The 72,089-nt window shown below is 37.7% G+C and overlaps 1 protein-coding gene and 1 pseudogene across 3 annotated transcripts; both read left to right on the forward strand.

Moving 5' to 3' along the window:
* Positions 1 to 18,353: 18,353 nt before the first annotated feature.
* VGLL3 (vestigial like family member 3) lies at positions 18,354 to 60,451 on the forward strand. Of its 3 annotated transcripts, none has more exons than XM_059922217.1 (4): positions 18,354 to 19,009; positions 30,633 to 30,918; positions 39,954 to 40,487; positions 60,002 to 60,451. In XM_059922217.1, exons 1-4 carry the CDS (start codon positions 18,884 to 18,886, stop codon positions 60,043 to 60,045), a joined length of 990 nt encoding a protein of 329 aa, XP_059778200.1. In that variant the 5' UTR covers positions 18,354 to 18,883; the 3' UTR covers positions 60,046 to 60,451. The 3 variants fall into 3 exon arrangements, with proteins under 3 accessions (XP_059778200.1, XP_059778201.1, XP_059778199.1); XM_059922218.1 differs by having other exon boundaries at positions 30,801 to 30,918; XM_059922216.1 differs by lacking the exon at positions 60,002 to 60,451 and having other exon boundaries at positions 39,954 to 40,540.
* Positions 60,452 to 67,438: 6,987 nt separating this feature from the next.
* LOC132364420 (uncharacterized) lies at positions 67,439 to 68,363 on the forward strand (annotated as a pseudogene).
* The last annotated feature ends 3,726 nt before the right edge of the window (positions 68,364 to 72,089 follow it).

Raw genomic sequence — 72,089 nt, forward strand, 5'->3', positions numbered from 1 at the left:
CAAACAGTTCAGTCCTTGAGAATTTATGAGATTTAATCCTACAAAGTTGGCAGCAGATATGCCAATATTTCAGTTATTCACTTTTAAGAAAGAATAAAATTTATGTTTGGATACTGTAAGTAAGAAAACTGGACAAGTATTAAGGCAGCAGAGGTACTGTTTTATTTTCGTTGGTTTGTGTGCGTTCCTATCTCCTCAAGATTCCAGGTTGGTATATACAGGGACAGGTTATCACTCGTGCTTTTGTCCCTCTGGTGAAGACCACTGCTATCTAGAGCACAGAATATCATTGTAGACATTAGAGATGAATGTTGTCTGTTCAGCTATAAGAAAAAGTTGTAGACAAGAGACTGTGGCTTCCTATGATAGAATGGATAAAATTATTCAGAACTGCCAAAATTACATGTCAACTTTCTTCAATACCCCTTTGAGACAGATTGCCTGGGTGATCACTTAACCACTTGATGCTTTGATTTCCTAATCTATTATGAGGATTAACGAATTATTATATGTAAAGTGCATAAGACATGCCAGACACATAGCAGGCACTACATAAAGGTTAACTATGATTATTACCGGTGTTATTATTAGTATTATTGCTAATATTACTGTTACTTAATTTCCTTATCTTGGTTTCTGCTATAATTAGATAATTTCAGGAAGTCTGTCCCTAACTATACTGCCAGGATGGAGTTGATTTTGCAGTCTCTCTGGACACTAACATATGAAGGATAAGCTACTATAATTTATAGTTACTGGAGTTGATATATATCTCCTGAAATCTCAGTGGATTTTGTATTTTTCAGTTGTACTACAGTTTTGCTATATTAAAGAGACTGCTTATGTTAAAATCCTTAGAAAATGAAAAAAAGAAGTATTTTCAAAAGTATTACTCATCATACCCAACATTTTGACATTATTCTAAAGAAAATATGAAAATTAAGCTAAAAATAATGAAAGATATATTTTCTAATAGTCACATAAAAAGTCCTTAGCATTTGTGTTCTTCCTATATGGTGTTTAAAGAGACCAAAGCAAGACCATTTATATATCGACAATCCACAACATTCTCTGATCACAGCAACAGTCATTCAATTCAAATTAACCTAAGCAGAGTTACACTGTACCCACTTTTCGTGCTGTGCGAACCACCAAAGAAATATCTAACTCTGCCTCTTCCCTCATGGAATTTGTCTTTTGAATCTTTTCATGAGGGAGGCAGTTATGATAATTGAAATGATCAGAGCAAACTAAAGAACAACAATAATAATTGCATATAATCAAGTCACCGAATATAAGGTGCAAGCAACACAAATTATAATAGTATAAAGGAATTTTCAAATGTTAAGATATGCTTCCTACAATAAGTGCTGCTTATAGTGTGCCTTGGAGGTAGGTGGGATTTTGAATATATTCCAGGCATCCATAGCCACAGGGACAATAATGTGAAGACAACCTCTCCAGTGACCTATCTATACAGTAAGAACGAAGTGGGCAGCTGGGATGCAACTAAATTACTTTTAGGACTTGAAGATGTGTGTATATCTTTGGACGCACGGAACAAGCACAATGCATGACAATCCGGCAAAAAAACAAGCAACAAAACAGAGGAGTGATTTTTTTGTTTCATAAAAGCTATTGGCCTTCAAGGTGGTCCAAAAAGTTTTCCTTAAATACAAAGCCTCTTTTGTCCTTATTAAGCAAAAATTACGTATAAAAATCATGATTTGCCCTCAGTGTCCCAGGTTTACACCTCTTGTCCAAGGGAGAGTGCAGCCTACAGTGTCCCTTTGTGCCCAGTGTTTGTGGGAAGTGGTGGGACACAGCGTTTCCTCTCTGCCTTCTCTCTTCTGAATGATAGCAACATGGGACTTTGGCTTCATTTACCCTAAAATACTTAAATAAAATTAGAAAACAAATGTATTAAAAATGAGAAACAAATTCAAACCAGATTATGCTGGCTGCTGTGATTTATTAGTCCATTTGGTCTTTGTCTGTGGGTTATTAGCCCAGTGGGTTAGAACACAGTGCTAATGATGCCAAGATCAAGGCTTTAGTCCCTCCTGGCCTATTTAGCTTTGTTCCATTCCAAGGACAGAACTGCACCCATACCAGGCCAGACTTCATGTGAATATATTCCACTTGTCAGAGGCTGACAGAGAGAATGTAGTTAGATTAGCCCAGATCAGCCATTACTACCAGGAAAGCTAGCAAAGCAACAAACAACCAACTCAAAGTACACATTGAACTAATGGTTTGTCATTATCTTCCATGAGAACAAATGATCCTATTTCTTGGTGAAATACATACTCTGTGCTGATTTGTTGATGCAGGCTAAAAGTGTCTTGGTATCTCTTCATCTCATCTCACTGTTTCCCAGCTTGGATTCCTTTATTATTAAATCTCTATAAAATATATAAATAAGGAGTACTATAAAATCTTACAATTCCAGCCAAAATTACTAGAGGAGAAAAAATTCAACAAACTCTACAGAGAGAGCATGCTGACTGTTTCAGGAACATATTCTAATAGTAAACAGAGGTACTAAGAGAGAGTTGTGATGAACCTCCAATGGGTGAGAAATTGGTGAAGCAGGTGATGCTATTTGCTGTATGTCTCTGCTGGGTCCACTGGAGATACTTAAAGTCTCACTTTTTATTAAACAAACCAAACTAGGAGGATTAAGAATAGCCTCCTTATTAAATTGTAAATAGATGAAACTTCATCCTCGGAGTCTTTACATGAGATCTTCAACTTGTAATGAGCACCATGTGCTCTGACCTAAACACATCATAAGAGAAGTAAATAAGACAGAGAAGTGGCACGTTACTAGATGTTGAAAATCATCAGGAAAAAAAATAGCGTCTTGAATCAGAGTACAAATAATATCTCTGTAAAAAACCCTGCCTAAGAAATTCTTGCATGAATGTTTTTAAAACATTCTGCAGGGAGAACATGCTGACTCTTATAAGCTTAGCCATTAAGCCTCACCAGGCTGAAGAGAATAGAATAATGCAAAACACAACAGGCATGTGCCATGCACAGCTCTCACGTGTTGTATGCCCTAGATTGTCCTTGAATTCACAGGACTGGATGTTTGGCTTGTGCGTTTTTAGAACAGAACTCTTAAAAAGACCCCCAAATTATGTTTTTTTTAAAGTATTTAGTTATTCTATGATAGGTCTTGTTCCATATACAGTATGAAGTTTGTCTGTTTCACATCTTGCTGAGGGAGGTTTGTGATAGGGAAATAAACTAACATTTTGAAGTTCAGCACGGGTCAGGTTCTCCCCTATGAGCTTTACGTATATTATTTATTAATCCTCACAGAAGCCTTCTAAATATAACTATCTCCACTTAGACATGAGAACACTGAAGTTCAGAGTTTTGTCTGGAGCTAAGGTTTGTGCTCTTTTCATTCTTCATGCGAGTATCTGAAGGACCCTTTTGACTCTGATTTTACTAGTCAGCCCACAGCACAGCCAGCCCCTGCCCTCTTGGTAAAGAGCTCGACCACCTGGTAACTTCCCTCATCACTGCCCTCTACATGGCTTGCTGTCCTGTCCACCTGCCTACTCTGGCCACTCTTCCCTATTCCATTCAAAGTCTCTGTTTCCTGAAACTAAGGCCACATTTCTGGTAATATCAAAAGCTATTCAAATTTTTTTCTCCAGTTTTATTGAAATATAATTGACATAAAACTGTATAAGTTTTGAGAAAAAGGAACCCTCCTACACTGTTGGTGGGAATGTAAATTAGTGCAGCCACTGTGGAGAACATGATGGATGTTCCTTAAAAAAATAAAAATAGATTCTGCAATCCCACTCCTGGGCATATATCCAGAGAAAACGCTAATCTGAAAGGATACACGCACACCAATGTTCATAGCAGCACTATTTGCAGTAGCCAAGATGTGGTAGCAACCTAAGTGTCTATTGACAGATGAATAGATAAAAAATGATGTGGTATATATACACAATGGAATATTATGAAGCCATAAAAAAGAAGGAAATAATGCCATTTGCAGCCACATGGATAGACCTAGAGATAGTCATATTAAGTGAAGTCAGACAGAAAAAGACAAATATCATATGATATCACTCATATGTGAAAAATAGACTCAAAGACATAGAAACAAAGTTATGTTTACCAAAGGGGAGGGTGGGAGGAATAAATTAGGAGTTTGGGATTAAAATATACACACTACTATATATAAAATTAGATAACCAACAAAAAGGACCTACTGTATAGCACAGGGAACCATACTCAGTGTTTTGTAATGAATGTAAAAAAAGAATATATATATATATATATATATATATATATATATATAACTGAATCACTTTACTCTATACCTGAAATGAACACAACATTGTAAATGAACTATACTTCAATTTAAAAAATGATTAAAAAACTGTATAAGTTTAAAGTGTACACCATAATGATATGACTTACGTAGAGCATGAAATGATGACCACGGTAGGTTTAGTGAACATACATGATCTCATATAGGTACAGCATTAAAGAAATTGAAAAAAAATGCTTTCCTTGTGATGAGACCTCTTAGGATTTCCTATCTTAACAACTTTCATAGATAATGTACAGCAGTGTCAATCATCTTTATCATGTTGTACATTACATTGCTAGTACTTAATTATCTTATAACTGGAAGTTTGTACCTTTTGACCACCTTCATCTAATCCCACCTACCACAACCCCTGCCTCTGGTAACCACAAATCTGATGCTATTCAATTTTTAATAGATTATGAAAGGAACCGAATAGAAGAGAAAAAATTAAACATAAAAGTACTTTTGAGAAAAAACTTCTCAATTCTACCCAAAGAGAAAATTTTGAAGCTACTTCTGTAATCCCTAGCAATCAGTTTTTCCACTGAACTTGAGAACTTTCAGGAGCTCCCTATCCACTTCTTTCCAAACTAGTTCTTAAAGCCAGAAACTCAGGCTCAGCAGGAAATTTTAATTAAATTGACCCACTAGACAAATAATTGATCTAAGAAATTTTTATGAGGCTTATCAATTCCTTGGTGAAACTATCTTTTTAACTCTTTCACACAAACACATGAAGTTAAATATATACATAGGCCATTTCGTTAGACTTAGTGCTCATTAATTATTATATAATATATGGTATAATAATAATTTTTTCAAAAATACAAGTGTTTTGGAATCAGACCTGGGGTCAAATCCTGGCTCAGCCACTCACCAGCTAGGTGATCTTTAAAATATTTAATTTCTCTGACCTTTAGCTTTTTCATATCTAAAATGGTAATACCAACTACTTCATGGGATTATTGTGAAAATTAAATGAGTGAGAGAAAAGGAATCAGTGTAAATGCCTGGTCCATTGCAGATGCTCATAAAATGTGAGTTCCCTTTATCGTGGTCTTGCCCATGAAAACAGAAAAATCAGAAACACCTGATCCGTATAAACCTCCTTCATCATTCTTCATCCTCTCATAAGACACATGTTTTAAATCACCTAACAAGTCTATAACCTACATTTTGGGTGGTGAAACATCTACCTTTAAACAAAGCCTATCCCTACAACTGTGACCATGTTGAACCCAAAAGGAAATTATCCTTTAATGAAGCATAAATCATTACTTCATTGAATGAGTATGAATAAAACATATATACTTTATCCCTTCATGGATCATAATGAGGAGACAGGAAAAAAAGGTTAAGAAAAAGCCTATATTTCAAAATAGGATAAATACTAGGAAGGGGGTGTGAGCAGGATGTTATTGAGAGAGTAGTGGGGGCAGAATGGGGGTGTACTTTAAATTTGAAAGTGTCTTTGGGGAAGCATGTTTAAGCTAAGTCCTAAGATAGTAAGTAGGCCAAGTAGTGGGAAGAGTTTTCCAAGTAAATAGTGCATGCAAAGACTGAGGAAGAGGGTTCATTGGACTGAAGCAAGTGGGTGGATGACATGTGCTGGAACAAATTTGCAGAGTGGCCAGGAGAAAATGGATAGGAGGCTGTGGAGGTAAGCTGGCAGAGGCAGAGAGAGAAGAGAAACAGAGAGAAAGAGAGAAAGAGAAAGAGAGGGGAAGAGAGGATTTATGATAAAGCAGCATTATCCTCACCAGTGAGTTAAAACTTAGTAGAACTAGCCCAGAGTTAAGAGTAAGGTGGGAGACATGAATCTATTATTCCTTGAGTCTAAATCCCCACATGGCTCTCTTACATTATGCATATATCTTGCCAATTTGAGTATGATTTTAGCATTTGAAGATTAGTGTATTTTAAAAAAAAGATATGGCTCCTAAACATAGACCAATTTTTCACCTGGTTGTCAACCCAAGAAAAGGCAGTCTTTTCGATGCTGGAGGTTAAATTGTCTGTGTCGCACTTACTGAGACACAGTATATGTGATCCAGTTCATTGTGGGGCTTTGACGAAATTGTCAATAATAATTTGGACCATGCATGGTTTCATTTGCTTTATTTATTAACTTTAGAACCTCATATAAGATATATCTCCAATCTGTGAGTCTTGGGCTCTGGGCTGGATGCTAATTTTTGTAAGTTACTTGCATATAGAAGTGATGTGAAGATGGATGAGATCTCTGTGGATGAGAGGATAGAGTAAGATGAGAAAAAGGCCCAGGAAGAGACTAAGAAGCTCTATATTCAGAGTTTAAGTAGAGGGGGATTTGATAAAGGAAACTGAGAAAGAGTAGCCAAAATGTAAGGAGACAGATTAGCAAAGAGGGACGTCATGATAGGATGTCAAGAGAAGAGGCAATTTGAAGGAGGGATTGACCCGCAGTGTCCGAATTTACAAAGCATCAGTTAGGATGAAGTTGAAGACAAACTTTGAACTTGTTAACATGACCATTACTGCTGACCTTAATAAATTTTGGTGGGGTGATGAGGCAGCAATCTGATTGCATATGGGTGGAAGAGTGAATAGAAAAGTAGAAAGTGGAGAAAGTGGTTTTGTGGGATTTGAGAATGGTGGAGAAGACAGGAGACAGTAGTCACAAGAGGATGTGGGTAAGCATGCCAGAGGAACACAGTAAAGTTGCTGGGCATTGAGGAGGGCCCATTGAAGGCAGGTGATCCTAAGTGACAACTGCAAAAAGTGGTTTTATTGCTTTGCATGTGAGTTTTGACCTTCTGTTTCTCCGTGTATTCCATTAGTATTATTAGAACCACTCTTAGATCCAGGCAGCCAGAGTCCCTCCCTGGCCCCTGAGCTTTAGAGAACCTCTCACTGGTTCTCCTCCTATTGTGCCTCTCCTCCGAGGAATCTGTAGGGCAAAGGGGGACATGCTCACCCAAGTCCTCCCTTCTAGCACCCGCTCCCCCACTAAATTGTTGATTAGTTTCCTATTGCTGCTATAACAAATCACCACAAACTCAATGACTTAAAGCAATGCAAATTTTTTATCTTACACTTTTGGAGGTCTGAAGTCCAAAATGGTGTTGTTGGCTGGGCTGCATTCCTTCTGGAGGCTCTAGGCGAGCCCACTGCATGCGCTTTCTAGCTTGTAGAGGCTGCCTGTACTTCTTGGCTTGTGGTTCCTTTCCATCTTCCAAGTCAGTGATGGCTGGAGAATCGTTTTCACTTCACATCAATATGACACTGACTCGGGGGATTAACCAAGATGGCGGAGTAGAAGGACGTGCTCTCACTCCCTCTTGCAAGAGCACCAGAATCACAACTGGCTGCTGTACAATCATCGACAGGAAGACACTGGACTTCACCAAGGAGGATACCCCACGTCCAAGGACAGAGGAGAAGCCACAGTGAGACGGTAGGAGGGGCACAATCAGAGTAAAATCAAATACCATAACTGCTGGCTGGGTGACTCACAGACTGGCAAACACTTATACCACAGAAGTCCACCCACTGGAGTGAAGGTTCTGAGCCCCACGTCAGGCTTCCCAACCTGGGGGTCCGGCAACGAGAGGAGGAATTCCTAGAGAATCAGACTTTGAAGGCTAGTGGGAATTGATTGCAGGACTTTGACAGGACTGGGGGAAACAGAGACACCACTCTTGGAGGGCACACACAAAGTAGTGTGCGCATCGGGACCCAGGGGAAGGAGCAGTGACCCTGGGGGACACTGAACCAGACCTATCTGCTGGTGTTGGGGGGTCTCCTGCAGAGGTGGAGGGTGGCTCTGTTTCACCGTGGGGACAAGGACACTGGCAGCGGAGGTTCTGGGAAGTGCTCCTTGGCGTGAGCCCTCCCACAGTCTGCCATTAACCCCACCAAAGAGCCCAGGTAGGCTCCAGTGTTGGGTTGCCTCAGGCAAAACAACCAACAGGGAGGGCACCCAGCCCCACCCATCAACAGTCAAGTGGATTAAAGTTTTACAGAGCTCTGACCACCACAGCAACAGTCAGCTCTACCCACCACCAGAGCCTCCCATCAAGCCTCTTAGATAGCCTCAAGCACCAGAGGGCAGAGAGCAGAAGCAAGAAAAACTACAATCCTGCAGCCTGTGGACCAAAAACCACAGTTACAGAAAGATAGACAAGATGAAAAGGCAGAGGGCTATATACCAGATGAAGGAACAAGAAAAAAACCCAGAAAAACAACTAAATGAAGTGGAGATAGGCAACCTTCCAGAAAAAGAATTCAGAATAATGATAGTGAAGATGATCCAGGACCTTGGAATAAGAATAGAGGCAAAGATTGAGAAGATGCAAGAAATGCTTAACAAAGACCTAGAAGAATTAAAGAACAAACAAACAGAGATGACCAATACAATAACTGAAATGAAAACTACACTAGAAGGAATCAATAGCAGAATAACTGAGGCAGAAGAATGGATAAGTGACCTGGAAGACAGAATGGTGGAATTCACTGCTGCGGAACAGACTAAAGAAAAAAGAATGAAAAGAAATGAAGACAGCCTAAGAGACCTCTGGGGCAACATTAAACGCAATAACATTCGCATTATAGGGGTACCAGAAGGAGAAGAGAGAGAGAAAGGACCAGAGAAAATATTTGAAGAGATTATAGTAGAAAACTTCCCTAACATGGGAAAGGAATTAGCCACCCAAGTCCAGGAAACGCAGAGAGTCCCATACAGGATAAACCCAAGGAGAAACACGCCGAGACACATAGTAATCAAAGTGGCAAAAATTAAAGACAAAGAAAAATTATTGAAAGCAGCAAGGGAAAAACGACAAATAACATACAAGGGAACTCCCATAAGGTTAACAGCTGATTTCTAAGCAGAAACTCTACAAGCCAGAAGGAAGTTGCATGATATACTTAAAATGATGAAAGGGAAGAACCTACAACCAAGATTACTCTACCCGGCAAGGATCTCATTTAGATTAGATGGAGAAATCAAAAGCTTTACAGACAAGCAAAAGCTAAGAGAATTCCGCACCACCAAACCAGCTCTACAACAAATACTAAAGGAACTTCTCTAAGTGGGAAACACAAGAGAAGAAAAGGACCTACAAAAACAAACCCAAAACAATTAAGAAAATGGTCATAGGAACATACATATTGATAATTACCTTAAACGTGTATGGATTAAATGCTTCAACCAAAAGACACAGGCTTGCTGAATGGATACAAAAACAAGGCCTATATATATGCTGTCTACAAGAGACCCACTTTAGACCTAGGGACACATACAGACTGAAAGTGAGGGAATGGAAAAAGATATTCCATGCAAATGCAAAGCAAAAGAAAGCTGGAGTAGCTATACTCATATCAGATAAAATAGACTTTAAAATAAAGAATGTTACAAGAGACAAGGAAGGACACTACATAATGATCAAGGGATCAATCCAAGAAGAAGATATAACAATTATAAATATATATGCACCCAACATAGGAGCACCTCAATACATAAGGCAACTGCTAACAACTATAAAAGAGGAAATTGACAGTAACACAATAATAGTGGGGGACTTTAACACCTCACTTGAACCAATGGACAGATCATCCAAAATGAAAATAAATAAGGAAACAGAAGCTTTAAATGACACAATAGACCAGATAGATTTAATTGATATTTATAGGACATTCCATCCAAAAACAGCAGATTACACGTTCTTCTCAAGTGCACACGGAACATTCTCCAGGATAGATCACATCTTGGGTCACAAATCAAGCCTCAGTAAATTTAAGAAAATTGAAATCATATCAAGCATCTTTTCTGACCACAACGCTTTGAGATTAGAAATGAATTACAGGGAAAAAAACGTAAAAAAGACAAACACATGGAGGCTAAACAATACGTTACTAAATAACCAAGAGATCACTGAAGAAATCAAAGAGGAAATCAAAAAATACCTAGAGACAAATGACAATGAAAACATGACGACCCAAAACCTATGGGATGCAGCAAAAGCAGTTCTAAGAGGGAAGTTTATAGCTATACAAGCCTACCTCAAGAAACAAGAAAAATCTCAAGTAAACAATCTAACCTTACACCTAAAGAAACTAGAGAAAGAAGAACAAACAAAACCCAAAGTTAGCAGAAGGAAAGAAATCATAAAGATCAGAGCGGAAATAAATGAAATAGAAACAAAGAAAACAATAGCAAAGATCAATAAAACTAAAAGCTGGTTCTTTGAGAAGATAAACAAAATTGATAAGCCATTAGCCAGACTCATCAAGAAAAAGAGGGAGAGGACTCAAATCAATAAAATCAGAAATGAAAAAGAAGAAGTTACAACAGACACTGCAGAAATACAAAGCATCCTAAGAGACTACTACAAGCAACTTTATGCCAATAAAATGGACAACCTGGAAGAAATGGACAAATTCTTAGAAAGGTATAACCTTCCAAGACTGAACCAGGAAGAAACAGAAAATATGAACAGACCAATCACAAGTAATGAAATTGAAACTATGATTAAAAATATTCCAACAAACAAAAGTCCAGGACCAGATGGCTTCACAGGTGAATTCTATCAAACATTTAGAGAAGAGCTAACACCTATCCTTCTCAACCTCTTCCAAAAAATTGCGGAGGAAGGAACACTCCCAAACTCATTCTATGAGGCCACCATCACCCTGATACCAAAACCAGACAAAGACACTACAAAAAAAGAAAATTACAGACCAATATCACTGATGAATATAGATGCAAAAATCCTCAACAAAATACTAGCAAACAGAATCCAACAACACATTAAAAGGATCATACACCATGATCAAGTGGGATTTATCCCAGGGATGCAAGGATTCTTCAATATACGCAAATCAATCAATGTGATACACCATATTAACAAATTGAAGAATAAAAACCATATGATCATCTCAATAGATGCAGAAAAAGTTTTTGACAAAATTCAACACCTATTTATGATAAAAACTGTCCAGAAAGTGGGCATAGAGGGAACCTACCTCAACATAATAAAGGCCATATATGACAAACCCACAGCAAACATCATTCTCAATGGTGAAAAGCTGAAAGCATTTCCTCTAAGATCAGGAACAAGACAAGGATGTCCACTCTCACCACTATTATTCAACATAGTTCTGGAAGTCCTAGCCACGGTAATCAGAGAAGAAAAAGAAATAAAAGGAATACAAATTGGAAAAGAAGAAGTAAAACTGTCACTGTTTGCAGATGACATGATACTATACATAGAGAATCCTAAGACTGCCACCAGAAAACTGCTAGAGCTAATTAATGAATATGGTAAAGTTGCAGGATACAAAATTAATGCACAGAAATCTCCTGCATTCCTATACACTAATGATGAAAATTCTGAAAGAGAAATTATGGAAACACTCCCATTTACCATTGCAACAAAAAGAATAAAATACCTAGGAATAAACCTACCTAGGGAGACAAAAGACCTGTATGCAGAAAACTATAAGACACTGATGAAAGAAATTAAAGAGGATACCAACAGATGGAGAGATATACCATGTTCTTGGATTGGAAGAATCAACATTGTGAAAATGACTGTACTACCCAAAGCAATCTACAGATTCAATGCAATCCCTATCAAATTAGCAATGGCATTTTTTACAGAGCTAGAACAAATCATCTTAAAATTTGTATGGAGACACAAAAGACCCCGAATAGCCAAAACAGTCTTGAGGGAAAAAAACGGAGCTGGAGGAATCAGACTCCCTGACTTCAGACTATACTACAAAGCTACAGTAATCAAGACAATATGGTACTGGCACAAAAAGAGAAATATGGATCAATGGAACAAGATAGAAAGCCCAGAGATAAACCCACGCACCTATGGTCAACTAATCTATGACAAAGGAGGCAAAGATAGACAATGGAGAAAAGACAGTCTCTTCAATAAGTGGTGCTGGGAAAACTGGACAGCTACATGTAAAAGAATGAAATTAGAATACTCCCTAACACCATACACAAAAATAAACTCAAAATGGATTAGAGACCTAAATGTAAGAGCTGACAGTATAAAACTCTTAGAGGAAAACATAGGAAGAACACTCTTTGACACAAATCACAGCAAGATCATTTTTGATCCACCTCCTAGAGTAATGGAAATAAAAACAAAAATAAACAAATGGGACCTACTGAAACTTGAAAGCTTTTGCACAGCAAAGGAAACCATAAACAAGACGAAAAGACAACCCTCAGAATGGGAGAAAATATTTGCAAATGAATCAACGGACAAAGGATTAATCTCCAAAATATATAAACAGCTCATTCAGCTCAATATTAAAGAAACAAACACCCCAATCCAAAAATGGGCAGAAGACCTAAATAGACATTTCTCCAAAGAAGACATACAGGCAGCCACAAAGCACATGAAAAGATGCTCAACATCACTAATTATTAGAGAAATGCAAATCAAAACTACAATGAGGTATCACCTCACACCAGTTAGAATGGGCATCATGAGAAAATCTACAAACAACAAATGCTGGAGAGGGTGTGGAGAAAAGGGAACCCTCTTGCACTGTTGGTGGGAATGTAAATTGATACAGCCACTATGGAGAACAATATGGAGGTTCCTTAAAAAACTAAAAATAGAATTACCATATGACCCAGCAATCCCACTACTGGGCATATACCCAGAGAAAACCGTAATTCAAAAAGACACATGAACCCGAATGTTCATTGCAGCACTATTTACAATAGCCAGGTCATGGAAGCAACCTAAATGCCCATCAACAGACGAATGGATAAAGAAGAAGTGGTACATATATACAATGGAATATTACTCAGCCATAAAAAGGAACGAAATTCAGTCATTTGTTGAGACGTGGATGGATCTAGAGACTGTCATACAGAGTGAAGTAAGTCAGAAAGAGAAAAACAAATATCGTATATTAACGCATGTATGTGGAACCTAGAAAAATGGTACAGATGAGCCGGTTTGCAGGGCAGAAGTTGAGACACAGATGTAGAGAACGGACATATGGACACCAAGGGGGGAAAACTGCGTTGGGGTGGGGATGGTGGTGTGCTGAATTGGGCGATTGGGATTGACATGTATACACTGATGTGTATAAAATTGATGCCTAATAAGAACCTGCAGTATAAAAAAACAAACAAACAAAACAACTAATATTAAACTTTCCTTGGGTTATGTGTATGGAAATATGTTAATATAAATGTTTCAGACATTACATGAAATTTCTAAAAATCTTATACGTTCTGGTATAATGTTATAAGTCATAATCCTAGTTATTACTTTAAAATGTATATCTCAGCAATAACTAATTTTCTTGTCAACTGCATTATTATGAACTTTCATCAAATCTTTAACTGTGGTCATTTTTAAGTCTTTTGTCATTTACAGACAGTTCTGGGTGTACTCTGATGCTTTTGCAAATATGTTCCTATAAAAGGGTTTCATCTTCAAAAAATTCATGGAAAAGACTCTGACAAGTACAGGTTTCTGGTAACTGACTGTACTGCTGAACTGAATGAATAAGCATTTTCAGAACTCTAATGAAACACTGATGAACTCGTAAAAGTGCTAACAAAAGATCAAGATGAAAAAAAAAATTAATTACATGGGACTGAGTGAACTGATGAGGATGAGTATAATTTTTGTGACTTTCTGTCTGAATTAAAAAAAAAAAATCCCACAGGACTCAGAGGCAAAGAATATACAAATAAATTTTCACTGCAAAGTAAAGGAACTGTTACAGTGGAGGATTACTGAACTGAATGTCAATATTATGACATAGTATGAGTGTGTTTCATGTTTGGTAATTGCAATCATTGTTGCTTTTGTTGTGGTCATCCATGTACAGTGCTTGGTGTCAGTCTATCTCTTGTAAAAATAAAATACAGTGTGTGTGTGTGTGTGTGTGTGTGTGTGAAAAAAAAAATATATGACACTGACTCGTCTGCTTCCTGTCTCCCCTCTTAAAAGGACCCTTGCGATTATATACACTGGGCTCACCCAGACAATCTGGGATAATTTTTCTATCTTAAAATCTACTCATTAGTAGCCTTAATTCCGTCTGCAATTTTAACTCTCTTTTGCTATATGATAAACATATTCATAGGCGTTATTCTGCCTAGAACAACCACGTTTATGTCCTCAAGCCCTGGGAATTTTCTGAGCGGATGAACCAAGTCCACTTGCTCAGAGCGGTAATTCCTAGAGCAGGCTGCGTTATCAGTGGGCCAGAGTGCTGGCCAAGAATCAGCTGTTTGGTGGCCTGGGAAGAGAGTTTGGATACACATGCTGAGATGTCCAGCACAGGCACTGCAGGTCCCATGTGTTCTCTTACACTGAGACCCTAAGTTAAAGACAAGCCTGGTTGTCATCTCTCAAAAACAAAAAGCTGCCCCCCTCTTTGCCCTATCTTACTCCAAGAAATATTGGGAAAATCTACTTCAAGTTACCCCTCCAAATAAAACTGGTCTGGGGAGTTCACCCCACTAAATTCCAGCTGGAAAATTTGGAAATATTCTGGGAAAGTTGGTGGGTGGGACCAAAAATATAATGACTGTAAACTCCTGACTCAGAAGAGTTGGGAACATTTAAGGTCATCTAAGTATTCTATTAAAACTACGGTGGCTGGGATAGAAAAGAGTAGGAGGGTAAACACTGGATGGGTAGGCTTGAGTTCCACATCACTCAACCAGAAGATCAGTGGTGGACACAGAGAAGAAAAAGAAGGTAAATGAGTACTTTTTGAGGAACTTGAGCTCAGAAGTGCAAATTATCAAGTTCCATCCCATCGCTGAGTTATTCCAAGTAATTGTGACACCCACCTCTGCGTGACAGATATGAAAATGAGTACACCAGTGGTTAGATCAAATTCTCTGGTGTGGGTGACTCACTATTGTCAAATGTAATCTGCCTACATTTCCCCTCACTCCTTTTCCACAACTCAAGGTTCACCAAAGGATAATCTCATCTAAAACCTCTTCTTATATGCATAAATGGATATGCACAAATAGGTACATGTATGCACACACACATATAATGTATGCATGCATGTAGATATACATATGTGTTTGTTTATAAATATTACTGTGGGTGATAAAGAACTGAACTAAGAGTCCAGAGACCTGGACACTTTGGTTTTAGTTCTGCCTCCATTTCCCTAGGAGATTTTAATCTGACCACTTGTTTGCTTATCTTTGAAAGAAGATGTTTTAGACTAGGTGATCTTTTTGATTCTTTTCTATTCTAAAACCCTAAACATCTACCTGGGGGAAGTAAGGCACATCTGTTTTCCTATCAGAACTCCAAATTAGCTCTCCTTAACAGGAATGATCCTACTTTTTATTAATGAGCAAACAAAGACTCCACCCTTTGACGGGTTATTTTCTCCTTCTGTTCTGTCTATGCTTCTTCTAGATTCTAATTCTGTCTGGGCAGAATTTATCTTAATTTTCTCATTTTCTTCCATCGCTGCAATATGGAAATGAAGGGAGGTATGAAAACAAAGATATTGCATTATAGAAAGATTTTGCCAAATACCTCCAGACTTTTGAGTCCATGACTTACTAGGATCTGAGAACTACATCTTTGTCATACAGTAAATATTTGCAGCATACTAGATAGAGGCTCTATGGGGCACAGGGAAGATACAGAAATTGGGGTACAAACATGTTGGATCTAGTTCTGCCTTTATTTTCTAAGTCAACAAATAATAGCCTGAACACCTTTTAAATGTTAGATGTACAAGATATAAATGGTCTCAGCAATTGTCTAGTGGAGGAGACATATTGAGCACATAATTGTACAAAAAAATAATCAGTTACAGATAAATTATCTGAAGATAAAGTTAGTGGTGTTAAGCGACCACGCTTCTTCCTAGAAAGGGAGGTCTCAATTCAAATGGCTGAATGGACAGTTGCAGGAGATGGTGACATAGGTAGGGGCCAAAATTTGAATGTTAAAGAGTTGGGACTGTGGACTTTGGGGAGCTGCTGGGAAATTTTTTTTAAAAGAGGGTCAAGCATCATTACTTTGTTGGATTTGCAGTGGCTGGGATGGAAAAGAATGGGAGGACAAATCATGAAAAATGGATGAGAAGAGGGTTGAACTTGGGGTCTGGAAATCAGGTAGGTGCCTCTTGCGGGATTCTGGGTGAGAGGAGCTGAGTGAACTAAGGATCATAGCAGCAGAGATAAAGAGATGAGTGGAGAGAGCCAGTAGAAAGGTAAAAGTGTGTATGAAATGGACTCCAAGACCAGATGTGGGGACTGTGATGTTGGATGATTCCCAGATTTCCGGCTCAGCAACTAGGGTGGGAGTTTCAACACCTGAAATGGGGATTAAAAGAGGAGGGTCGGGTTGGGGCTATGGGGAAAATATTAGTGCTATTACGACTGAGGTTCCTACGGAACATCTACGTGGAGCCATCCAGACAGAAACTGAGTAGATGAACCTGGAACACAGAAGATGGGTATGACCAGTCGTTGTCAACTTGTGAAAAGGCAGTATTAAACATTTTAAATAAATTTGTATGTCTGTTACTGATTGGAGTACTCCATTACAAAGAGTACAAAGTCTAAACTGTGAAAGCTCTTAATATATTTTTAATTTTCAGTGGATGAAAGAATGAGTGAGTGAATAGGAGCTGCTGTGAGTAGCCAAGAGTTCCTATCCAATTACTATAGTTTGTATATTTGAGTGTATGAGTGAGGGCATGTGTGAGTGTATATGCATTTATATATTTGTGTGTTTGTGTAGTTATACATAGCCACATACACATTCATATAAAGGTTAACAATACAAACAATATATTAGTACTGTACATCTGCATTAGTCTGCTAGGGCCGCCATAACAAAATACCACAGGCTGGGTGGCTTAAACACAGAAATTATTTTGTCACAGTTTTGGAGGCTAAAAATCCAAGATCAAAGTACCCTCAGAGTTAATTTCTGGTGAGGCCTCTCTTCCTGGCTTGTAGACTGAGGCTTCTCACTGGGTGTCACAAGGCTTTTCCTCTGTGCCAAAGCAGGCAGATCTGTGGCATCTCTTCCTCTTCTTATAAAGACACCAGTCCTAGATTAGGGCCCCATCTTTATGACCTCATTTAACCTTAATTACCTCCTGATAGGTTTTGTCTCCAAATACAGTCTCATTGGGGGTTTGGCTTCAACACGTGAATTTTAGGGGGACACAAGTCTGTCCATAACAACATCAGGACATTTAACATCTAGATTAACTTCTCCTCAAAGGATAGTCTCTGTGAAAACGAAAGAGATTGTTCTGTGTCATATATAGGGAGAGAGATACACTTGGTCAGAGAGTTTGCTTATTTATAAAATAAGTATAAATATTTTCTACTTTACCTGATTATACTGAAATACAATTACATTCCTAGGAACAAACTTTTCATTTCCGAGAGGATTGTAAACCACGTGCAAATCAACCTTTAAATAATAGCTGGATGGGTTTAATCGACTGTCACTGTCTGTTGCTCTATTGAAACCAGGCTGAAAAAGCCAGAAGAGGCTGACGTCCCGCAAGGAGGTCATACCATGAAGGTGTTAACTTAAAGCGGAGATTGCTTACGGAAAACCGCGTCGCATTCTTGGCACGTGCGCGCTCGCCATGAAGTTAACTTTCACTTACGGTTATATTAAATGTAGGAGCCAATTCCAGCTCATTTTGCGCCTGCTCTGTTTTACCTCCTAGTGCACTTGGCTTTCCTTTAGCCTTGGCCTCCAGTTTGGTGTTCCTTGTAAAAGCTCCTTGGGGCTGGGAAGCCCTCGCCCCGGCGCCCAGGTGACAGGAGATGGGGTGGGAACCCGCGGAGCTTTCAGGGCGTGGAACCTCTCGCATACCATTCCTTCCCTCCCACCACCACCCCGCTGCCGGGAGGCGGAGAGAGCTTGCAACTTCGCTCCAATCCGCGGCCGGCCCTCCCCGGGGTCCCCCTGCTGGGCGACCGGCCCGCCACCGACCGAGTTGGAGGAACTTCGCGGAGCTCCGCGTCAGAGCTGGGAGAGGCGAGGTGCTCCCCCTCCTCCCCTGTCGGCCCCCTCCCTCTGCCCCCGCCTCCCGGTCCTCGCCCAGCCGGGAGCGCCGGTGATAGGACGAGCCCCGGGCGTGCATTGTGTATATGCAAACCAGAGCCCGGTTCCCCAGGTCTGCCCGACCCCGGCCGGGGCTGCGGCTGCGGCTGGCGCTGCCGTGGGCGCCGCTGCCCTCGCCCGAGCCCCGCACTGCCATGCTCCTGCCGCGCGGCGGGCCAATGCGTCCCCGAGTCGCTATATAAGCGCAGGCCAGGGGACACCCGGAGGGGCTGAAGATGAGGGTGCCCGCGCATGGGCCCCCGCCGATTGCCAACCCCTCCCGAGCCCGCGCCCCGCGCGGAGCCCACGGCCGCCGAGGACCCGCCTTCGCCACAGTAGCAGCTGGGGCTGCGACAGAGGCGGCAGCTGCGGCGGCGCCCGTCGCGCGAGCGCGTAGAGCAGCGGCCGCAGCTCCGGGGCCGCCGCTGCCCCGGCTGCCATGAGTTGTGCGGAGGTGATGTATCACCCCCAGCCGTATGGAGCGCCCCAGTATCTGCCCAACCCCGTGGCAGCTGCAACCTGCCCCACAGCCTATTACCACCCGGCGCCCCAACCTGGCCAGCAGGTGAGTCACCGACCGGGCAGCCTGCCGGGGGCGGGGGCGAGGGGCAGCGAGAGTATCGGTCTGGGGCTCCCAAGACGTCCCTCTGGGACGGGTGGCGCGGAGGATGCTCTGAGACTTGCGGGAGCGCCCTTGAACAGAAAGCCATCAGAAGAGAAGAGACGAGGCTTCGGGAAGGACGAGCTGCCAGGTGGACGGGTGGGGATTCCAAGTGAGGCATTACCTGGCTGGGGGCTTCAGTGAGCTCTTGTCACCGGCTCAGAAGCTGTTCCTCGTAGCCACCCTAGCTCTTAGGGCTCAGTTCTCTGAAGCTCACCAAGGGCATCTGTCTTAGGAGTATGTGAGTAAACTTCCTTTAAACCAAATATTTTGTTTCCTTTGAAACGGTGGAGTGTTTCAGGGTTTTCTTGATTAAGAGGATGAAATGTGTCACTGACATAGGGGAGGCCACCTGGACAGTGGGCCCATGGAATGACTTTTCTGGATCTTTTATGGTGGAACATGGGTCTAGTGTAATATCTGTCAAATGTTACTAGAAGTTCTCTGCAAAGTCTGTCATCTTCCATACTTAGGTGACAGGGATTGTTCCCCAAATTCCTCATTCATTTTTAATTCCATCAAAGCACAGAGATGTTATGGTTCAGTCTGTTGGACAGAAGAACCCTTTCCTTTCCCAGCTAAGAGGTAACCTTGGATCACTGGATGCTGGGTCTCCACCATGCCAAGAGTGACTGAATGCTGTTGCATAAAAAGGATTCAGGAACTAGGGAGATGATAAAGTTCCTTTAGAAGGGAGAGTAGGGTTCTGGGGAATTAAGCACTGGGTACCCCTGGACGCTCCTCCCTGTTCGCCCGCAGTGTGTCAAGGCTTAGTTAGCGCTACATAAAACACATATGTGAGCATGTGGCCAGGGGCTGTACCAAAATAGGGTCCTGAGACTCTGGGAATTAGGGTGGGTTGATATGGTGAGACTTAAAAAAATATACATACTCTGAGGTAGAGACACCTATCAGGGATCTAGATATGGTTCCGAAACTAACATCCACAGAATTTATTGATTGACTTTTTTTTTTTTTTTTTAGTTTCTTAAAAAACATATATTTTATTGTGGTCTTCAGGGTTTGGCCCTTTAATTAATCTGGCCATTTAATTTATTTCCTCTACCGCTGTCTCTTTACTAGATTTACTGTGCTACTCTTTGGAAGGAAATGATAACTTCTGTTTAGAATTTAAGGACTGAAATTCAGCTGATTCTGGAAGAGTACATACTCTAGATTTATCTGCTGAACAATATGACCTTAACCAGGACAACTAGGGCAAATGAGGAAGGAGCCTCACTTTCTAGCTATCCTTTTTTTTTTTTTTTTTTTTTTCCTTCGTCATCTTAAGCATTTCAAAGCAAGATTACTTTTAGGGAGGGGAATGGGAAAACTTTTTGTAATTTGTGATCAAGGGTGACAGGTTAAAACATTTTGGTTGTGCTCTTTTTCTTTGGCTTTAATATAAAAGATATAAGTAATGGAGGAAACCATTTAAGTCCAAGTCAGGCAAGTGATGCAAAGAGACGCTGGATATCCATTTTCTGTGTGTTATGAACACTGTGTCCCAGATCAACCACCCTTTTCTTCTTTACTTTCTTCCATCTGAGAGACTGTAGAGGCCTTCAATTATCAATTGGAATGTGGACGAGCAACAGCCTCAAACTTTACTAAACATTCAGAAAGGTATTTTTCCCCTTCAAAAATAACTTTAGCAGAATAGTTGTGAATAAGGTTTTATTTTCCAGAGTTGTGAAAATAGTTCCATTAAAATACGACTCTCTAGTGGGGGTTAGAATTGGCATACTTTTTTGAGCTAGAAAATAAAATTCGGTATCAGAAAAATTATAAATAACTAATCATGAAATTTAGCTTTCAATAAAAAAATAACTCCAATACCTTACCTAACTTTTGCAGTTGCCCCGAAACTCAGTTCTCAAATCGTATTCTTTTGCTAAGACCGTCAACAAACCAAAAAATGAGCTTTCTTTTTCACCTGAATTGTCCACCTCGATGAGTGGCACATACTAGTAAATAGTGATCAATTTCTGCTATCCTTTGAGCTTCTGTAGATATTGTTTAAGTAGATGTTAGGCTGAGTTGAACTTAAGAACTTAGTTGAAAAGTGTGCTTGAAATTTTCATGTTGCTTTTACTACACTGGCTTGTTCGAGATTACTTTTTTTGTCAGGTAAAGCAACTATTTGACTATATAACTGGCTAGCAAAATAAAAAGACAGTAGTGTAACTACTGTTCTTTTACTGTCAGGGGTTTATTTTGATGACCTATATTTTCTGCTGGAAAACAGAGTAAATCAGGAAATTCTTATCAGGCTGACAGCATTTTTAGACTATGTGGTGCGTGGGTGAAGTGGGACTAATATTGACTTGGCCCCAACGTAGTCATCTGAGAATACATATTTTGGTTGTTTTTGCATTCCATAAGGTTTTATCATTATTATCCATGAAGATTGTTTTCTCCGTACGTGGGAAGTGACCCCTAATAGCATCTTGCCTGGGAGACAAAAACAAGGGCTACGAGTCCTACTGTACTTGAAAAATTGACTTGTTGAGGACAGGAAAAGTGACAGAGTTACAAAGTTTAATGGTCATTTAGAAAACGTTAGAAAAGAGAGCATTAAAGTTTTGTATCACTTCTGTATTTTCAGTTATTGTAGTGTATCTTTGAACTGATTTTTTTCCTCAAGTCCATATAGCTCTATAGTCCTTGTAAATTATTATCTCATAGTGGTTTATTATGATAGATTTTAAACATAGGTATATTTTCCTCTTAATGCATGGTTATATAGCAGAAGTTCTTTTTTACATAGTAGAACTTAATGCTCCAGGCACATGTATTCGCAGCTTTCCACCTAAAAGTACAATGTAATTTTGTGTAATTACAAGTGTAAAGGGCACTTGGAATTTTGTTTCATTTTTTAATTGAATCATAGGTGGGTAATAGGTTAGTACCTTAAACACAGTGAACTGCGTATACATCAGGCTGCATTGCAGTGTGTTACTTAAGCATACAGTAGGCTAAGTGAATCAAAGTAAAATGTAAATATACCTAAAGAGTCAGTTTTATAGTCCCTGACGTTAATTCCTAGAAATTGTGTGGCCGTGCATAAATCTAACAGTGTGCTTTATAGAGCCAGGATTTGCTAAGGAATGCTAAGATCTCTGGTCCCTGTGCCCACCATCTCTTCATTGCTTGAATGCATCAGTCCCTACCAACTCCTCAGGAGAACTCTCGACTTAGTCTCTCAGCACGTGCTCCAAAGGCATGATGACACTGCAGAACGTGTACAGAAAGGAATGCGTTTGTATCCCAACAGTGACAGTAGGAAAAAAGAGAAAACAATTTCAAAATATGTGTCAGGAAAAATTGAGGGAAACAATCATAAATTCCCTTCATACCCCATAGATTCCTCATCTTAAATGCAGACGATCTGTCGTCTAAAATCTCCCTCCCCCCATATTTTCATAATGTTAACATTAGGGAGATACTTAAAGCAAAGCTTTCAGAACTGGGTGAGTTCATAGGTGAGGTGGTGAAAGCAGAGGAGAACAATCGCCCGTTCTCTAATTGTGCATAGGGGTTTTTAACAATCGCACTTTGGGCTTCATATAAGTTAGAGCATATTGACGCTGCTCTCTTAAAGGGTGACAGCTGGGTGAATATGCATGCCTGCTTTCACTTACGAGAATTAAAAGTCTTGGGAGGCAGAACTCCAGTTCTAAGTTTGTAAGGAGTTTTTCAAACTCTTTCTCTGGACTCTGCCACCTTGGTTAGGTCATAAAATCTGAGATTCTGTTTGTTAGGAAAAAAACCCTGGGAAAACATACTTCAACCCCTCCTTTTACAGATGGGGAAATGCATGCTTATAGGGCTGAAATGCCTGGCTAAAGATTTCAAAGCTAATTGGTGACAAAATTAAGACCACCGGATCCCCTGCTCCCCAGCAGAGCATCTTTCCACCATACCATGCCGTCTCCCAAGATTTTTTTTTTTGCTATTGCACAATAGGCTTATTTTTGTCTTTAGTGCTCCAAATCAACTTTTTGATAAAGAAGATTAATATGCAGTAGATTCTTTGGCCTTGGAGCTTGAAATTCTTTCCAAGTCCTTGGTAGTGTACGTTTTTAGTTTAGGCATTCCAAAGTTGTTTTGCAAGCATTTGTATTATGCTAATGACTTTTGCTATCCGTGTTGCATCCTTTGCTGATGAAGCAGAATATCCACTTAGCAAATGAACATGTATTTATTTGAAAATAATATGCAGGAAGTGGTATTAACAGTCAGCTTTAAGTGCCTCATATATCATTGCTGTTCCAACATAAGTTTAGATTTATTAAGAGGAAAGCATACAATTACATTCTAAATAGTTTCAATACACAGTCCACTTATTTAAGTTGGAGGATATAATTTTCTTGCAACTGTAAGCAAGGACTTAAGTAGATTTATAAGAATTCATACAGGACTTCTTTGAGAGCGAACAGCCCCTCTGATTCCAAACTACACAAAGTAACTTGACTGTAGAGACTTAGAAGCTTCAAGTGCCCCAGAGCTTTATGCTCCCAATAACTTTCCAGCCAGAAAATTCAAAGCTAGAAGGAAAATTAAACTTTGAAATAACTAAACTGAACTGTTGTCTCTGGCAGTCAACCAGAGTGGAGATTACAATACGGATAGTAAGGGCAGGCTTGAAATCCATAAAATCATGTGCAGTGAGGCTGCTTTCACCAGAAAAACCAAATGCCGGGACAAGGCAGCACTCTGTGGAAATTTAAGTGAAGGATATTTTCATTCAACGCAAGGAAGTCCTACTTCACTTAGCGCTTGGTAAAGTCTCACATCTCACAGAGTTGGAGATGACGGGGACATGACCCATAACAGCGGAAATGAGGGGGATCAGTGGGTAGAACGATCCTGCACGGTGCTTCCTTGGACAACTACGGAAGAGATGCTGTGTTGACCCGGTTGGGCAGTGTGTACATTTCTGCCTTGTGTTTTTCTGTGCAAAGGGGATTGTCAATAAGACTAAAAATATTATGCGCAAGATGCCTAAGGCAGATTCTAAAGCGAACTCGAGAGTTAAGTGACTGCCATTCTAAAACCCGGCCACTTAACTTGAATCCCATTCCCATCGGCCCTATTTCCAACTGGCTTTAAAAAGAAATCTCAAAACTGATACATCTAGTAACACATAACAATTTAAGGTATTGTCTCTAGAAAAACATTTTCATTCAACAAACAAAAACTCTCCAATACTTGAATTTCAGACTCTGGCAGAGATAGTGGAGGAAATAATTTTGGTCAAAACTTTGCACTGACTCTTTTAAAAAGCACCTCTTTCAGCAGCTGGTTTTCTGCTTTAACTATTCATTTAGGAAGACCCTAATAGTGACTTGAACCATTAGACCCAAACGTCTGTTGCTAGAAGCAAGTCATGAATGCCATATTTATAGATATTTCAGTGGATACCAGATTTATTTCAGTAATTTACAAGTATGGTCTGAACTGGGATAACGGAACTATTTTTCACTTGTCTCATACTTCAGTAGAGAAAAAAAAAAAAAAAAAAAAGGAAAGAAGAGAAAGGAAGAAGAGCCTAAACCGAACAGGTGTCCTTTCCTCTTAAAACTATGTTGTTTTAGTGTGCGAAAACACTTGTCCTTGGGGAATGGGGTGGGGATATTTGAAGGATGCCTCCTTTCTGGTTACTGTGAAGATAGCTAAAGGAAGTACACAAACTAATTCTTAGGAATGGGCTAGATGACCTATGTCTGCAAATGAATTAGTCTTCAATGATCTGTACGGTTTTTTTGACCAGTGTCCTGCAAAATCAGAAAAGGCAGCCAACGTAAGAAACAAAATTAAGTGTGAGTTTGTCTAGAGCTCCAGCATGTTGCTTATTAGCCTACGGAGTTGGACGAGACCTCTGAGATAATGAAGTCAAAATTCCTCATCTTCAGAAGAGGAAGCTGAGGGCCAAAGGTTTCGGTGCCTTACCCAGATTCATGGACTAGTTTTGGTCAAATCCCCTTAACCATTCCAGTTCTCTTTCTACTGTGTTCCCTTTCCATCTGGGCTTCTTTAGAAGCAACAAAAGCAATTAGTAATTCACCTAGTGTTACCCTCTTACTTTTCTCATTTTTAAATTTTTGAATATTAGCTACTTGGAGAAATTAGACAATTAGCCATGTGGATAGACCTGGAGGTTCTCTTTCTTTACCATTTTCCTTACAACCCTCTCTCAACTGCGATGACTTTCATTTTTGTGGCTCCGAGCCTTTGCACAATGACTGACACAAAATAAGAATTAACTGGCAATTCGATGACTAACAGATAAATTTTAAAAAGTGAAATCATACCCTAATCTAGTAATAGGATTGTGTAAACATACCAGAAATTTATACATCAGAAACTGTTGTTTCATTCAAAGCAGTCAGTTTGAGAGAGAACACATACCCTCATGATGCGATCATTGCTTAAAACATTTTGGGAATGCAAATTTTGAAATTCTCAGCCTGCGGCACATTTTTTTTAACATCCTCAAAACTGGAAAAATTTCATCCTTTGAGGGGATGGGTTTGATTTTTTTTTGATAATGACCAGAATCATTGAGTGGCAGGTGTGCTCAAAAATAGCTAATAGTATTTTTGGTTTGCTCCTCCTACTGTTAAGAAAAATAAAAAAAGCAAACAAACACAGAATCTCGAGGTCTGAGTGTGTCTAGTAAACTGGCTCCACTCACATTTCCAAAATAGGATTTCCAGAAAAATTGTATTTTGTATCTGACTTGCCAAGGGGACAACACATTTCTAGATCTAGAAGGGCAGGTTCATCTAGATATACATATATTTTGAAGAGCAATGCATTATTTAATAGCCATATCTTTGATATGTTTACATCCCTAGTTTTTAAGTGTTATAAATAACTTTAGACTTTCTTTAGTTAGCATAAGATGCCACGCTGACTGTGGGCTTCTATTTGTTTATACAGTTAAACTAAATATTATATAGAGACTCATTTTCTTTAGTCTGTTTTCTTGGCAGATGTTTTGTTGTCAGACAGAAATAGGTTCTAATCCCATCCTTGCCATTTACTAGTTAGGTGATCTGGCCAAGTTAATCAGTTTTTGCATATACACATTGAGAATAATTATTTGGACAAAATATTTGTGTATGTGTGACAGTTAGTGAAATAAAATATCAAAGGTCTGTGAACTATCTTCCTTATCCTGACCCACCTTCCCTCAACCTGATTCCTCCTCCTCCAAATAGGCCAAGGACCAAAACTTCAAGTCTCTCTGGGATAGATTTAAAAATCTGTTATTCAAGTAAATTCAGAAAAATAGGATCAAAGAGCAACACACTGCTTTATGGGCTTTATAGTTTTGAAACATTGACTATGGGCTAGTGGTCCTTTCTTACAGGCTCTAACCATGTATCTCAGGATGAAAGAACCATTGCATTTAGAGAAGATAGCCAGTAGAAATTAAAAAAAAAAAAAATAGTTGTTTCCAAATATCCAATGATTCATTAAAATACTTTTGTTTCCTTAGAAAAAAAGTTTCCACATATGCACAGTAATCATTTGGCATTTTGTAGGCTTAAGCCTTGGGAAGTTAGTGGTATTTGGCTCCTGACATGGAAGTCTTTCTCTTGTCAGACAAATCCTTTCCCCGGCACATTCCTGTGCGAGTTTGTTTCTGTTGTGCCTGATGGCAGGCTGTGAGGTGTTTGGGCATGGTCCGCACTGCCTAGGCGGACTCCTTCACACTGCTACTTTCAAGTCTTTCTGAGTTAATTTTAACTCTGTGCCTGTTAACTCGGTCACTGTTTCATCTAACTCTAGGGTTCTTTTACCTGAAGGAAATTTGTCATTACTCTGCAAAGGAAAATGAGCCAGTTAAGGTGCATTCAATAAACCAAATTGTAGTCTTTGAAATTCCTTCTGATGACTTATTTTTGTTAATAATTCATAAGTGTCTAGTAAGAAAAACATGAAGACTTCTGACAGATTGGGCTATTTTTAGGGTGTGATAGTGCATTTTGAGAAAAGTATGAACCACATTGCCTTTCAGCATTGATTCAGGAAATCTAGGTTCTGATGATTTGAGATTTATTTTCAAGTTTTAAATTTTATGTATTACTTTCAACAATGAAGATAACACTAGGGAAGTTTCATTCCAAGGAGCAAACACCAAGTAAATACAGAATATGGCAACAGTGTACATAAATAACATACTGAGTTTTTTTTAAAAAAAGCGAAGGATTGATTTACAGTCACAAAAGCACAGATAACAGAAGGCAGTTGAGGCTTAAGAGTCATTGGGGAAGAAGATTAGGATAGTGTGAATGTTAGCATATGGATCAATTGCTGTTTAAATTGTGTGTTCCCGTTTTCTTCATGCTCACACCTGATGTTTAAAAAATGTATGTAAATTCAGTGTTGCCATTTTAGAAAGCTATCAGGCTGTTTGGATGCTTTAGAATTCTTATTTTAACCAGTGATGTTGATGGTGTGATCATAAATGCTCCTGTGTGTTGTAAACGTAAATATTTAAATGGGTACACTAAAATTTGTGAAAATTGATGCAAAATGCAAGAGGGGGGTGATAAATATGCTTTATATCCTGCCCATTGGTAGCTATATCATAGGCTCCATTTTTATTTTTTATTTTTTGATGGTCTCCAGCAAGTTTATTTAACTAGTAGAAGACCTGCCTCGAAGAGCTGGGAGAGAGGAAAAAAAAGTATATTTTATAATCATCCTCCCAAAATGTATTTAAATAGAGTAGTCAATATAGATATTTTTATAGTACCACGGCTATTTGAAAGGAATATTTCAACATATACTTATATAAATGCATATGTGTATATATAGATATATATTACATATATAGGAAATATAAAGATTATAGGGAATCAGTGCATCCGTTGACAGAATTGACATTTAGAAAATAGACTCATAAAATGTATTTTGATACAATGGAAGATTTTGCTTAATTTTTCCCCATTTCATAGTGAAAAATGTATAACTTATTTGTATCCAACCACTCAGCAGTTGGTTAAAAAAGAGTAACATAAAATTATTTAGCATTTCAAAAATTGTGTAATCTTAAATAGACTGAAAATCTATAGTTTAAATTCAACTGCCATCAATGTAAAAATTAAGAAATTTTATTGATACCATTATTGATCATAATGCTATGCTACATTTGCATACTAATGGAGGCTATATTTGCATTTGATTTGCAGTTCTCAAATCTTTCACATATATATAACTTTAATTTTATTTTATCTAAGAATCAATTGCTAATTGGGATAAAATAAAAAATTGTCTTTCTTTGGATAATTAACATAGCCAAGGCTCTTTCATTTAAGGAATAAGCGTTAAAATTAAACAAATTAAACAAGTAGATGCAAAGCCTGACTCTCACAAACTGATGCTTTACTGGACGTTAATGAGAAAAAAGAAATCGGTTTAATAGATAATACTGAACACTTAAGGCAGTGAAGCCACTCTGTAGATCAGTTTTAATTTTTTTCCCAAATAAAAACATTGCTTCTTTCTAATATGCCTGAATATTCGGCAGAGTGTGTGTATTTGCTTAAAATGGTATAACTTTGGTAAATGCACATGTGCCCGGCGAAGCAGTACTGTGATTTGACTAATAAATAGTAATATTCATGTAACTTTATAATGGAATTTAAAGCCAGGAGTAACTGTAGAGGTCAGTTAGTTCAATCTTTTCATTTTATACATAACCTATATTACTACGGTGTTTTTTACTATTGAAGTTAAACATAACCGTGTTCAAATCTGTGCAGAACAGATTGAAAGAATTTTATAACCACTCAGTCATTACAATCACCTATTCATCAGCAACGCATATTCACTCACAGGGAATGAATCATCTATTCATCAAGAAATGATAACCATACTGACACAGATTTCAAATAAAAAGGGAGATACATATAGTGAGTGTGTATATATAACAGCCCTAAATAATAAGCAGCAGCTTGTAATGTGCCTGAACATTTCAGACCCTACCTCACGCAAGAACAACATATTCATTGCTGGGGTTCAGTTTTTCGAATGAGGCATTTATAATTTGGGGCTACAGATTTTGGGGCTGGTAATTACCACTAGAAACATTGAGTCTTGGTTATGTGTTTTGATAACACTTGCCAAACTATGTGCTTATTGAATATTCTAGAATGATTTATTTTTTTCTACTGACATTCACTTTCCAACATGCAGTTTTTTCTGAAATAAGAAAAATGGTATGACAAAGGGTCAGGTTTTGTAGGTATACAGATGATTGGATGCTCATTTTGTCATTAAGATTATGAGTTTTATAATTTTTTAGCATTATTTTCTTATATATAATTTGCACTAAAGTTGTTGATTATAAAAAATGATATGTGCTCTACGAAAAATATTTGGAAATATTGAAAAGTAGGAATAAGAAAATAACAACCAACTACAAGCTTACCACCCAGAAAAAGAACACAAAACATAACATTTTGGTGATTTTTTTTTCCGCACTAGATATCCCTCCCCTGCCCTCCTCTGACACATACATATACACACATATGTACATCTGTGTATTTTTATTATGCATTCTGGGTCCATCACTTATAAGCTCTGTGACCTTTGGCAAGTTACTTCACTTCTCTGTGCCTCACTTCTTCATATTTAAAATATGGAGAGTAATAATAACCACATTATAGAATTGTAAAGATTAAATGGGGCAATAAATATAAGAGTATCAGTCATAATATAAACTTTTACTAGAGCTACGATTTTGTTTTGAAAATATTTTAAAATTACCAAACCTTTTTCATTTTGATTTGAAAGCCATCCTAGCCATTGCTAGTATCTTGTATTATTTTCAGCAAGTCATCATAATACCTTTTTTTTCCCTTTTATGATAATGGTGGTAAGTGGAACATCTGAAAAATATGTTCCATGCAAAATGGATCTTCACACAGACTTATTTTGTCATTTTAGTTTGATTTTTGAGAAATGAGTTCAGCACATCTGCCAAATCCTTTTATAAGATGCTACATTCCTGTTTTTATTTTAGTGTATTTCATTTATGAAAACTCTTTTCTTCTCCACCCCTCCCCCAGACAGTTAGGCCTACCATCTCCATTCCTCCCCGTCCTGAACTATAATGTTGCTGTACATTAAATCTTCAAAATAGAAAAGGGAACAAAAATGGAAGGGATCTGTCACTTTCTTTTTTTTTTTTTTAAGTCATTCTCCTTTTGGTATATCTAAATTAAGAAAAAAACAAGCCTGCCTTTCACAGTCTGAGAATATACCATTGGATAATGGACATTTTTGTTTTCGCCAAATTTGAAATAACAAAGTCTTTTTTTTCAGGGTGGGAAGCAGAAGGCTGGTTTGGGGAGGGGGAAGATGGAGTAAAGCAAATGAAGAAGAATCAGTTTGTGAACATATGTTAATATTTAGATTTTTTTTTTTTTTTTTTAGTGAAAAGTTAACTAGTTAATGCTTTTTTACAAACTGTCTTTGATACTGTGTTTTGTTTATTCCATCCCAGAAGAAGTTAGCGGTATACAGCAAGATGCAGGACTCTCTGGAAGTCACCCTTCCCAGCAAACAAGAGGAGGAGGAGGAGGAGGATGAGGAGGAGGAGGAGGAGGAGAGAGACCAGCCTGCCGAGATGGAGTACCTTAACTCTCGCTGTGTCCTTTTCACTTATTTCCAGGGAGACATTGGGTCAGTAGTGGATGAACACTTCTCAAGAGCTTTGGGCCAAGCCAGCACCCTTCATCCAGAATCTGCCATTTCAAAAAGCAAGATGGGGCTAACCCCCTTATGGCGAGGTAAGAATTCCAAAGCAGATGTTCTCCAGGGCACTGGCTCTGTTTCGCAACCGTCTGTACCAGGTTCCAGCTGGAGACTTGCCCCTGGAGGACGGATATCCACTCGCTTTTTAATTTTTAAGGACAGCAAGGAATTTCTTTCAGACAAACAGCTGGATCAGTTTTGTCACATGTGGAATGCAGGGTTGGAAAGGATGCAGTCACACCCCTTAAATTCCTCATGGAAAGTAGTGATGCAACTGGCCTGAGTTTATAGTGGCAGGATTGAGCTGCGAAGCACCATTCCTTAAGCCCCGATGGCCCAATTTGGATCTCTAAATAATAGGCGTGCCTGGATCAGTGTTTAAAAATTAGCTCTTGCTCATTCCACTAGGTGCTACGTGATGACATAGCAGAGGTCTGAGTCTGACCCAGGAATACATACTTTGAAAGCCTTTTGTGTTCTCTTGATGGCTTTCTCTGTCCTGCTTTGTTGTGATGTTAACTCTTTGTAGTGTACAACCCAGACGTTATTGACTGTATCTCCCTGGTTTAGGCTATTTTTTTTGAACTCAGTAAAGCAAAGCAGTAGATTGGGCTTCCTCTCCTTTATTTCCCTCTATATAGAGGTCACAGAGAGGTGTGTTTGAATCTGATTTCTGACTCACAGAAAATGGTCGGATGACAACTTAATTGAGATAATTACAACATTAGAAAAAAACAATCCATCATTCCAATGGTAGTTTTAGAGAAACATGTGATGAATATTTCTTCTGAACTCACCTGGTTCTAAGAAGAATCTAGTAAAATGGTTCTCAAAGTGTGGTTTCCAGGACCAGGAACATGTGCATCACATGGGAGTTGTTAGAAATGCAAATTTGTGGGCCGAGCCCCAGACCTACTGAATCAGAAACTCAGAGGTAGAGTACCTTGTGTTTTAACCAGCCCTCCCAGGGATTCAGGTGCAGGCTCAAGTTTGATAATTGTTGATCTAGTGCTGCTAAAAATCACAGATTGCAGCCCCCTTATTGGGACCTTCGAATCAGACAGAGGCTCCAGAGGGAGGCTCTGGGAATCACTGTAGTAAGTGCCCCATGTGATCCTATGGTGAGGAGAGGCTGGCCACCAGTGATAGGTCACCTGTGGTAGGTCACCTGTGGTAGGGGGCAGGTGAGAGGTGATGAGTGGTCGGTCCCCTCTCAGCATCAGAAGAATGGTTCTTTCTTGTCTGCCTGCCTTTCCTTCCCTTTTCTCTCCTCCCCTCCCCTTCTCTCTTTTCACCATCCCTCCCTTCTTTTCTCCTTTCTGATAATAAATATGAACAACATTGACATACACAGTGACTTTAAAGAGGAAGGTGGAATCCATATTCAAGTGACCGAGACCTTGGTAGAGGTGAATTGGGAAGCATACTGCTTATTTGATTAGTAATTATGGACTTCCCACAAGAACTGAGAACTTAGTCCTTGAAATCCCAAGATGCTAATAGAACCAACAATGTCCTATTTGATAGCACATTGTGAATACTTTTAATAGCTTGTGGAGGGTGAAAATAGGAAAACTTCAGTGAATTAGCTGGCTTTAATAAATAGTTTGATATATCAATAATAAATCCTATCACGACAATCAGTCCCAGGAGAGTAATAAATGCAATGCCTAATTCTTTTAGTATACTAGCATATGCAACCCAGTGATCATTTAACTTGGAATATAGGAGCAAAATCCCCAAATTATAGCTAGATGTAAGAGTGATTGTCTAAAGTAGCATAACCATAATAGTTTTAAGTGAGGTGTTGTGTAAATGCAAAAACTCTACATATCAGTGTTTTTCCCATAATCTGCATGACTGAATGGAGAGGATCTTTGGAAGGCTGTCAAATTTCAGTATAGAAAGTGTGGATAATGGTAATGTCTTAATAAGTATTATTAGAATTTTCTTGGCATTATCTTAAATCTGGCCTTCAAATCTATCTCCTGTTTCATTCATTGACTTATGCAGCGAATATTTTTTTTTTAACTATCCAGCGAATATTTATTAAGGTCCTACTATATTCTAGGTAGTGGGAATATAGCAATGGACAGGAGAGTCTAAGCTTCTACACTCAATGGAGCTTTCTAGTGAAAGAGACAGGCAATATATATATAATGAGATGCAAGGTATTATTTTACTTAAGGTGATAACAGATGGTCTCTCTAAGACTTACATTTGAGCACAGACCCGAAGGAAATAAGAGCGCTTCTTATCACACAAATATCTAGGGAGAAATTATTTAAGGCAGAGGGAACAGCCAGTGCAAAGGCCCTGAGGAAGAAGTGAACTTGAGTGTTCAACGAGAAGCCGAAATACTAGTGTGAATGGAATGAAAAGAAGAGGTGTAAGTAGAGACCAGAATTGTTAGAGCTTTGTATGTTACTTTATCAGAGTAGCCCAGGCAAACACAGCATGCTCTTCAATTTCCATCTCTTCCTCTTCCACTGAGACTATATATATCCTATCTAGTTAACTCACATCGTTTTCCCCAGTACTCAGGATAATGCATTTCCATGTGAAAAATATGGAATATGAATTGAATGATCAAGTGATTAAATTAGATGAACCAAGTTCATACCATGTACCCAGGATTAGAAAACAAAAAAGTCCTTAATAGGATTAATAAGGATTAAATAGGATTATTAATAAACTAATAGAATTTATTAGTAATAAGTTGTATGCAATCTTTGGGTACAGTTTTCTTATTTATAAAATAAGGGGTTTGAATTAAGTGGTTGTTGAAATCTTTTTTTCTGTGAAGTTCTATGATTTGAAATGTATTATTTACTTTCTACTCGTGAATAAAACTTTGCCATAGTTGTTTCTAGTTGTGAATTAGTGTTTTTAGTTAAGTATACATAAGTTGGATAAGATTCATATGAAATCCACAAAATGTAATTAAGGACTTAGCAACTATTGAATATGTTAAAGAGAAGTATAATAAATTGAGATTCCCATGTCTAGTTAAGAGAGTTGCTGGAAATATTGTATTAATTGCCAAAGCAACACAGCTTTGCATAATGCGGTCTTTGGTTGGATTATGTTTGTTTTGGGTTCAAGTTTGGACCTTATTACTGCCTGGTTGCAATGTTATCTTTGATTAATTCTCAAAGTCTCTCTGAGATTAACTTCAACTATAATATGTGTTGATTAATACCCATCTCCTAGGGTTGTTGTAAAGATATTTTGATAATATATATGAATTATTTGGCATAGGGCTTGATGCAAGGCACTGACTGAAGGTCAGATGCCTTTTCTCTCTTCCTTAAGTAAGTTTCCACTCATTTGGCACATAGAAAACCAACCTTGGATCTTTATTCAGAAATACTGTTTTCTGGAAGTTTGTATTCCTGGCAAAAACACAGTGTTTTGGACATACTAAGTACTCAAGGCTATTGACAATGTTGATGGCCGTGGCAATAATACTTTAGGAGGAGCTGCTGACCAGCTGTATTAAATTAAAGGGTCTAATTTATGGCATGAGGTTTTCACAGTGCTACACGAGTGCTACAGTACTTCAAAGGAATTTAAAACTGAATTATGTTTGGTTGCAGAATGTATTTCCACAGTAAATCTTTAGGCAAATGATAGAGTGTCAGCTAATGATGGAACAACGGTCATACGTTGCGTCTGTATCTTGATGGAGTTAGGAAAGTCCTCTTTAGACGTTTTGCAGCTTTGAGGCAAACAGTTGACAGGAAATATTTGTACTTTATTTGACATGACATCACAACGACTACCTCTTCTCCCATTATATCTCCTCATGGATTGAATAGGGCTTCTCAGTTAAGAAAACCTAATGAATCTGACTGTCTCCTTATCCCATCCAATAGAAGCATCGGCTTCAAATATGTCTATTCACTGACCTCAGTGCTTAAGTGTTATTACAGAAAGTGTGTGTGTGTGTGTGTGTGTGTGTGTGTGTGTGTAGGGAAAGTGAGTAGTTAAGTCGAGACATAGACAAATATGTCACTGGCTTAAAAACTATGCTGAGTGGTAAACTTGATATACTTTTTCTTGTTGTAGTTGCAAAGTAAATGTTTTCTGCATGACTGATCTATATCTGTCTTCTTGGAGCAACATTCTCATAAGAAAGCCCTCTCAAAATGAGCATTAAACTTAGCAAAGAGGAGGAAGGGGAGAGAGGGCCTATCTCCTGGGCCGACTGAGACAGGGACAGAGAGAGTTGGGCGGCATCTCTAAGAGGCACTGGAAGTAATCGCTGCTGGGAAGCTTAGAACAAACACGTGGGAGGAAATTGAGGCCTGGTTTATCTCATTGTCCTGCCTCCAAGGAGTAGGGCATCTGACAGCACCCCTTGAAACTCTCACTTTAGAGTCACAAGGCCCATTTTTGAGCAACTCTAGAACAAAATACCTGGAGGGCAGTCTTTTGATATAATGGTAATGCTTAATGCCTGAGTGACAGAAAACACTGGAACACGTATCATTTCACCTCTGACCCAATGATTTATTTTTATGGGAAGCAGAACAAGAGGAAGGGAATTAAAATTAGAGCGAGGGCCCTCTAGGTTGAGAATGGAGTAGCATTTTTTTTCACTGAGGTTAATAAAAAGGTAAATATTATCTTTTAACATGGATGTTTCCAATCAGTATTTATTCTAACAATATGTTTTCTGGAGATTTTTAAGATGACTTAAGTTAGAGGTTCTACAACATTTTATGGTCCCATTTTTCCTTTTAATATAGTTTTCATTTCTTTTTCAAAATTAGGTAACAAAATATTTATTTTTTAAAATTATATGTTGAATTTTCTCTTGCATAAAATGTTTGCCCTTAGGTTGTTTTTCAGAGACATTGAAGTTTAATGTAAAAAGTATCCCAGCTACTGTGAAATTGAAAGAACCACTTGATGTTCCATGTTAAAGTCTTTTATGTCTCTAAGACATATTTCTGCTAAAAACCATACCAGTGAGATTACTGGGTATGCTTTGGGTGGGTTGTATGGGACAATTTCTTTTTTTCTTTTTCTTTTTTTGTTGTTGTTTAGAAATAAGGGTGTGTATGCATGTGTAATATTCTTTAATCCCAAATGTAAACTGAACCAAAGTATATTTAGACTTTTTGTACATGTTAGACTCAGTGTTAATGTCATCCAAATATCCAGTATCATTGAGCCCAAAGTCACCACAGAGTGTGAATATCGCATAGTTCGGAATTGCTAAAAAGTAATATTGCATGGAAATAGCGTGTGCAGTTTTTCATAAGCTTTTTCATCCAAAAAATGTGGCTGTGATTAAATACTTGTAAGCAAAGAGTCCTGTAATGAAAAAATTTACACACATATGAAATAAGCACACTGATTCCCAGGCATGAAACAAAGAATATCATCTGTTTCTTTGTATCAAGAATTTCTCTTTTAACAATCAAGATACCAGATAGTGGTTTTGAAATGTACACTTGTCCATAAACATATTCTGTTCAATATAGTTTCATTTACTTGTAGACTGCAACATTATTTTTGAAAAGGGCTGCATAGATCTCTGCAAACTTTATGTTAATCTCAGGAGACATACCGACTGGGAAAATATTAAGTTGCTTCTAATTTGATTTTTCCCTGGGGCATTTTAAAGCTTTGTTCAGCCTCTATGGGGTGCATTTTTTAGAATAGATTTCTACTTTCAATGCTAATGTGTTCACTAATCACAATACAATATGTCATAAGTAGGATAATATTTTTGGTAAGGAATTTTTTCATTATTCATATTTCTGCACGCATATCCAAAATGCGTAAGCATCTGTAAAATAAAATTAGGTCCGTGGACATACAAATGGAAAGAAACAAAAGGAAAGCATCCAGGGAAATGACATATACTCTCTGTACTTTTGACATTTTAATGGGGGATATTAATAAAGAGAACTCTCTGTCTCTGGCACACACCTGTGGGTTGAGTTCAGCTGTTTTTATAATGGGATTCTGGCCCCGCAAGAGATACAAATTATGAGCAGAATGAAGGGTTTGCCACCAAAGATTGGATCTGTGAGAACAAAGGAGCAGATTGGTGGTGGCAAAGCTGCACTGTATAACATAAGGAGCCTCTATAAACTCTTTGTATGAGTTTTAAACTTTAAACGTTAACAGCTTTCTACTGTGGGTATGATAGAAATATTCTACGAACGGCCATCATTTAAGGCAAATTGAATTTTCTTCCTACAGCTTACACAATTTTCCTTCTTGTCATTAGCAGCCACGTTTCATATGTCAAAGGAAGACCATTCTTAAATAGAACATATTTGCCTCAACGCCAGTAAGTGACTTTAAGTGCTATTTTCTGATAGATTGTGATTGTGACAAAACTAAGCCATTCAAGTAAAAGTTTGCCAGGACTATTGGAAGGTTGGAAGAATAGTTTGTCCTTTCATCCTTTGCCTCTTGAAGACATCATCGCTTAGATTTCCTCACGGGTTTTGAGATCCATGGAGATCCTGAGCAGGGGGTGGGAGGAAACTTGAATTGAGACACTGAATAGCTATCTGTCTACGGATGGGGTGGCTGATAGCTCTGCTGTAGGGCTGATGGGGAGAGAGAGGAAAAGCTCGCAGTGCTAGTGCCACAGCCTTTAGGGAAGCTAGAGAAAGGAAATGTTTGAACAACCCGGTGATAATCGTAATTACGTTCATCAAATTACATATGTAGGGGTTGAGTCAAGTTATATAAGCTTTCCCTGAGGCAAGAAAACTATGTCCTGGAAGTTTATGACGTGAGAACGTGAACATGTCAGACTTCTGAATACTTTTATTTCACAGTACTTCTTAGGATATCTTTCATTCCATGGAAAGATCTAGCAAGGTTCTTTTGTGTGGAACCCAGTATAAAAATACTATTTTACTGTACTCGCATGACTAATGTACTAAGCAACCTTATCGTTATCTGTAGATACAAATACTCTATAGGACATGTCACAGAATGGTTAGAAGCATGGGGCCAGAAGATATTTGGAATTAAATGAGCTCAAATGCCTCATATTTGATTGGAAGACACTGAGCCACAGAGAGGCCAACAGATCATTTGGGGTCCTACAATGAGACAGGGTAATTGCTGGGTGTCAGCTTTCTGGCTGAGCCCCCCAGACTCCCAGGCCAGTGCTTGCTTAGTTACCCTGCACTGGAGGCACCCGGCTCTCACTGGAGGTATCGAGCTTTCTAAACACAGTTCTGACTGTAACGCTCCCTAGATTAAAACCCTTTTAAGCTCACTGGATCTCCTCAGGACAGCGCCCACACTTAGTGCGTGGCTCATAAATCCATACCCATGTGGGTCTTTCTTAGACCATAGTCTGTTTGCCACCATCTGCCCACTGAACTCTTTCTTGTCCATCAAATGCTATTTGTGTGTGTATGTGTAATTTTTGGCCTTTTCTTCACGTACTTTTGCATTAGCCTAAAACAGCAGTCCCCAACCTTTATGGCACCTGGGACCTGTTTCGTGGAAGACAATTTTTCTACAGAGGAGGTGGGTGGGGGGAAGGGTTTCGGGATGATCCAAGTGCATTACATTTATTGTGCACTTTATTTCTATTATTATTACATTGTAATATATAATGAAATAATTATACAACTCACCATAATGCTGACAGGGGGCGGAGCTCAGGCAGTAATGCAAATGATAGGCAGCAGCTGTAAATACAGAGGAAGCTTCGTTGGCTCTCTCGCTGCTCACCTCCTGCTGTGTGGCCTGGTTCCGAACAGGCCACGGACCACTACCGGCCCATGGCCCGGGGTGACCCCTGGCCTAAAACACTCTTCCCTACCTCTTCACAAGGCTAGCCCTCCTGACCCTTTCTATTTGGCTATTACTTTCTTAGGCAGCTTTAGTGCCCTCTCCCTGTATTTCCCCTTATGAGAGCACAAACCAAGTTACATTGCTTATGTCTATTTACTTATCTGTCCCCTGCCAGATTGTGATTAAAGGTGATATCTGTCCGGTCATCCCTAGTCACCCCATGTTTCACACATAGTAGGTCGTCTATATAAATATGTCAAGACCATTGAGTGGAGAAATTGAATTGAAGCAAAGTCGAGGACGGTTCTCCCTCTTGCTTATTCATCTCCAAATGCTATTCTCTGATATCATTTCCCCTTCCCTAAACATCTCCTCAAATCCGTTACCCCAGTTGAATCTCCTCCACTCATGATTTCCACAGAATCTTCACCAAATTCTAGATGTTCAGCTTATACTTACAAGTGTGCTGTCCTGTGGCACAGGTATGGTGAGAGCCAGCCATCCAGGCAGGCTACCTGTCTTCAAAGCCCAGTCTCCCACTTGCCAGCTGTGACTCTTGAGCTTCTTCCCTGCCTCAGTTTCCACATCTCTAAAATGGGGATAATAACAGTAACTACCTCATAGGGTTGGAGTGAGGATCCAGTGAGATCAAATCCATGCAAAGCTCCTGGCCTAGTATTGGGCATTTGGTCACTGACACTAAATGTGAACTATTATTATTTTCAGTTTAGAAACTCCCAGACCTGTACAGAAAAAATAAGCTTGGAACATACTCTTCTTGATGGAAAATGGGGGTTGGCAAGCATCATTGTGATCTTACTTCCATCTGTTACTTTCAGCATTAAAATGGTTAGTTTGGGTGAAAATTGTATTTTCCTTTAAAAGAAACTGGTAAACATCATCGTTTCCAACCTACCTGAATCACGTCTATGGCATAAGCTTTTCTTACCTGAGACTTGTATACCTGTGACCTCTGCTGAGACTTGATGGCAGCAAGACACGCAGGAGGAAATGAAGCTTTCCAGTCCCAGACTTGCCGACCTCAGCCTAGACTGTGACAGCCTAAGCTAAGCAAACAAAGCAGGGGACTCGTTCAGCACCTGGACCCCTGAGCACTGACTTGGCATGGCAACTCAGAGGCTTACCTGGTATCTATTCACCTCTGTGTGGGGAGAAAAAGAGTGTATACTAATTAGCCTGCTTGTAAAATATTGGACGAGTAGAGGCAAGTCTATCCCAGAACTGAATCTTATGTAAATAATGTATTTTTCTGTCTTCTCAGACAGCTCAGCTCTCTCAAGCCAGCGGAGTAGTTTCCCGACTTCCTTTTGGACCAGCTCTTACCAGCCCCCATCTGCACCCTGTTTGGGGGGAGTTCATCCTGACTTCCAGGTCACTGCACCCCCTGGCACCTTTACTGCCGCTGACCCCAGCCCCTGGTCAGGACATGGGCTGCATCAGACTGGCCCCGCCCCTCCCCCTCCCGTGTCCGAGTCCTGGCACTACCCTTTGGCATCTCAGGTGAGCCCGTCCTACAGCCACATGCATGACATGTACATGCGGCATCACCACCCCCACATGCACCACCGCCACCACCACCACCACCACCACCATCACCACCACCCTTCTGCTGGCTCTGCCCTGGATCCATCCTACGGGCCCCTGCTGATGCCGTCTGTGCGTGCGGCCAGGATTCCTGCTCCCCCGTGTGACATCACAAAAACAGATCCGACTACAGTCACCACTGCTACCTCAGCGTGGGCCGGAGCCTTTCACGGAACCGTGGACTTAGTGCCAAGTGTGGGGTTTGATACAGGTGAGCCCGGCAATTTCCTCCTTTCCATAAAAGAAGAAAAATTAATGAAATAAATACAGAAAAATGGAGGATGTTTTAAATACCTGGAAAACTTTTTTTCTCTTCCATGGAAAGTTCCGCTGTGCCCATATGTTTATAGAACTAACCATTTTTCAAGAATTCCTGCATTCCTGCAGAAACTGGTATGACTGCGTGACAGAGGTCTCAGAACTTTTCTCCCATTTCTTAAGCTAGTAATCTGTTTCTTTGAACTGGAATCTCTGGCACCTTATATTTACAAAGATTTAAACACATTCTTTAAATCTCCCGTGTCTCTGTGCTCTCTACCAGTGATGTGTAATGCCTAACAGAATTCAGAAATAGAATGTTTCAGTAATTTTTCCTTCTCCCTTTTTTGTCAGGTCTTATTTATTATTTATAAACCAAACTGCTTTCTGGAATATAATCCATGTAATATAATCATGGTCTTTAAAAAGAATTATGGAACGTATTTTAAAGGAATGGATTTCTCTTCCCTTTCTTCCCCTTCCCTTCCTTTCCCTTCATTTGCCTTTTGTTATTTTCCTCCTCCCTCCCTTGTTTCCTTCTTTCCTTCCTTCTGTCCTTCCTCTTCCTCCTTATTCTCCTTCCTTTCTGTTCCTCTCCCTCTCTCTCTCTTGTTTTAAAGCATCAGACTTGAGATTACTCTAACGTCTATGTTCAACAGATTTAGAAAAAAATTGGTAAGGGAAATATTTCTTCACAGAGCATTCAGCTCCTCTCTGGAATTCACTAGTTCCGAGGGTCATGGTGTTAAATGTTTGAGCTTGATTTTTGGACCAAATTACTCATATTAATAGCGTTAATAGTTCTGAGTTCACAAAATCACAAGCATCACAGGCAAATCAGGTAGAAGACAAATCAGGTCAGTGATTATATCCCCAGAATCTACGTTCCAATGGCAGCCACCTGCACCTCCAATCCCAGGTTCTTTTCCTGGAACACGTTGCAACAAATTAGAATTTTCTTCCCAGAAGTTTAAGGAAACGCACTCTTTTCTTTTTTATAAATTTTAATTCTTTATTTTTTCCTGTGATGAGAAAACTCACTCTTTTCATAGTTTTTCTTAGTTTTATTCTCAGTGTGCAAGATCTTTCATCTGAATGCTGGGTCACAGCAGAGAAATCCCCAGAGTAATAAATGCTGAGCATCAAGTTGCGTTCACCCTGACATAAGTGAAACATTCTTATCTTGGTTAACTGGTTCTCTGCTGAGCTTTCCAGTGTTGATCATTGCCTAACCTTACCCATTTCAGCTTCCTACTCAGCCTCTGGGTTCAAGCTGCTTTTCTAAACTCTCCGGGGACTTGGTTCTCCCTCTCTAAGAGAAGAGAATATGATGGGGCTAACCACCACAGGCTTCCCTCCTTCCTTTGCCACATACTAACAGTATGAAGGTGACTCTTGAGTTGTTTGATGCCTGGGGTCAAATCTAATGAGAGCCCCAGTTTGGTAGCTGCCATCATTGGCAGCCAGTCTCTGCAGGCTCTCGCTTTCTGGGTACCTGCGTGGCCAGAGTTAACAATGCTCTTAGCAGGAAAGTGGAACATTCTCTTCTTAGTTTGGGCTGCTTCAACAGGATACCATACACTGGGTGGGCTAAACAACAAACATTTAGTTCTCACAGTTCTGGAGCCTGGGAAATCCAAGACCAAGGTGCCAACACATTCAATGTCTGGTGCGGGCCCGCTTCCTGTTGCATACATACTGTCTTTTCAGTGTGTCCTCACTTGGTGGAAGGGACAAGAGAGTTCTCTGGGATCTCATTTATGAGGGCACTAATCCCATTCATGAGGGCTCCACCCCATGACTTAATTGCCTCCCAAAGGCCTCACCTCTTAATACCATCACATTGGGGGTTAGGATCTAACATGAACTTTGCGGGGACACAAACATTCAGTCTATAGCATCTAACCTTTGCATTTTATAACATAAAGGGGAAGGTGGATGTGATTGCCTTTGATCCCTGTTTCTCTCTGTCACTTATTACCTACTTTTGTACTTGTTAATTTTGGTGTGACCCCGATTCACTGACTCGTTTAGAATTTTGGCTTGAAATAATCTCTTTGGAATGAAAAGTCATCCTCCTACCTTTTGGAAGTAGAAGAGGGGATTTTTGTTCTCTCTGAAGAATCTAGAGAGCACCCATATGGGTATATTATATAATAGTTCTTAATACTTACTGAGCTATGAATTAATATGTATTGAATACCCACTATATAAGGTATTGCCAGAGATACTTCATATGTATTTTTGCTTTTAATCCTTAAACCAAATCTGAGATGGATCTTCTCTGATTCAGTTACTGATAAGGACACAGCTCAGTTTTCCTATTTGAAAACTGCTTCCTAAATCACAAATGCTCAAGGTGGATTTGAACTAAGACCTGCCCCAATCTAAAGAGTTGCTGGGGTAGCATCTACCTGTTTATATAGGTAAAAGAGACTATTAATTAAAACTGTTAAATTAGACTGTAAATGGTTAATATTGAGGAATGAAGGTTTACCTTTTGGATGTATGTAGTGCTCCTCTTTGTCAGTGTGGGTTTAGGATGATGATCATCATTCTTTCCTGTCCCATAGTTTTAACCCAACTGAACAAACAAAGACAAAGGAATCAAGCAGATAAAGATCAAATCATTAGCATAATTATTGATCAGGCCAAATTGGAGATCTTAGATTAGGCTTACTACCATAATTTAACTTCCTGGAATCCTCAGCTAAATTTAGATTTTGGGAGATCCAATCCTAGGGAAAATCTAGTCTTCAGAGAAGATTCCCATAGACATCTTCCTTGTCACAACAGTTTAGAGCCTCGTTACTGTGAAAAGAGATGATGGTTGGTCAGATTTGCCTCAGAAAAGCATAGTCTGAGGCATGACTTACCTTACAAAGGTAGCAGGAGGAGCATGCACCTCCCTGCATGGGGGTGGCCCCAAAAAGAGAGAGTTGAAGGGTCTAAGCTACAGGGACTCATTTTCCTCTCCTATTCTCAGGCATCTTATCAAATATCACATCTCTCTTCCTTTAGGAAGAGTTAGTTGGGAGTGTTTTAGGTCGGTTTCCCCAAGAAACAGACTCTCTGATGCAGTTTTGGTTGTAGGAAATTTATGCAGTAATGTTCTCAGCGCAACATCTTTGTGCAATGAGAGAAGAATTGAACAGGAGAAGTCTCACAATGAATAAGTTCAACTGAACCTCAGTGGATTCTACAGGGAGCTCTAGATCTGGGATGGCCTTTTATAATTGTCTTGCCTTAAGTCAAGGTGGATGGGCTTTTATATTCCCACACTGATCAGTTACTGGATGGATTTGCCCCTGGACAAAAGGTCATGACATTAGGCAAGGTAGCCTTGTTCAGCTGAAAACAATTCCCAAAGCGAAACAACTGAAGGTCATGAGCTGCCAACAACAGGAGAATGAATATCTCAACACAGAATAGTGAGGGACCTGACAGCCCACCACAGTATCCACTAGGGACAACAAAAGAGCGGCAGCTACTCTTCCACTTTTCTAACTACTTGTAAAAGAAGTTTCTGTGTAATAGGCCCAAGCAGGGAAGGTAAGATTGTTGAGAAGAATGAGAGATGAGTCCCTCTATGTAATCTGTGCAAAGCTGACCTGACCGTGCAGCCCAAAACAGCTCAGAACTCAACATCTTTGTTAGGTGACTATTGAGCAACTGTGAAAAGAGCCTGCATTCAGGTGAGACAGGCACGAAACTTCCCAAAGACCAGGTACTTAGGCCACCAAAATATAAGTCATTTTCACATTAGGAGGTAAATAAATTAATCCAACCATTTGGAGAGAAATTTGATAAAGAATATGCCCTTTTCATCAATAGGGGGAAGATTTAATACTTTCAGGTGCATTTTAATTTTGCAGCCATTTAATGAAATTAAGAAGTCTGGGAGGTTGAACATGATATAATGTTTAGTGACCTAAGTTTTAGAGTATCTTGTATGGTATAATCCAAGGGTCAGTGAAATTTTTCTGTAAATGGCCTGATAGGAATATTTAATGCTTTGCGGGGGTCACACTGTCTGTTGCCACCTCTCAACTCTGCTTTTGTAGTGTAGAAGCCCATCACAGACAAAAAAATAAATGAGTTGGCGGTGTCCCAGTAAAATTTCTATTGATACTAAAATTTGAATTTTATATGCTTTTTGTGTGTCATGAAATGATACTCTTCTTTTTTCATTCCTTCTTTCTCAACCATTTAAAAATATAAAATCCATTCTTCCATTCTTAGCTCATGGATTATGTATAAACAGATGGTGGGCCTGATTTGGTCTATGGGCTATAGTTTGCTGACCTCTAGTATGTATAGTCCCATGTGAGTACTTGTTATCTATCAACACACATACATATGCATGTGTGTGCCTAGAAGTATATACCCCAATTTTTAATGGTCATTGCTCCTAGTAATTAGTGTGCAATGTGAGCTTTGAAGCTAGACTGCCTGGTTTTGTAAGCCCAGCTCTGTCCCTTCCTAGCTACAGGGCTTTGGGCAAATTTTTTAACCTGCTTGGTGCCTCAACTTCCTTATCTTTAAAAGATGTTTCATTGGGTGGTTTCAAGGATTAAATGAGTTAATGAAGTAAAACATTTACAGATGTGCCCTGCACATAGTAGGTACACTATAAATTCTGGCTACATAAGGGAAAGTGATCATACCTTCACTCATTTTAGCTTTAAAAAATTTATTATTGAACAATATTTCACATATCATACACTTCAGCATTTGAAAGCATACAATTCAGTGGGTTTTAGTATGTTGACAATGTTCTACAACCATCTCCACTGTCTAGTATAGAGCATTCCCATCACCTCCACAAGAAATTCCATACTTCCTCCTTCCACTATTACCTGGCAACCACTAATCTACTTTCTGCCTCTATGGATTTTCCTACTGTGGACATTTCATATAAATAGAGTCATACAGTATGTGACCTTTTGTGTCTGCCTTCTTTCTCTTGGCCTATGTTTTCAAGATTCATCCATACAGGATGTATCAGAACTTCATTCCTTTTTAGGGTGGATACTATTCCATTGTATGAATGTACCACACTTTGTTTATTCATTCATTCAGTATTTGGTTTGTTTCTACATTTTGGCTAATAAGCATAATGTAATGAACACTCATATACAAGTTTGTGGGTGAACACTCATATACAAGTTTGTGAGTGAACATATGTTTTCAGTTCTCTTGCCTAGTACCTAGTAGAACTATGGGGTTGAGAGAACCTCACTTTTTATTTTATATACCTCTCTATTTCTTGAAAATATTTCAAAGAGCATTTACTATAGCCATAATTTATTTTTAAATTTAATTACAGAGTATCGTAATACAGTAATAGAAAAGAGTTCTGGGGTTTGGTAGACAAAATTCTTCTACAAGCATGAGGAGAGATGGTCCATCTTTTCTGAAGGGCCCAAGCTAGGGTGAGGAGAGTGAGGTGCCTCAACTCAAAATTTAAAGAGATACTCACTTTCCAAGACGTGCAAGTACATACCTCCTTAAATTTTGCCTCACCCTGCCCTGGCCCTACTTTCCTGCCTTGCCTGATTTGCTGTCACTTATTGCTCCCTCTGTTGAATGGATACTTCATATACATCACTCAGAACGATCAGTGTGTTGATATGATTGTAGGGCATCTGTATCTGCCCTCCTTGTGCAAAATACCCATCTTTACCAAAAGGCTGTTATTAAAATCCCACATAACACTTTCCCCTTTCCTTTAGCAGTCTCAAAACTGGGTTTTATTGCTTCCATGGGAACAATAGTTCCTGAATGTGATAAGAGGGGCTTAATTGAAAAACAGAAAGGTCTATGGTGAAATGAATCTGTTAACATTGCCTGCTACATACATCTCTTTGAGATCAGAATTCACTTTAGCGTATAAAAGACTATTATGCATTCTTTAGTAAAGAAACATCTTAAATTTTGCTTAATAAGAAATTTTCCAATCTGATTTTCTTTGGGGCACATTTTGTTTTTAGCATACTTATTAACTTCTCATGGAATGCTCTTTGGGAAATGCTGTTTCCTTTTTTCCATCATAAAAGCCATGTAGCTTTCAACTTCCATCAGAAACTTTCACCTAACATTTAGCTGCTGTGAAGAGGTATAGTTTAGGAAGGACAGGTGGGGCTGAAGGTAATACCTAGGAGGGTAAGCTGAAAAAGGGAAGACCCAGGATATGGCAGATTAATTTCAGTAATCTCAGAGTACTGTATGGGGCCACTTTGTGTGTTAGGGAGAGGAGAGTTAAATGTGGAAATATTTGTGATCGTGATACAATATATTATTAGATATGCATATATGAATGCAAGAATATGTTTCTTCTTATCATGCTCAGATTTTTTCATGATGACATTAAGTAAATTCTGAACTACAATTTCATCTGTCAGTGGCCATAACCAAAAATAAATGCATCTTATGGAAATGTTGTCATTCTTATTTCCTGTTATTACCAATAATTTACCTAATGTAAGACATACAATGTTGTATATTCCAGCCAGTTTGAATTAATTTTTCAAGTAAAGATTTGTTAATGAGGTCTTGTTATTGAATTACAAAGTTGACTTTATAAGTTCTACTTCATCCACTGTATTTAAATTTACAGAAAGGAAAAAGAGTCATGATTTGTGGTATGACTTTTTTTCTATAAACACAAGCTGCTCATAGCTTGAGCTTGCTTTCATCTCTAGATTCACAGATATATTTTTCTTAGGCTCCCTCAAGTTATTTTAACTCGAATTTTGTTATAAATTTATCTTTTTTTTTACTTTGAGAAATGTTACAATAACTCAATATAAAATATACATAAACAACTTAGAGTTGAGGTGTACATATTCTTTTTGACAAGATACACTTAGGTTAGCCTAAAATTAAAAAATAAAACGATATTCAACAATATTCTGTGCTATATCACAGGTTTAAGAAATCTGGAGCTAAAAGAGCATTTACATATATTGATGTACCTTCTGGTTTCTCAAACATTTTATCATATAAGCATTAACCATACATTTGTATAAGTAGTAGATTCAATGAGTGAATCATTATGTGATTCCGCCCCAAAGTGTGATTATAGCCAGATATCAAACATTCACCTCTCATTGATGAACATACCTTCAGATATTGAGTGAAATCAAGATTATATATCAAAGAATAGGACATCAGTTCCTATGAGACAGAGAAAAACTGTAACTATAATAATCAATAGATCTAAAAATGCAGGTTTGTGAAATTTTCCATAAGTACAGGAAGCTATGTTTCTAGTATTCTCTCAAATGTTGAGGCATATACCAAATTATTTCTGAAGAGACTTTTATACCAATGGGCTTGATTAACCTGCAAATAGAAATACTCTGTTAAGAAACCTGGAAAAAATATTTTTGAGCTCTTAAATTTTGATAGTGAACACGGAACACTGGGCAACAATAGGGAAGTTAGGAGTTCACAAACGTCCTTCTTTTATTTTTTTCTTCATAGACACTATGTGTCTGATAATATCATAAAAGTAGAATCACCTTAGATGGTTTTCTGAATTTTTTATGATATAAGGCCTATAAACTATATATATATATTTATATATGTGTAAATGTTTATACATATATGCACTTATATATGTATAAATATATGTGTTCATAGTTCTACATATATATTTATAGTTTTATATATATATGTGTATATATATATGTATATATATATATACATATATATATATATATATATATATATATAAATCTGGTTTAATCTGAATCTTCTAATCTGAATATTTTGTGAGAGACGTCTTTCATAAATGACCAAAAATGCATTTTAATGCAATCTAAGTTATAATTACTATTGCTCAAAATTATTATACAGTGTTCCCTTTGAAATAAGCTAATTAAACTACTTCATTGGTTAAGATCAGTCTTGCTTAATACTATATGGATGCTTTACATTGAAATCCATTAGAAATATAAATATCTTTGTTTTATCAAATATAGGAAGTAAAAGAGCCGGGTAAAAATAGCTCACATACTAGAGCAGCAAATGGAGAAGCAGTTTCTCTCCATGAAAGAGAAATGGATATAAAGTTACCACTTGCTTTTCCATCCAGCCTGTAAGTTACCATCTCTCTAGATCACCTCTCAAGACCCATGCTTCCTTGTAGGTGGTCTGGTGCTGACAAGCTTTTATTTGGAATATTAAGGGTATCAAAATCATGGAGCTTTGCATCCAGTAACTTCTTGGAAATCATTTCTCTCTCTAAACATATACATTTACAATAAAAGACCAAAGGAAACCAAGAGTTACCAACCTAAGACATTTGAATATTTACCTGATAGCCTAGTGCCCCAATTCCAGGCCTTATAATGAAAGAGAAATATGCTAAATTTGGAGAGAGATCATTGAGAGCCACAGTAATAATTAACAGGACAGTATGAGCTCTAAAAAATATTAAAACACCAAGATATTTTTCAGCATAGAGAAGAGAAGGCATCAAAGCAACACATACGATAGGAGCTCAACTACAAGCAGTTTCTCTCTTTTCCATTTCACCGCTTCTTTGGAACATATATACTAGTCATTTAATATATATAGGAAGGTTATGGGGTTGGTGATTCATTGAAGTCTTTCCTGACGTTATTAATGATTTTTATAAATGAAGAAGTTAAGGAATTTTATTTAATAATGTCATAAAATAGAATAGACACAGAAGCTTACTTCTAATCATTTGATTTCAGCAGGGAGACACATTAAATGGCATTTTAATAGAGAAGCCATCCCTAGGACTATGTGATTTTTCAATGACAGTCACGCTGGTCGATAGAGATTTATAGATTTCTGGATACTTACCTTGAGGGCAATATCTCAATTAGAATAGTTAAAATGTCACAAAGAAATAGTTGTGGGTTAAAAAAAATACTAGGAAGAATGTTTATAAAGTGATACTTCCTGTGGACTCTTTTTTTTTTTTTTTACTGTTTATTATGATTTGGTGACAGTAAAGACTTTAGTAATTAACAACTGATTGCTTCACACTTTCTGTAATCCTTTTTCTTTTTCTTTGGCCTATGGCATAAGTCTATTTTCCACTGAGAGGGAAAAAAAAGAAAAAAAACCAAAGGTATGTTACAGTATTTACACACTCTTGAATGGTGTTAGTTGTATAAGGCACATGTCCAGAATGACAGTTTCGTGACCAGAAGGGTAATGGAAACCATCTTCGAGATGCATGCAAAAGGCCAGGAGATCCCAGCCAGAGAGTGAGATCTGCATGAAAAGTAGCAGGATGGTAAATCAGAGGGAGAAATGCATTCCAGAGCACTGCTGTCAGTTTTGAGTATCCAGGGCTGGATTCTGCAGGACCTTAATGAAACTCCTCGGCTCTCCCAGGGCCATGTAGATCTTGCCCATGCTCTCTCCCAGCCCTTCATCCTTAGAATGGTGCCATAATGTCACAATACCCGAAACCTGGGGATTTCTTCCCACAGATCCTCCTCCGACCTTATAGGACAAATGCAGAAGCCTTCTGAGAGGATTCTGAATGTTTTAGGATGCATTTGCCTAATAATACAAATAATTGCCTGTGTGATATGTGTGTGTGAATCCTTGTGAAAGACATCTTGGTTAAGGGAAAATGCTATTTTTCATACATTGCTGGTAGAAAATTAAAGAATTGTAGGCTTTTTAAAAAAGTGAACTAGAAAATGTATTACAGTTAAAAATTCTCATAACCTTTGGCACAGTATTCTTCCTCTTGTGAGTCTATGCCACACAAATACAAGCAGCAGCATATGAGGATAGAGGTACAAAAATGTGTATTGTGACAATATTCATAGTAGCAAAAAAGTGGAATCAAGTGACTGCCATCAAGAAGGTAATCTATGAATGAAGTATGTTTTGTGTGGTATTGCTGACTGAAACAAAAAAAAAAAAGATGAAGAAGTGCCTATAGATGCCCTTTTTGTAAAAAATGGATGGCAAGAAATCCTGCATATGTGTACATGTACTTACAATTCAATGAAAGAAGAGAAGACTAGTTTGCCAATTTGTGTTTCCTTTTGGGGCTGAAGGTATTGGGGTCAGTAATATGAGTTTAAGGAGGAGAGAATAAGAGAAAAAATATGTATGTATGTATGTATGTGCATATATGTGTGTAAGAGAAAGAGACAAGGAAAAAGAGAGGAGAAAGATTGATTTTATCAATAATTTACTCTTTCCCCCAAACTTAGGGGCTCATAAAATGATGGTAAATACAGGAACGTTAATCTTTGCAGAGATGTTTATGGAAAAAGCAGAGGGCCAAAAAATAGAGTCCAGGACCCGTATCTTCACGTAGCTATATTATGCTGAGCAAGTCTCACAACTTCTCCACTCCTCTTCCTTAGATGCAAAATGGAGATGATACTCCCTACTCTGGCACAACTAGGAGATTCCAATGAACTAATGAACGTGGTTGTGTTTTCTAGATGGTGACACATGGTGCAGAGCTAAAGCTCTCATTATTCTTAATAAATATGGTGCATTTCAAACAGAAAAAGTCACACTGGAGACGTGAAGCATCATGCATAATTGAGATGCAAACTTTAAATACCTCTATCACTTCCTGACTATTTCTAATTTCATTTGTTTCTGTTCTTGAAGAATAGCTGTGATATTTATTGGAGTCAAATTTCGCAGTAGTGGTGTTTGCTGGTATTGGCCATACCTTGAAAACTGGGTGGTTTTGTATTGATTGGGCAGATTATGAGAGAAGGGAGGATAAAGAATCAAGAAGATAAGGATTTGAAGGGTCATCAGAATATACATCTTTGACATTTTTAAACATAGTTTTTCTCCATATAAACGCTCTACCATGTGGTAGGGGTTACTTAATAAGAACATCCTATCCCATTGTGCTTATGGATGGTTGAGATATTTGTTCTTGACACTCACATAGATCGAAAGGAAATCTTATGTGCAGAATAAGGCAGTTAGACTATGCGTATAATTAGATTCACCAAAGCTCCATTAATACATGCTAATCTTCAAAAGTTGTGAACTAAAAATGGATTCATGTTCCATTCTAGTATTAATTTTGTGAACAAGTTGCTATCAGTAGCTATATAAATTGGGTGGCATCTCTTGCTTTCTGAAATGTTTTCTTAAAAATTGCAAGCAAAATTGGGCAACACCATTATCTTTTGATTATTTTCTTGAAGGAGTTGTCATCAACTGCCTGTCGTTGATTGGGGATGGGGATTGGGGATGTTGTCAGAGTACACAGTGTCTTCCCAAGAGAAGCTTATATGCTTGCCTGAGAGGAGAGCTATAGAAGTTCAATAAACTCATACTTAATTCTAACATGACTCTAATGGAGAACCACTCAAAGCATTAAAAGGCTTGTTTCAGGGGTCAGTGTATTTTGTATCAGCAAATTGTCTTTTCAGTAATGCTTTCCTATTTCCTGTATCACATATAGGCATGCATCTAAAAGAAACAGCTCGAATGAAGAAATCCATTTTAGAACTTGTCCCCAGGCAATTTCACATTGACTTTCAAATAAGCTACAAAGATTCTATACAAAATTTCTATATGGCCTGTGGAATTTACAGATACTTTTTATTCTCTTTCTGGCTGTCTAACTCTTCCCTTATTGTTCTATTTGTCAACAATACAAGGTTTCACAAACAGTTGTCTGTGGCCAACATGTTCTGAATTCCTTGGCAAAAAGATGACCAAAAAAAGTCTTGCAAGAGACCGATGAGAAGCAAAATATGCCGTTTTTTGTTTGGTTACAGCCTGATAAACTGGGCATTTAATTTTTGTTGACCACAAGCATGTGTTATAATGCTTATTTTCATAGCTGCCTTGTTTGAGCAGTATCAGGTGACATCTAGCATCTTCACAATCATTGAAGCCCTATTTATGTTTGCTTGGATTGGACAGACGTTTCTGGATAATGTCAGAGAGTGAGCTTGTATTCGTGTCACATAGAAGTGAGACGAAAAATTACTGATGTCAGTGTAGAATTGATCTATATACACCATGTCTCATTCTTACTGAATATTTTCCAATATGTTTTGATTTAATGGGAAGATTGATTACTTAAACTAAATGGGCATAAAAATTACATTGTATTTCTGCAGTTCTGAAGTAAGTTTTAAAATTTTAGAGTTCTTAACTAACTCATAGTTTCAGGTAGAATGTTTGCTGTATTGGTGTTGTGTCCCTAATTAAGGTTTTATGGGTAAGCAGTGGATCCAGATTAGCTCTTCCTTTGGTTGGATTATCTATTTTCTGGATCGTAAAGCTGTCACTGCATAACCTAGAAACCTCTTTAAAGATGCATGTTTGGCTGTATTTGTTATCCAGCAGATGTCTGGATGGTTAGAATCTCTTGAGAGTATTTTAACTTGTGGTTTCAGTTACAATAAGTGATCCAGGCGTTTTTCTGGTCTTGCTCTTCTCCAGTTCTCGGAGAAAGTCTGTGGAAGAAATCACAGAGGGTATTTCATTTCACTCTTCCCCATTCCTTTTTTGCTTTATTCTTTGTCTCTGTCTTCAAAGTTACTTTTTATCTGCTTTGAAATTGAGGTCACTAACTTGGTGAGAGGTGTCTTCATGCCATATTGCACCTCCTGGTCCCCAGCTTCTCTCAGCCAAGAGGTTATCACACTGACACTGACATTTTGAACGTGGTAAATTGCTGCTGTGATCAAAAACTACCTAACTCTGTGATTTATATTATATATTTGTCCAAAAGGTCGGTTTTAGAATGGCTGGTCCAGGTTTGTAATTCCATATTCTTATGCTTAAAGTACTTGCCAATTTCCCTTCCAGCTGGGCATTTAAAGTGCACAAGTCTGAGGTAGTGGATATCGCTAAAGGCAAAGGCTGGAGAGTCTGTGCATGAGTTTGTGGTTTCGGAGGGAGGAGAGGTCTGAGAGGGCAGACAGACTAAGGGGGCTTGCCACCTGGGCCAGGAGCAGTGGGAAACACCTGGGCACTGAACTGCTAGTCACCTGCAATGTTGGCCGCAGGTGTGTGGGTGCCATGCTTCTTACAATAATGCAGTAAATTATGGTCTACCGGTAACGTCAGGTTCAGAGAGCTTTAAAGTTCTTCTACTCCTCTTTTGAATCTGAATTAAAGATATTTCGGCAGGTTCAGACAGTTTTCACCTCATTGTTTCTGACAGTGTGGAGATTTTAAGCCAATTCTAAATGTACCCCGAGAAAATGTCTCTATACACTGAAAACCCTCCCTCTGCTAATCAGTTATTACTCGGTCATAGTTAGGTATCTTTTATTATTGTTTTAGTATGTAAGAGTTGTAATGATAAGTGAATAATTGTAATTTAAGTGTCATAATAAATTTAATCCTTGGTCTGGTTCAAGAATGCATCTTGTTTGTGATGACTTTTAAAAGAATTATTGTCCAAAATTTAAGTACTAAGTATGGAGGTACTTAGTGCTCATCAAATTGGCCAAAAATACAATACATGAGAAAAAATGCTAATATACCTAATATACAAAAAGCATTTAGAGATCAATGAGGAAATTACTTTCTTAAAAGCGTAGAAAATAGGCCAAAGGTAAAACACAGAGGAAGAAATGCCATAATCTCAATAATGTTCAGCTTCATTAATATTGAAAGAAATGTAAATTGAAATGATTAGATACTTTTAATCTATAATAATGATAATAATAGTAAAAATATGAATATTGGTACAAACTTTCTGAAACACACCCCTCACGATGAAATATGTAAGCATAAATGTGGGTATATGCTTGGGTTCAGCAATTATACAAACATATTTTCAGGAATTTTTCTTATCTACCAAAATATTCACATAAGTAACAAATATATTTTTACACACGTGTGTGTGTATCCAAATGATGCATATCTATAGAGTACTGGGTAATTTATGGTATAGGGAAGAATGAATATTGTGTAACCCTTCAAAAGGGTTGATCTACATATACTGACATGAAATGGTTTTCCAAGATAATATTGCTGGTGAAATAAGCATGTTGTAGCACAGGATAAACAGAGGTGTATGCATGTACATCTGAAGTATACTCAGCAAGTTGTGTGATGACAGGGTACATTACGTAGAACTTTTACTTTTGAAATACTTTGTAACTTGATTTTTAAACAAGAAATCTATGATGTTTTAAAGTTTAAAAAAACAAAGATGTTTTAAAAACAAATAAAGGGAGGTCTCCATGGTGAGTAAACATGATCTATCTTGATATTCACCTGAAATGATATCATAGTTCCCAAATTGGATAGCCCTCACTCTTATTTTTTTTCCCTTCATTAGTGTTAAGGTGTTACCCCCATGTAGATCTTATTTAGAAATTCTTAACTAACATTTAAACTGATTGCTCCGGGCCTCAGACAAACAAATGCAGTTGTATGATCATTAGCAGTGATAATTTTATAAAGTAGGAGAAGATAATATGACTGTCTCTCACATCACATAGTTTGTGATCATTTGACAGTATGTCAGTGTTAGATGTCAGGTTGTTGGTGAAGGTTGGATATTTTGATATAGCATCCAATACAGTGTTGTATATATTTATATTTGTAATAATTATAGTTTTTCTTTATTAAAGCAAAGATGAAGCAGGGATTCATTTTATTTTAATGTAGAAATAAGCTACCAGCTTCTTTTAGTCTAATAGCAAGCATTCTGATCCACAAGGGTTTTCTAGACTCTTAATATCTATGAAATGAAAAGTTCATTTAAGTATTTTCTTTACTTTTCAGTCATAAAATATTCTACCTGCACATCCAGGTTTTATGTTCCTATTTTTCTTCTTCTCTTTTTATCAACAGCATGTTCACCAGTGCATGGTTACCACATTACTTCTTTTATCTCCAGCAATAAAATTAATTGGAAGCATATTCAACTTACTTATGAGCGATAGTCAATGATGTTGTCAAGTGATTATGCCTCCTTAGAAGCAGGATATGCTTTTCTAGTGGATATGACTCTGATAATCACATAGTCCCTAAAACTCAGGTGTGCTGGAGTGTAACATTTTCAGTAAGCCAATTTATTATTTATTTCTGCCACATAACAGAAAATTTAACTTCATCAAATTTTTTTTAATTTACTTTATTCAAGTATAGCTGATTTACAGTGTTGTGTTAATTTCTGCTGTACAGCAAAATGATTCAGTTATACATATATTTTTTATACATTATTTCTCATATTCTTTTCCATTATGGTTTATCATAGGATATTGAATATAGTTCCCTGTGCTGTACAGTAATTTCATCAATTCTGAGTATTCATAGTCCAGCCCAATGATATCTTCATTGCTCAGTTTTTTAAAACACTGTCCCACTTAGAGTTGAAACCTCTTCTCAGATGCTTCCCTCACGCTCTCCCTAGGGATTGCTTCACATTGTTTGTCACACTGTGAACATTGTTGATTGAGAGGTTGCTCTCTGCTCTTGGCTGTGTCATTTCATTCCTATCTTGGCCTTTATTTGCAAGCTTCTCCCCTCCCCCCACTGTTTCTCTGTGCATTCTCCATACTGTGCTCCCCCGACAGTGACTAATTACTTCGAGTTCAGCTTCCTAATATTGGTGATCATCCCTCCAAGGTGCTCAGCTGGGGTGGCTCGTGCCATTTCTTCTGCCATGGGGTACCCACATCTTCTGCCATGGGATACCCACATCTTCTTCCATGGGGTACCCACTACTATGGAATGTAGTAGCAGGCCTGCCAGAAATCTCTCTGAACTAACTTCTGTATCATTGTTGCAGGGGCCCTTGGGAACTTTAAGATCTTTTCATCAGACACGTTGGAGTTGAAGGAAACTAGGGAGGGGGAAGTTTCTAGGCTTTCTATGCTTAGATACACCCTGCTGCCATCTCTACTTCCTTATTCCCAGAGCCTTTTGCAAGAGATGAATCTGTGAAGCAACAGCCTCCCAAAAATCTCAGCTAGAAAATGAGAAAATGAGTTATGATGCCTTGATATATAGTCAGATTCTTCAAATTTTAAAGGGAAGTCCTATTATGATCTTCTGTGACCAAGACTTCTCTCCTGCTACTAATTATTCTATATTTCTTTCTTATGTTCGTCCTTCCTTTGTTCTATTCCTGGGTCTGGGTTTTTTTTCCCTTTTCTTTTGATGGTCAGATTGTGGTGGTGGTGTTGGAACTGAAGGGAGGAACTGGGTCTGTGGGCTTGCATTTCCTTTCAGGCTTTTCTCCTAACTCCATCCCAGACTCAAACTCTGAAGCCAACAATGTGATGTCTTTGTTCTTTGGTCCCATTTCTGACAACCACCTCATGAGTCAAATGGCCACCCTATGTCTTCAGTGTTCACACTGGGGAGGTCTGTGGGGGGCAGGGAGGAGTGGTTATATTAAAGACACATATCAAAAAAACACATCAGTTAATAAAACATGTCCATTACACGATTGGAGTAGTCTTCATCTGAAGTATAACAAACTAATTACTGTGTAATCATTTGCTGTGTCTTGGGTAAAGCTTTTCAAATGTATAGTTTAAAAAAACACAATAGGAGAGCTATTTTGTTAACACTGGTATCAGTTCTGTTAAATCAGGGTGTTTCTAAACAGTGCAAAAAGGAATAAAGCAGAAACTAACACACCATTGTAAAGCAATTATACTCCAATAAAGGTGTTAAAAAAATGTATTGACTTTTCTTCGAATTAATTTAATGAAAGGATTTTGACTCAGGGAGTTGCAGGAGTATAGCCTAGTGTCACAGCCTACAGACAATATAGTCCACATAGGGGGAGCCATATTCATTGTGGTTAAGACCATTGTCTCCGATATCAGACCACCTATTTTCAGTCCTGGCTCTACCACTTAATAGTTAACATAACCTCTCTTACTCTCAGTTTTCTCATTTGTAAAATGGATATATATATATATATATTTAGCATGGTTGGAAGCATTAACTGAGATATTTCACATAAAGCAGCACAATGTCTGGCATATTCAGCCCTAAGAAAGTGTTTGCTAACATTATTGTTATGATGTTTATTTTCCTTTCATGGAAAGTCTCACAGACTAAACAATAAAACTAAAACTGAGTTACTAACATCAAGAGAAAAACATGGGTGATTTCAGCTAGCCAGTGGGCAGATTTCAGAATGTGTTATAAACTAATTGCATATAGGTTTGAGTTGAGGAATTGAGAAGGCAAAAAAAAGCCTGAATAGGAACAAAATAATAGCAGAGTTGATTTTGTGTTCTGGTAAGAAAATTTGGGGAAACCCCAAGTAACTGTAGATCATGTAAGGATCATGGATTAAAGATATATATAGACCACATAAGGATCATGGGTTAATGACTTTGTCCCCTTTCACCCTTACTTGGAAAACTAAGTGTACTGGCTGATTCTTAAATATTCTGATCTTCCTTCAACAAGTGTTTAACAAGAAAGATCATAGTCCTGCTTTCCTGTTACAACTTACTAGTAGTAGGGTCTTTTGCCTGTGGTTGTTCATTTTCTTGTGCTTTACTTACACCTATTTTGAAATTTACAGGTATAGATACCTAGTAATCAAAGTAAAAATTTTATATATGTCCCATCACTAAGAAGAAGCTAAGCCAAAAGGACAACATTAGCTATTTAATATGTTTCAGGGCATAGATGAATTGATTTTTTTTAAGGTTTGCTTTGGAGTAATGCAAAGTTTTAGAAACAAAACAATTGAAGAGACGAAGTTATAATGAAAGTTATTCCAACCAGTTATTCTGGTTAGAATATTTAGGGCTCTGTTAAGTAATGTAATCCTTGTCCACAGAAAAAGGCTAACATGCTTTTGAGGGAGTCATCTGTCTTTGCAAGGCAAACTAAGGATTGCTTTTATTTAAGAAGAAAAAAAGACACTCAAACCACTTGATGATTCCAACACTATTCATGACTTGCAGTGCTGACATTCTATAGATTGATGTAGTCTTCAAGTGTGGAAAATACTGAGTCATACAGAAGATGAGACGTTTTAATAATGAAAAAAATATTTATGCAGTCAGCAGATTGTCAGTTAAGGTGGTTTAGATTATAAAAGTCACCCAACAGAGACTTTGTCAGGTTGCAAATTATTCTGACCACAAAATTATTTGAAAATGAATAAAGCAAACTTAGAATGAATTGGTACATCCCAGATCCTTTTATTTCTTCTTCCTGCTTCTCTTTATCCTTCTCTTCTTCTTTTGAAATGGGAAAGGAAAACTATTGACTCTGTATCTAAACATAATGCTAGTATACATGAGAAAAATCTTAAGATGGAGCTAATCTTTTGGCATTCTAGAAGCGCTGCTTTTTCCCAGGATACAAACGCTATAAACCAGAGATTGTGCCTTGTGTTTCTATGAGGTGCTTCTCTGACTCCTTTTATTTGTTCTTCCTCCCTTTATATAATCTGTTTTGTAGATTGTCTTAATGTCTCCTATCAATGACTGACTAATTGTATCTGTTTTATAATGACACACATTGTTTTATAAAGTTCTTTAACAAGTTGAAGGACAAGCAATGAAATCACTACAGCTGTTTTAGTGACAGTTACATTGAAAACCATACTGGCTCATTTAACCATTCAATTTCTGACATCCAGCCCAGACCTAAAACAGGTTTAGGTTAAAAAATCAAGAAGACAGGCTGGGATCCTAGCACCCACATAACAGCAGTCACACTGCATTTCTACTCACTTATTTAATAGCCTTCTCTTCATGTTTAGGTATTTGGTTTTAAACAACTTAAGAGCAACCATTATTTGGAGTCTTCACTCTTCCAAACAATTATGCCTCAGGACAAAAATAAAGTGATTCAAGTGAGTGTAAGCTGAAGATGGTGTGCTAATTGCCCACATCAGAAATTAGTCAATTGACTACATTAGAACCAAATCAGAGTCATATTTTCTGTTTCCTCTTTGATATACTTCATCCTAATCATTCTAGCTTTGAGTTGGAATTCATACATGTTCACATATTTTCCTTTTGTACTCCAATTTTTAAACTTATCTGTAAATTTCATTTTCTGGCTTTGAGATATGGATTTTTATAAGCCACCTTAAATAGTTTCTGAAAGAAAAGGCAATAAAAATCAGTAAATTTAGCCACTACCTTAGTCCAAAACTGTCATTTGATGATTGCTGAAAAGTATGAACTGAAGCGCTGCCTAAATGCCCAAAGACAGGTTATATCATTTTCCCCCATATCAGTTCCTTTTGGGATTAGAAGGAAGAAATCTTCATTTATATTATTTTATCTATTATTCACACCTACTGTAGTAAGATAAAACCATAGTAAAGAATGTGTACCATGCAAATAACACCGCTCTAGAGTTTTTTTGTCACTTACTGTGTTGGTTGGCTTTTTGAAAATTGGAAGCTCAATTGTCTTTTTGGTTTCTATACATAGTGCATTGTAGATTATGCCCAGTTTTGAGTGCTACGTATATTGATTCTTTTCTATTTCTCATTGTCACCTTTTCTAGGTCTACAGCATCAAGACAAGAGTAAGGACTCACCATGGTACTGAAACACACAGTATTAGCAAGTTAGATTGAAGCGTGAATCCATGGGCCCACTGGGAAAAGATGCTGCCAGGGTTTGTCATTCTGCAGTGGGACACAGTAGACATGGAAGGAAAAGAGGAAGTGTTATCCAGCTGACTTTGGTTTGGAGCCTTTTCTTGAGAAAGCAGAGTGGGTCATAGACATTGAAGAAAAGCATTTTTGTTTATATTTTCCCTCATCTGAGCCTTTGCCAACTGTGCAACTCTCTTTTATTTTTTGTCTTGCTTTTAACAATACATGGTTTAATTTTTGTTTCAGTTCGACACTTTTTTTGAGTTTTTTTTTTTTTCTTTTTGAACCAACCACCTTGTCAGGAAAAGATGAACCACAAAAAAAATGATCATTCTTTCAGGAATAAAATTTTGTAGCTCTATGTGCATCTATTTTTGTAAAAATACAGAAAGTTTGATTTAGCATCGATGGGCTATTTTTGAGGGATGTGTTTTTTTTTCTAATATTGTAAAAATTGTTAAGTTCTGTTTAAAGAACTTGCTCTCAGAGAAGCACTGGCAAAAATATTTAAAATGCTTGGCTTTAAGATGTCTGTGATACGCTCTGTGCTTTCTAGGTTACCTCAAATGTTTGATAGTTTCTCCTTTTTACAAAAGTAGCACCATAGCCAAGCCAATATGGTATTGTTTTACATTAAATCTCAGTGAAGATTTAATTCCATGCTAGCTCACTTAGCTCTGAGTTATATGTAAAGCTTGAAAAGGAAGTTTTTTAATGATCACACTAAAGAAAGGCTATTTCATTACTTTGATTTCTCCCAAAGACTGCTTGGAGGTTGACTGAGAAGAAAGTTGGCATAAACTTTCAATCAGATGGAGAGTTTGCCTAGAGTATATAATTATCTTTCTCGTCCATCTGACTTTGAAAAATGGAACCAGAATTTATATCCAACTACTGGAAAAAGAACACATTTAATCATGCTAACTTTGAGTGCCAGTGACTTATTTTTCTTGTTTATAATTATTCATTCATGGCAATTTTTTGCCATATTTTAAGTGAATTTTTTTTTCCTGAAGATAGTTTGAAGGGATAATATTTGGGAAGGTACTAGACGCATCACAAAGCCTTTAATTCAATGGCTGTTCCTGAGAGTGTTACCCATCATTTTAAATTGAAAAATAATGTATTGCATATGTAATATTTTAAATCAGTTTTTGCGTCTTTTTTGTCTGTTTAACTCTGGTTTTAGTTGGTTTCGTTCTTTTTAATAAAAAATGGGGGCAAGATAAATTTAAATTGGGATTTATACTACAATTACTGAAATTAGGTTAATAAATTGACAACTTATTATTTGAAATTTATTACTGAGGACTCAGGATTCAACTTGACATGGCCCTCAGGATCTAAATAAGAAAAAGTTGGGATTATCATTAAAATGCTATTAGGAAAAGATTAGGTTTATAAAGGTAGCCGTTATTGGTATTTTAAGGACTTTCAATGTAAAGTCCATTCTTTCTTTCATTTGCTTCCAGAGATGGCTCATATTAAAAAGGTAGTATTATATAGAAGTTTTAGATTGTTAAAAATGTTTCTCAAATTTTTCCCATCCCTGTCCTCACCCATGTGAAATTAAATGTTTAGTGAAATACATTTTCCATCTTAAATAGTGTATCTCATATGTGTGAACATTTTAGATATAAGAACAACATAGTCTCTGCTTAGCTAGGCAGAGTTCTCACAGATAATTTTCAAATATTTCCCTTAATTCTATTTTTATGCCATAGTCTTCTTTCCTGGTGCATCTTATGAGTTATAAATCTATACACTCTCTTGTATTTTCATCACTATATTGCTTCTTAACCAGACTCCTCTTAACACAGTATGCACATTTAACCTAATGTGAGGTCCAAACGTAAGGAATCTTCCACTTACTAATGATATGAACTTAGATTTCTAGGGAGTGGCTTGGTTAAATTATCTACATTTTGATCTACAATTTGATTTGATACAATTATCTGTAATTTGCCTAAATCTGTGTAGCACAAGGTTGAATGAATCTATAAAATTTGTTTTACTTTGTGTCCTCCTGAATTCTCAAAGACCAGTGTTCAGTAGCTCCCATGGGATGACTCACTGGGGATATTTATTTTCCTCCTCTTCCCTTGGAACCTGTTAACTTCCTTTGCAGTTTCTCTTAGAACAGGGTTGTACTCCAACTCATTCAGATCGTTTAATTGGATTTTCCCAGTTATGAGAAGAAACGTATTGACTTTCTGCCCGTTTCCTTACTCTCCACTGAATTGAATTTAAGGCGAGAGAGCTGACAATTAGATAGCTTCACCCTGAAATTAGGGTGACACTCTGCCCTGTGTCACTCCTGGTAACTATCTGATAAAACATTCCTTGGCTCTGAGGACCCAAGAAAAGTTGGGGATCTGAATTCTGCTGTACACAGGAGAGATTTGTAAGTGAGATCCCCCATTGAGAACAGGCCCAGGTGTCGCTGGCACATTGCAGGGACTGGATACTTGCATATACAAGGAGTGGATCAAAATGTGAGTCAAAAAAGATGAGTGCCTGTCTCTGTAATTGTCTCACATCCCATTGCTATAATCATATTACTATTATCACCAAAGTCATAAAAGAGGATGAGTTGTAATTTAGTATGATTCTGAGTTTAAGTTTAAAATGCTGTCACTCTCTGGGTTGGTTTTCTCGCACCAAAATGATACTGTTAATTTTGGAGGCTTCCAGACTGCTTTATTGAGGGCTACCATCTCCCTCCCCAATTTCATTTGGAACCACTCCACCTTTGGTTATTTTATAAATTAGGCTTTATTCAAGCTTTCTAAAGATCTGTGAGCTAGACCCTAGAAAATCATCTCATTGATTTGCCATCGAATCTATGCTTCAACCACTAAACTATCATGAACTAAGAAACAACAAAATAGTGATTAGGTAGATCTTTACAGGTTATTTGGTTCCTCACTGTTTATTTGAAAAGCACCTCTAAATGTAAAAATCAATGCTTCGTCTTAAGGTTAACCGTCCCCTCCTAACTTTCCCCTTTAGCTTTTTTCCTCTTAAAGTTATTTACATCACTATTTTAAGCAAAAATGGCCGATATTGCTCTACATTTTGCAAATGATAACAAGTGGTTTGCAAATAATTGAGAAATTAATTTCTTCAATGTTGTAAAAAACTTTTTTTAAAAAAAAATTCTAGGCACGGGCATAAACTGTGCCCTTGAGGAGTTCGTTATTCATTATACAAATGGCAATCGAAACTATATTTTTAGAAACTGCATTCTATCCCTTACTGAGTGTCCCTTGGTTATGTAATGTTTGCCAAATTAAGTCAATGGGACAATGGTACTAAGAGGTAGAAAAGGCTAGTATTTATGTTACGGATCGACTAGAGGATAAATAGAGAAGCAGAATGAATTAATGAAAAAAAACCCAACAACATTGGCTTGGACATTAGGTCATTTTCTCTTCTAGTTTAGCCATAATTAGATGTGTGTTTTGGTGCTTCATTTATTTATCTCATGAGTAAAGTGGGGTAATAATACCTAACTGGCAGGCTGGAAATCATATATATATACTCAATCATCTGGCTCATAGTAGACATTCAATAAATGACAGATACCACAAATACCTATCAGCTGAGTGAGTCATAAAATTGAGCTCCCAAACATCACTTCTGTTTACTTTCCACACCCATTTCTGTAGCAATCAAATAGATATGACTGTGCTTTTCTGTAAGAAATTGTTGCAAGAGAATCTTTGCCTTCTACTAGATGTTGAAGATAAAACGTAAATTTCTAAATTATCTCTATTTTAGTGTGCTGTTTATGAAGGAAAATAAATTAACCTTTTAGTGGTATGTAGACCCAACTCTGAGTTTTCTTACATGTTCCAAACTTTTATTCATCCAGGACCCCGTGTATTATTGTCCCCAAAATTAAAGTGACATTTTCATGAAATCACCAAAGTTTTAATTTTTTCATTATATTTTGGGCTTCCTTAGCACCTAGAATAAAAACATCTCTTTTGAAGTTATCCCATTTTTTTTTTACTTGACTTGGAGAAAAAATTGCAAAATATGGTGGAAAAAACGTTCTGCATGAAAAGAGGAGGAAAAAAACCCCAACCCTTTATGATCTCAGTCAGCAGACTTATTCTACTTGAGAAAAAAAGAAACAACTTCATTGGAAGCAGATGTTGACACTGTGTCAGTTATTGAAGATGGAAAGGGTTCACTTGAGCCATTGTGGTTACAAAGGGGCATCGATGGCTGTTAAAATTCCTGTGATTGAGCATCTTCACAGCAGACAGGACAGCAGAAAAGCTGAAACTATGAGACCAAGACTGAAATCCGCCTGCCAATTTTAATGTACAGGACCCTAAGGACTCAGTTGTTTTTTTTCCTCCTTCAGGATAAAAGACATATCTTTCAAAAAATTTAAGGTGGTTTGAGAGAGAAATTAAAATATATTCTCTAAAAACATGGCCCTAGAATCCTTTAAATCTATTATTAAACATTAAAACTATTATTTAAGTCATTTTAGAAAAATCAGGGTAAAAATTTAGTTTAATAATATATGTTGAAGAAACAGACTCACAGACATAGAGAACAGAGTTGTGGTTGCCAAGGGAGAGGTAGGGTGGGAGGAGGAAGGATTGGGAGTTTGGGATTAGCAGATGCAAACTAGTATATATAGAGTGGATAAACAACAAGGTCCTACTGTATAGCACAGGGAAGTATATTCAATATCCTGTGATAAACCATAATGGAAAAGAACATGAAAAAGAATATATATATGTATAACTGAGTCACTTTGCTGTACCACAGAAATTAACACAACATTGTAAATCAACTATACTTCAATAAAATAAAAAAAAAAATAATGTATGTTGAAGAAGGATATGTAAACTACACACAAATGGAAAGTGGGGAACAGGTGAGGCCTGCAAGGGAACCTCAGTTCTAATAGCTTCAAAATGTTAATTAATTTTTTTTAAAAAGTTAATTAATTGGTAACTTGGTCATGGAGATTGGGCACAGAACAGACTTTCAGAATCTTCAGTGGGTTTTTTTCTTTTAGTGCTCGCTGGGAATTTCCCTCTATACACTTTCCAAAGTATAGAAATAGTCATTATAGTTAAAATATCATAATTTTCTTATTCCTTTTATTGTCCATTGTGTTTTTTTGTCTGTTTGAAAAATATTTTTATAGTTTCAGATAATTGATCAAACTAATGTTCTCTTGAAAATGCCAATTCATTTGATCCAATACAATTATCTAAATCTTCTTTTAAAGTTTCAAGAAATGATAATTGAGTTAAGTGTAATTTACCAATTCTTTTGTGTAAATAAACAATGACACGTAGAAAATGCCGTGTTATCATCGATTAGCTTCCTTGTTAACAATTTCTGGACTACTAAATTTTGCCCTAAGAATAACTCTTTTAGAATACAAGATTCTTTCATTAGTTTTTTTTGGTATATGCATAAGATGTGAAGTTTTCTAATGATATCTCTTACTGATAAGAGATACTGATAGAGGTGTACATTTTTTTCTATGCTGTGGCTAGGGCAAAAATTAATGATTATTTACACACTTGATTTCATTTCTTAGACTATTTACAATCTTGGATATTGTATCTGATTTAAAATTACTATTCCATACATTTTTCTGGATATGCAATATGGGGAAGGCTCGTCATGTGAATTCTTTGTATTTTAAAGTGCATATATTGAAAGGGAAAACATAGATTCAATTTGTTTTCATCACATAAATCTAGATAAGGTGAAAGCTTTTATAAAAAAAAATACATAGTATGGTGAACTTTATATTTGTCACTTGATTAAGTGAACTGAAAACTTGTAATATAAATGTTATCTTACAACCCTGAAATACAAAAAAATTCCAGATTTATTAGTTTTGTGGGCAATTTTATGCTATCTTCATTTTACATGTCCAGAAAGAGAAATTAACTAATCTTAGCTCTGTTGTCATTCTTAATTTACAAAATATATGTAATTCATAAAACTTTTCGCTTCACAAGCTAATTATAAAATCATATTTTTTGTTGTTGTTTTTCATGGGGTTGGAGGAAGAGACATTTTTGTATTTCTATTCACTCTTCAAATGCAGGTCTCATAACTATATGTTGATGATATGAGATGATGGAGGACTTTGTAATAAAAACAAATGTCAACTTCAATTTTTTCAATAAATAACTTAATGTGAACTTAATGTTTATATTTTAATGTAGCAATTTGGTTTTGTCTGCATTTCTTGACAATTAACTAAAGCTCTCTCTTTTCTTCTTATTCAATTAAGCAAATTACAAATATCTTTAGAAATTAAACCACCTTAGTTTTTCTTAATGAGGTTAATTTCTACAGCCAAGGGATTTATATGTCATAGTGAGGATTGTATGGTTACAAAACAAGTGTTTATAATAGAAGAGCAAGTGAAATGCGCTATGAGGCTTGTGAATTTTTTAGCACAACACTTCTGAAGTTATCAATTAACTCTTTGGGAGAGGTGTACTTTGTTGTTTTGCTTTTACATTTGTTGATATGGAGCTTCTGTAAGTAGTGTGGAAGAACAAACAAAACTTTCCTGACAATTCATTGACATTGAAGAAGTGCACCTGGAAAGGAGAAGTCCAAGACCTTATTTTTAAAGGAAGCTGGAGTTTCTCTACAGGGGCCTTCTATTTTCTTATTAAATGAATTTGTAATGTGAAAATGCAAAGCCTGGAAATCAGCATTTCGATTAGTAGACCTTCATCATCACAGGTGAAATAATGTGGCACAGCCTTCTCAACTGTCTGCCGTATTTAGACTAGACAAGTGTAATGAGTTTTCTATGTTGCTGTAAAAAGTTACCACAATCTTAATGGCTAAAAACAACACAAATTTACGATCTTATGGCTCTATAAATCAAATATCCAGCACGCGTCTCGGTGGGCTATAATCAAACTGTCAGCTGCATTCTTTCTGGATATAAGGGAGAATCTGTTCCTTTGGTGTTTCCAGCTTCTAGAGTCCGTGGCTAATGGCCTCCTTCCTTCCTGCATCGTCAAAGCCAACAACGGCTGGTCAAATCCTTCTCACATGGGATCACTCTGACCCTCTCTTTTACAAGTTTTAAGGACCTTTGTAATTGCATTGGATAATCTCTCCATCTGAAGGTTCTTAATTTTTAAAAAGTCCTTAAATGTAAGGTAACATATTCACAGGTTCTGGGGGTTAGGAAGTGAACATTTTGAGTGGGCATTATTCAACCTACCACAATTACTATTAGATTTCAGTTAATTTTTATCAGCCTTTTAATCTAAGAGGGTTTACTATATCACTGGAACTAGCAAGGCGTGTTCCATGTTTGCAATGGTCATCTGTGTAGGATTCATCTACAGTCACTTAAATAATTGCATATAAAGGAAATTCTTGTTGCTATTTCAAACATTTATGTGGTTATTATAGTGTCTTCGAATCCAAAGGGTTATGTTGTCTTTATGTCAGACAGGCACTCAGCGGGGTGGTGAGCAGGACATCTGGTACAGATTCTTCCTAGCTGAAGTGTGTTTTCTCTGGGGACAATCAACTACCATTTAATTGTTTTGCTTCCTTTTTTGGGAATATATGCCCATCCTGTGATGTCCTAAGTCTCCAAGCATCTCATTTGACCTGCTTATACACATTTGACTAAATATCCATATATGACTACATTGACTACATTGGTAAAGCTTTTACATTTCTGTCCAGATTGAATCCTTACATCTGTTATCAGTTAAGCAGGGGAAAAACTATTATGGAAAGCAAACATGTTTTGATACATTTAATGTGTAAAGTAGGTACCTAGACTCTAGAATGCTGTTGATCAATAAATGAACTAGAATCTCTTGAAACAACACTTAAGCCCGTTTTACTTTTCATACCAAGTTTGGCTGTGGCTGAATGAAGAACACCAGCGTTGATCTTTGCTTTGCACTTGTACGAAAGACTATTTGCAGGAAGCCAAATATAGCAACAGAGGATTTAATATCTTGCCAAAAAATACAAAATCTGTTCCCCTTTAAGCACAACACTCTATCCTTTTCTTGTGGATCTTGCTAAAAGGAAAATATAGCTTTAAACTACCCCATTCCTTCTGCTGGAAGTTCCCTAATCTTTTTCAAATGGGCTATGTGTGGTTTTGTGGAGCTTTATGTTTCCAAAAGAAAATGGCTATATGAGAAATCCATCCAGTGTTAGCATTTTTCATAAAAAAATCTCAACTCCTAAATCAAAGATGAGAGTCAGCAGTAACTAAGAAAATCACACTTTGGTGGGTTCAGGACTAACCAAGGATCACTGGGTGATGTTTTGTCTTTTGTTTTGTATTGAAGCAAAAGTAATGATAAAAAATTGGCTTCAACCAACCAGGTGTTTTTTTTTTTTGCCTTAGAATGTGGGTGTTTCACTCTGACTGTTGTCTGATGGGTAAATGGACTAGTCCAGATTTCTCTATAACGTGGGTAATGACAGTGACTCTTCTGTCTCTTATGTTGTATATACAGAATTTTGAAAGGAGTTTTGCAAACATGACCAAGAAAATAACCCTTTCACAGTGACAGCTTTACCAGACATCTCTGTGTGGGATTTTAAAACAAACACAAGGCTGTTTGGAAATACTTGGTATATGTAAATATGCAAAACATGCTGACCAGTGCTAACAGCTGTAAGGTGTACTCCCTCATTCCTTGAGCAGAATATTTTGGTGGCAGTAGTGGTTATTTTTTCCATCTTTACTTGTCATTTCCCCCTTTTGTCTCCACCCACTCACCCATCCACTATCTCCTCTGGAAACACCTACTTAACACCCTTCCCTCATTCCTCCACACTGCTTCCAAGAGAATCATTTCAGTAGATTCCCACTGGAAAAGGTGGGCGGTGCCTTGAAGGAATGTTTGAGTTGTACCACGTTGTAAAGGCTGAGCTTCGGGGAACTAGCTTGCACTTGCTCTGACACCAGCCCTGCACACAGCGCAGACGCTCCTCAGGCCAGATTCCATTAAGGCTTGTCATTGCGAGGGGAGGGAAAGTCCTCTTGAGAGTGGCCATCCTGCCATGAAGATTCCAAAGATCAGAGTAATCACTTTAAGTGTGTATTATCAGGCTCTTATCAAGGCACTCATCCATTTATGAAAATAAGCATATGCCTGTCTACCCAAAGCCTAAAAAGGAAGAGAGGACTCAAGAGAAGTTAAAAATATAAGTCACTTCTTACAGGATTTTGACAGGTTTCGAGAGGAGAAAAGATGGCAAACGTAAAAGGAGAAACCCTGGGTCCTAGGACCAGTTCCACGGGAAACTTGTTGATATCATTTAGTCCCAAATTTCCAAAGTTTCTCTATCGGTCAGATGAAGATCAAGTGAAATAAAAAGATGCAAACTGCTTTGAGAAAACAAAAAGTAGATACAAAGAGACAGGAAGGGATATGTACTAAAAGTCCTCTATATACCATGAACAATACATGAATTTATCTCAAGGAATTTTCACAAATAACATGTGGATAGCATTATTTGGGAGGCTGTTAGCAATATTTTAAAAATGGGGATTTGAGTTTTAGTGATGCTACTTAGAAGTTGTATGTCCTTGGACAATTTCCTTAAGCTTTTAAAATTTCATTGTGTTCATCCATAAGATGAAGATATTTAAAATAACTACTTCATAGAGTTATGAAGACTAGTAAAATATGCAAATAGTTTAACACTAGGTAAATACTATGATTTTTTATTAATCTTATTTTTCAGTAGTTTGAGTAATTGAGTAAATGATCAGGGAAGCTCTTGCCCAAGGGCCCTTGGCCACAAGTAAAAGTCAGGATTCAAGCCCCCAAATAGAATCTTAGAACACCACACTGTTCCCAAAGTTTTTGCTATTGTCACATCTGAATGTATTTGCCGTGAACATATTTTAATGATCTCTTAGCCAACTAGAATAAAAGAGACAGTAGGAGGAACTAAAAATAGCCAGAAAGGGGAAGATTCTTTAGAACAAGCTAGAGTAACGTGGCTTTCACAAGCCAAATAGAGTTCAGACAGATTTTGCAACTGTAGATCATTATTTGTAACTTGGGGATACAGAATCAACGCATTCAACATATTCCTCTGGTCTGAAGGATCCTGGTTATTTTTCTACTCAGGTCAATCTCAAATCTCATTAAAATAGTGAATAATGGGTTGGAAGAATTATAGCTTCTTTCTGTTGACATCTTATCATAGTTTTCATCTGAAAATGTCAACTCACTAGCTCTTTAGGGATGAGCTCTCGTTTTCTCTGCTGAAACAATCAGTGTTACATTTTAAACCTGATTATTTTATAATTAGGTTAATGTTTATGAAGTATTCTCATTTCTCACACCCTGAGTGTGTGTTGGGGCAGGACTAATGGTAATGGAATAAATCATTTAAAAACACACAATATCTTAACTTGCAGGTTCTCTGTCAGAAAGCTAAGAAATTGCAAGATTGAGTTTTGACCTTTTTACTCTCTAATTGTCAGTTGTTTGATGTGGGAAAAAGTATTCTTCCTCATCAGTAAAAAAAGATATGGTAATCCCTGCATTGTAAAGTAGATATGTGGATTAAATGAGATAATGTATATATGCCTGTTAAACACTAGACTTCCTGGGAAGAGTATGATTTCCTGTATCAATTACTAACAGCCCCAGTTTACTAGGCACTTGTAAGAAGGACACAACAGTCACTCCATTGAATCCTCACACAACTTTCCAAGGTGGGTTTTTTAATTCCCACATTACAGATGAGAAAGCTGAGTTGTAGAGATTTTAGATCACTTGTCCAAAGCAGAATTAGGATTGAATGTTCAGTCTGTGTAACTTCAAAGCTCACTTCTTTTCCACTGCACCAGCTGGCTTCTCAATCTACTAAAAAATTAATATTGAGTGCCTATGGTTTGCTCACGTTCACATATAAAATATAAGTAAGAAAGAGTATAAATGCCCTACTCTGGGTGATGGGATGTCTGGCTTCTAAACTGCTTATACCGCAGCTAGCTGTGGTCCCTGAACTAAATTACTGGGCAGCTAATTTCGTGACTGATACACCATGATGAGTAATCAAAAAGCCTAGTCGAATTTCTGCATCAGAAATCAGATTAACATAAACTTGTGCAAGAGGGAAGTAATTCCCATTTTCTTCTTCCTCCAAATCCCATAAAGACACAGCAGGAAGTGTATATATGTCGATGCTACTCTCACTTCGCCACCGCTTCCTCCTCCCCCGCACTGTGTCCTCAAGTTCATTCTCGATGTCTACGTCTTTATTCCTGCCCTGCCACTAGGTTTATCAATACCATTTTTTTTTTTTTTTAGATTCCGGAAGCACAACACAGGGAGATCAGCTTGGTGCTTTGCGACGACCTAGAGCGGTGGGATAGGAGGGTGGGAGGGAGGTTCAAGAGGGAGGGGATATGGGGATATATGTATGCATACGGCTGATTCACTTTGTTGTACAACAGAAACTAACACAGTATTGTGAAGCAATTATGCTCCAATAAAGATCTATTAAAAACAAAAACAAAAAACAGAGCAGGAGAAATCTCCCTCTCCCAGAACCCTAGAATTTGGGTGTGTTTGTGTGTACAACATAACATCTTTTCTTCTTCTCCATTTATGCTAAATGGAGGGTCAACCATATATGCTAAAAATACTAATACAAGGAAAACAAAGTGGTGATTTCAATGCCTAGGGGCTGTGGTCTTGAAGTCACGTGTGTGTTAAATCTTTTTCCCTTGACAATTGTCAGTGGACATAGTGTCTGTACTGACTATTTGAAATAGGCCAAACTACCCTCCTATTAGGCAGTGCACATTCATGAAAACAAGTCTTAGGAATGCCAGCTTTTTCATGGAAATGTTCTTTGATGGAACCACTGCTCCTTGCTCTCTGTGGTACATCTGGGCCTGTGAAACTTCTGAACTCCTCTATTTCCTGGCCCCATGATGAGCCCCTTCAACTTGTCAACAGAATTC

The sequence above is a fragment of the Balaenoptera ricei genome, chromosome 4, assembly GCF_028023285.1.
Source record: "Balaenoptera ricei isolate mBalRic1 chromosome 4, mBalRic1.hap2, whole genome shotgun sequence".
Classification (NCBI taxonomy): domain Eukaryota; kingdom Metazoa; phylum Chordata; class Mammalia; order Artiodactyla; family Balaenopteridae; genus Balaenoptera; species Balaenoptera ricei.

Bases quoted from the DNA above. Each gene is read 5' to 3' on its own strand.
- VGLL3 (XM_059922216.1), top strand. From the start codon at position 18,884: ATGAGTTGTGCGGAGGTGATGTATCACCCCCAGCCGTATGGAGCGCCC. The intron at 19,010-30,632 runs GTGAGTCACCGA...ATTCCATCCCAG, and splicing joins CGCCCCAACCTGGCCAGCAG to AAGAAGTTAGCGGTATACAG. The intron at 30,919-39,953 runs GTAAGAATTCCA...CTGTCTTCTCAG, and splicing joins GCTAACCCCCTTATGGCGAG to ACAGCTCAGCTCTCTCAAGC.